The following is a 72,089-nucleotide window of genomic DNA, read 5'->3' on the forward strand; positions in this document are numbered from 1 at the left end:
TTTCCCTCAATAATGTCTTGTAGTTCTCATTGTATAGGTCCTTCACCTCCTTGGTAAGATTTATTCCTAGGTATTTTATTCTTTTTGATGCAATTGTAAATGGTATTATCTTTTTGAGCTCTCTTTCTGTTAGTTCATTATTAGCATATAGAAATGCAACTGATTTTTGTAGATTGATTTTGTACCCTGCAACTTTGCTGTAGTTGTTGATTGTTTCTAACAGTTTTCCAACAGATTCTTTAGGGTTTTCTATATATACAATCATGTCATCTGCAAATAGTGAGAGTTTCACTTCTTCGTTACCTATTTGGATTCCTTTTATTCCTTTTTCTTGCCTAATTGCTCTGGCCAAAACCTCCAGTACTATGTTGAACAGGAGTGGTGAGAGTGGGCAGCCCTGCCTCGTTCCTGTTCTCAGAGGAATGGCTTTCAGTCTTTCCCCGTTGAGTATGATGTTAGCTGTGGGTTTCTCATATATGGCCTTTATTATGTTGAGGTACTTTCCTTCTATTCCCATTTTATTGAGAGTTTTTATCATAAATGGATGTTGTATCTTGTCAAATACCTTCTCTGCGTCTATTGAGACGATCATGTGGTTTTTATTCTTTGTTTTGTTGATGTGATGTATCACGTTGATTGATTTGCGGATGTTGAACCATCCCTGCGTCTCTGGTATAAATCCCACTTGATCATGATGTATGATCTTTTTAATATATTGTTGTATTCGGTTTGCCAATATTTTGTTGAGGATTTTTGCATCAATGTTCATCAGCGATATTGGCCTGTAATTTTCTTTCTTTGTATTGTCTTTGTCTGGTTTTGGTATCAGGGTGATGTTGGCCTCATAGAATGATTCAGGAAGTGTTCCATCTTCCTCTATTTTTTGGACTAGTTTGAGGAGGATGGGTATTAAATCTTCTTTGAATGTTTGGTAAAATTCACTGGAGAAGCCATCTGGTCCTGGACTTTTATTTTTTGGGAGGTTTTTGATTACTATTTCAATCTCTTTACTTGTGATTGGTCTATTCAGATTCTCCATTTCTTCTTGGTTCAATTTTGGGAGGTTGTATAAGTCTAAGAATTTATCCATTTCTTCTAGATTGTCCAATTTGTTGGCATATAATTTCTCATAGTATTCTCTTATAATCCTCTGTATTTCCATGGTATCTGTTGTAATTTCTCCTCTTTCATTTCTAATTTTATTTACTTGAGCCTTTTCTCTTTTTTTCTTAGTTAGCCTGGCTAAGGGTTTGTCTATTTTGTTTATCTTCTCGAAGAACCAACTCTTTGTTTCATTAATCCTTTCTACTGTTTTTTTGGTCTCAATATCATTTATTTCTGCTCTGATTTTTATTATTTCTCTCCTTCTGCTGGCTTTGGGCTTTGTTTGTTCTTCTTTTTCTAGTTCTGTTAGGTGAAATTTAAGATTGCCTATTAGGTCTTTTTCTTGTTTGTTAAGGTGGGCTTGTATCGCTATGAGTTTCCCTCTCAGGACCGCTTTTGCTGCGTCCCATATGGTTTGATATGGCATGTTATCATTTTCGTTTGTTTCCAGATAGTTTTTGATTTCTCCTTTAATTTCATCAATGATCCATTGGTTGTTCAGTAGCATGTTGTTTAATCTCCACATTTTTGTCACTTTCCCAGTTTTTTTTCCTGGTTCATTTCCAGTTTCATAGCCTTATGGTCTGAAAAGATGCTTGTTATGATTTCAATCTTCTTAAATTTATTGAGGCTTGCTTTGTTTCCCAACATATGGTCTATCCTAGAGAATGTTCCATGCGCGCTTGAGAAGAATGTGTAGTCAGCTGTTTTTGGGTGGAGTGCTCTGTATATGTCTACTAGGTCCATCTCGTCCAGTTTTTCATTTAAGTCTAATATTTCTTTATTAACTTTTTGTCTGGATGATCTATCCATTGCTGTAAGTGGGGTGTTAAGATCCCCTACTATTATTGTGTTGTTGTTGATTTCTCCTTTTAGGTGTGTTAATAGTTGTTTTATGTACATTGGTGCTCCTATGTTGGGTGCATATATATTTATAAGTGATATGTCTTCTTGATGGAGTGTCCCTTTTATCATTATATATTTCCCTTCTTTGTCTTTCTTAACCTGTTTTATCTTGAAGTCTACTTTGTCTGATATGAGTATGGCAACACCTGCTTTCTTTTGTTTGCCATTAGCTTGGAGTATTGTCTTCCATCCTTTCGCTCTGAGCCTGTGCTTGTCTTTAGTGCTAAGATGTGTTTCCTGAAGGCAGCATATTGTTGGGTCTTGCTTTTTAATCCATCCTGCCACTCTGTATCTTTTGATTGGAGAGTTCAATCCATTTACATTTAGGGTAATTATTGAAATATGAGGGTTGAATGTTGCTGTTTTGTCACTTATTTTCTGGTTCTTTTGCATTTCCTTTGTTTCTTGTCCCATTTGTTTTGGACTGCCAATTCAGTTTGGTTGTTCTGTCTTATGATTCTTCTAGTTTTCTCTTTATCATATGTGGTTTTAATTTGATTGTTTGTTTAGTGGTTACCTTGAGGTTTGGGCGAAAAATCTTCTGTATGAGATAGTCCATTATCTGATAGCCTCCTATTTCCTTATGCTAAGTCAATTCAGTCACTTTCCTCTTCCCCTTCTAAGTTGCTCTTGTTATACCTTATTCTATCTTGTGTTGTGGCTGTGTGTTTACAGTGATGAGGTTAAATTTATTTTTGGTGAATTTCTTCCTTTGATCTTTGAGTTTAGTATTTAAGTGGTTGCTAACCTATTCCGGTAAAGATCTACTATTTCTCTGATTTTGTCTACCTACTTTTCTCCTTACTCCAAGCTTTGTGTTCCCTTTCTCTTCTTGTTTTCAGGCCTGAGGGCCTTCTTGAGTATTTCTTGTAGTGGCGGTCTCCTGGCCATGAACTCCCTTAGCTTTTGTTTATCTGGGAGAGTTACTATTTCTCCATCATATTTGAAGGATATTTTTGCTGGATAGAGTATTCTTGGCTGAAAGTTTTTGTCTTTTAGTATTTTGAATATATCATTCCAGTCTCTTCTAGCCTGAAAATTTTCTGTTGAGAAATCTGCTGAGAGCCTGATGGGAGTTCCTTTGTACGTTATTTTTTGTTTTTGTCTAGCTGCCCTTAATATTGTTTCTTTGTCGTTGACCCTGGCTAGCCTTACCACTAGGTGTCGTGGTGAAGGCCTTTGTCTGTTAATATATATAGGCGTCCTGTTGGCTTCGCTTACTGGTATTTCCTGCTCCTTCCCCAGATTTGGGAAATTTTCAGCTATTATTTCCTTGAATAGGCTCTCTGTTCCTCTTTCCCTCTCCTCTCCCTCAGGAATACCTATAATTCTTATGTTACATTTTCTAATAGAGTCCGATATTTCTCGGAGTCTTTCTTCATTTCTTTTTAGTCTTAGTTCTCTCTCTTCTTCCATCTGGAGTATATCTGTATTCCTATCCTCTAAAGTACTAATTCTTTCCTCCATATTGTCAGCTCTGTTCTTTAAAGATTCCAGATTCTCCTTTATCTCCTCCATTGTGTTCTTCATCTCCATCAGCACTGATAGGTTTTTCTTTATGATTTCAATCTCTTTTGTGAAGAAACTCCTAATCTCATTTAATTGTTTGTCTGTGTTGTCTCGTATTTCGTTGAGTGTTTTTATGATAGCTATTTTGAAATCTCTGTCATTTAGTTTATGGATTTCTGTGTCTTTGGGGTTGATTTCTGGGTGCTTGTCATTTTGTTTCTGGTCTGGTGATTTCATATATTTTTGCATTGTGGTTCCTGTGTTGGTTTTGATTTTCCTCATCCTGGAAGTCTCTGGTTGCAATTTCCACCTGCCGCCACTGTCTGGTGGTAAAGGGCTGTGTAGTCTAAGCCCCCTGCGCTCTGCCCCAGTTTTTCTGCTGTGATCCGCAGTTTTATTTTGTTTTGGTTTGGTTTTTTCCCCACTGCGATCCACGGGTCCAGTCCAGTTTATTCAGGTCTGCCTCGGACCGCTAGATCTGGTCGAGCTGCAGACTCCGGGTTGCGGGGAGGGGGGAGCTCTCTCTTTTGCCCTCTGGGTCCCTGACGTGGGAGGCTTCTCGTTTGCCCCTCTTTATCCGCTCTCTGGGTTGCTCAGATGTTGATGGTAGCCCTGTGGCTCCTCTGAGCCCTCTGTGCGGGAGTTTCCCACTGGCTGAGAGAGCCCGAAGAGCTACAGTTTCCCGCCGAGGGCCGCCCCTCCCCCCTCTCTGGGAGCCGCGCGGACCGGATCGCTGATCTGATGGGGAGGGAGCGGAGTTCTCCTTACCTCTCCCCACTTCCTCCGGGGGCCCAGCACGTTCCGCTCTCAGATGTGCGGCAGTGTGGATCCCTCCGCTCCAGCTTTTCACTGTCTGGGATTCCGTTGTTGGTCTGTGGCTGTTACTTTTGTTGTATCTTGTGGGGGAAGAATTCACGGGAAAGCTCACTCCGCCATGATGCTGACGTCACTATCCTTCCATCACTGAGTTTTGTGTTTTCTGTGTGTTTTTCCTCCTATTCCTTGTTTCTCGAGTGTTTTATCATGAAAGGGTGTTGAATTTTGTCAACAGGTTTTTGTCCATCAATCGTGATGGTCCTGTTTTTTCCCCTTCATTTTCTTGATGTTGCATATTACATTGATCGATTTTTGTGTGTTAATCTACCCTTGTATATCAGGTATAAATTTCACTTGGTGGTAGTGTATAATTCTTTTAATACGTTGTTGAATTCAATTTGTTAGTATTTTGTTGAGGATTTTTGTATCTATGTTCATCAGGGGTAATGGTCTGTAATTTTATTTTCTTTTAGTGTCCTTGTCTAGTGTTGGTATCAGGGTAATTCTGGCGTCGTAAAATGAGTTTGGAAGTATTCTCTCTTTTTCAATATTTGACAGAGTGTAAGAAGGCTTCTTTTTAAAACTTCTTTATATGTATGGTAGAATTCACCACTGCAGTCATATGGTCCTGGGTTTTAATTTGTTGAGAGATATTTTTTTTATATTTCTTGAAATATTAGTGACATATAACACATGTAAGTTTTAGGTGTTCAAGATGATGATTTCTGAAAGAATTACCACAATACAGTGAGTTAGCACCTCCATTCCCTCACATAATTAACTTGTTTTTTCTAGCGATCACTTTTAAGATCTACTCTCTTAACAACTTTCAAGTCTATAATATATTATTGTTAATTATGGTCACCATGTTGTACATTAGATCCCCAAAGCTTATTCATTTTACAGATAGAAATTTGTGCACTTTGACTTACCTCTCCCCGTTTCCCCCACACCCAAGGTCCTGGCAAACACCATTCTAGCCTCTATTCCTTTGAGTTGGGCTTTTTTAGATTTCACATATGGGTGAGAATATATAGTATTTGTCTTTGTCTGTCTGACTTATATCACTTAGCATAATGCCTCAAGTTCCATCTGTGTTGTTACAAAATGCAGGATTTCATTCTCTTGCATGGCTAAATAATATTCCATTATATATTTCATGTATATATACATATGTGTGACATTTTCTTTATCTATTTATCCATTGATGGACACATGGATTGTGTCCACGTCCTCAGTTTGTGATTAATGCTGAAATGAAATAGGGGTGCAGATATCTCTTCAGAATAGTGACTTCATTTCCTTTGCATATACAAGCAGAAGGGGAATTGCTCGTTTATATAGTATTTCTATTTTTATTTTTTTGAGAAAATTCCAAATTTTTTCCATAGTGACTGTAGCAATTTACATTCATACCAACAGTGCACAGTATTCTCTTTTCTACACAGCCTCGTCAACACTTGTTGTCTGTTGTCTCTTTGAAAATAACCATTCCAGCAGATGTGAGGTGATATCTCATTGTAGTTTTGATTTTATTTCCCTGATGACGTGTGATTACGAGCATCTTCTCATGTACCTGTTAACCATTTTTATGTCTTCTTTGGAAAAGTATCTATTCAGGTTCTTTGACAATTTTCATATTGTTTTGTTGGTTTCTTTGCTGTTGAGTTGTAAGAGTTTCTTATATACTGTGGATATTAACCCCTTAATTTGCCAATTATTTTATTTGCTGTGCAGAAAATTTTTAGATTGATGTCATCCCACTTGTTAAGTTTTACATTTGTTGTTTGCACTTTTGATGTTATATCCAAGAAAATCATTGTCAAGATGAGTTTCTTGGGGCTGTTTTCTCTATATTTTCTTCTAGTTGTTTTATATTTAGTGTCTTGCATTTAAGTCTTTAATTCAATTTGGGTTTACTTTTATTTATTTATTTATTTATTTATTTATTTATTTTTCCCCCAAAGCCCCAGTAGATAGTTGTGTCATAGCTGCACAGAGAAATCCTTCTAGTTTCTGTATGTGGGACACAGCCTCAGCATGGCCAGAGAAGCGGTGCGTCAGTGCGGGCCAGGGATCCGAACCCGGGACGCCAGCAGCGGAGCTCATGCACTTAACCACTAAGCCACGGGGCCTGCCTGGGATTACTTTTAGAGTGTTGTAAAATAGGGGTGCAATTTCAGTTTTCTGCATGTGGTTATCCAGTTTTCCCAACACCAGTTATTGTAGAAACTATCTGTTCCCCATGGAGTCTTCTTAGCTGACTCATCAACTTTTAGCAAAGTGTATGTGTGTGGTTTTATTTCTGGGCCTTTGATTCTGTTCTAATGGTCTATGTGTCTCTTTTTACACCTGTATCATTACCGTTTTTATTACTATAGATTTGTAATAAAATTTGAAATCAGGAATGTGATGCCTTCAGCTTTTTCTTTCTCAGGGTTGTTTTGGTTATTGGAGGTCTTTTGTGGATCCATATGAATATTAGGATTGTTTGTCCCATTTCTGTGAAAAATGTCATGGGAATTTTACTAGGAATTGCCTTGAATCTTGAGATGGCATTGGGTAGCATGGACATTTTAACAATATTAATTCTTCTGATCCATGAACATAAGATATCTTTTCATTTCTCTGTGTCTTTGATTTCTTTCATCAATGTCTTATAGTTGTCAGTGTCTAGATCTTTCACCTTCTTGGTTAAATTTATTTATGAGTATTTTACTGTTTTTGATGCTATTGTAAATAGGATTTTTTTCTTTATATCTTTTTTAGATAGTTCATTGTGAGTGTACAGAAAGGCAACAGATTTCTACATGTTGATTTTGTCTCCTGCAGCTTGAGTGAATTCGTTTATTAGTCCTAAAAGTTTGGGGGGGAGTCCTTACGTATTTCTCTATATAAAGTCATATCATCTGCAAACAGAGACCACTTTGATTCTTCATTTCCAATTTAGATGTATTTTATTTCTTTTCGTTGCCAAATGTCTCTGGGTGAGACTTGCAGCAGTATGTTGAAGAGTGGTGTTGAGACTGGGCACCCTTGTCTTGTTCTTTGTCTTCGCAAGAAAGCTTTCAACCTTTCACTGTTCAATATGATGTTAGCTGTGGGTTTTGTCATGTAAAACTTTTATTATGTTCAGGTATGTTTCTGTAACACTTTATTAAGAATTTTTATCATGAATGGCTGTTGAATTTTGTCAAACTGCTTTTTCTGCATCGATTGAGATTATTTTGTGATTTTTATCTTTCATTCTATTAATGTGGTGTATCACATTCATTGATTTGCATCATGTTGAACTTGATCATGTTGTTTGATTCTTTTTTTGAGTTCAGATAGTTTTGTTATAATGTGTCTTGGAGAAGAAAGTTTTAGTTTGAAATTTTAGGTTGACAGATTGGCTTCAGGACCTTGGATGTGTAAATCTCTCTCCAGATTTGGGAAGGTGTCAGCTGCTATTTTCTTTAAGTAAACACTCTTTTCCTTTATCCCTGTCTTCTCCTCTGGTACTTTAATAATGCTTATCTATTTCTTTTCATGGTATCCCATAATTCACACTGCCTTTCCCCATTCCTATCCATTCCCATTTTTCTTTTTGCTTCTTTGACTGGATGATTACAAATGACACATCTCCTTGTTCACTAATTATTTCTTGTTATAGTTGAATCTGATCTAGAAGCTCTCTATTGAATTCTTCAGTTCACACATTGTGTTCTTCAACTCTAGGATTTCTGTTTGTTTTTCCTTAATGATTTCTGTTTCTATAGTGAATTTCTCACTTGTTCATGCACTGTTTCCTTATTTCATTTAGTAGTCTATCTATGTTTCCTTAGAGTTTTATGAATTTCTCAAAGAGGGTTGTTCTGAAGTCTTTGTCACATAGTTCCTATATCTCCATAGCTTGGTCAGTCATTGAAGTTTTATTCTTTTTCTTTGGGGGTGTGATGGGTTTTTGATTATTCATGATCCTTGTGGCCTTCCATTGGTGTCTGCAAATTTGAGGAAGTAGGCACCTCTTCCACTCTTTACAGACTGGCTTTAGCAAACCAAAGCCTTCACAGTCATCCCATCTAGGGGTCCTGGATAGGCCATCTGGTAGTGTCCAGGTGCAGGCTTGCTGCTGGAGTCCTTGGGCAGCCTGGTACTGGGGTGAGTGGAAAGCTTGGGTCTATGGTATTGTGTCTGGCCCTGGGCACAGCTGGGACCCTGAGTTCATGAGTAGCCCCACTGTAGCCTGGTTTGGCAGGTCCTCATTGAGAGCCTGTAGCCACAGGAGTCATCCAGGGCCATGAGATTTTGCCAGTGCAGGGATGAGCTGAGAGCCTTGGTTCATGGGAGACTGCAAGGAGCCTGGCACCACGAGAGACAGCTTGTGCTGTGGTAGGCCAGATGTCTGGATTCCTGGGAGCCTGCTTGGATCCTGGGGCCACAGGAGCTGCCTGAGGCTGCAGAAGCCAGCAGGCACTGGGTCAAGATGGAAGCCTGGGTTCATGGGAACCTGCCGGTGCCTGGTGCCATGGGAGCTGCCTGGGGCCGCCTGAGTCAGCAAGCACCTGGGTAAACTGGGGGCCTGATTTTGTGGGAGCCTGCCAGGGGCCTGGTTCCATGAGAGCTGTCTATGGCTCCTGGAACTGGCAGGTGATGTGGTGAGCCATGGGCCTGAGTTCCCCAGCAGCTCTTGGGGAGCCTGGTGCCATGGAGTCTACCTGGGGTTGCTGGAGCCAGCAAGTGCTGGAGTGACTTGGGGTCTTGGGGGTGTGGGAGCCTACTGGGTGCCCTGGTACAAAAGCTGCCTGTAGCTGAGTGTTGCCTGTGGCTGCCTGGCATACGCAGGAACTTGGGTGAGCCAGCGTCTGGATTCACCAGAACCCACCAGGAGCCTGGTGCCAAGGACACCACTTGTCAAGGACACCACTTGCCAAGGACACACCAAGGACACCACTTGCCAAGGACACAAGAGCCACCTTGGGCTGTTTAAGATGGCAGCCCCTAGGCTGAGATGGAGCCCTGGGTTCCCAGGAGCCTGGTGGGAGCCTGGTGTCAAGGATGCTGCTTGAGGCCACCAGAGCTGGCATGCTCCAGGGTGAGCCAGGGGCCTGGATTTGCAGAAACTTACAGGGAGCCAGCTAGGTCCACGGGAGTCAGCCTGGCATTGGGGCAGGCTGGCTAAGGTCAGGGAGAGTGGAGAAGTCCCTTCTCGTTGGGAGATATTTGATTACTGATTCAGTCTGCTTATTTGTTACTGATCTGTTCAAGATTTCTATTTCTTCATGATTCAGCTTTCATAGGTTGTTTCTAGGAATTTATCTATTTTGTCTAGGTTACCCAATTTATGAGTGTACACTAGTTCAGAATAGTCTCTTCTGATCTTTTTCTTTCTGAAGCATCAGTTGTAATGCCTCCTTTTTCATTTCTGATTTAGTTTGAGTCATCTATCTTTGTTTTCCTAGATATTTTATCTAAGGGTTTCTCAATTTTATTTTTTCCAAAACTCTACTTTTACTTTTATTGATCTTCCATACTGTCTTTCAATTTTTTTCCACTCTCCTCTTGGTGACTTCCGTCCTTCTGCTAACTTTGGGTTTCATTTTTTTCTTTTGTTAATGCTGCGTGTTGTAAGTCAGGTTGTTTCTTTGACATCTTTCTTCTCTTATAACGTACAAGTTTATCACTATAAACTGTCCTCTTACTACTACTTTTTCTGCATCCTAGAAGTTTTGGTGTGTTTATTGTTTCTTTCTTTCTTTCTTTTATTTTTTTGCTGAGGAAGATTGGCCCTGTGCTCACATCTGCCAATCCTCTTTTATTTTATTTTATTTTTTTTTTTTGCTGAGGAAGACTGGCCCTGGGCTAACATCCGTGCCCATCTTCCTCCACTTTATATGGGACGCTGCCACAGCATAGCTTGCCAAACGGTGCGTCGGTGCACACCCGGGATCTGAGCCGGCGAACCACGGGCCGCCACAGTGGAGCACACACACTTAACCACTTGCCCCACCAGACCGGCCCCTATTGTTTCTTTTTGTATGTTTTGAGCTATTTTCTAATTTCCCTTTTGATTTTTTCTTTGATCTACCTTTTTTTTGTGTGTAAAGAAGATCAACCCTGAGCTAACATCCATGCCAATCCTCCTCTTTTTGCTGAGGAAGACCGGCCCAGAGCTATCATCCTTGCCCATCTTCCTCCACTTTATGTGAGATGCCACTACAACATGGCCTGACAAGCATGCATCGGTGCGTGCCCAGGATCTGAACCCGGGCCACCAGCAGCGAAGCACATGCACTTAACCGCTACAGCACCTGTCAGCCCCCGATCTACTTTTAAGTTTAAGAGTTTTTGTTGAACTTCCACGTATTATGAATGTTCCAGTTTTCCTTCTGTTATTGACTTCTGGTTTCATGCCACTGTGTTTAGAAAAGTTACCTGGTATTATTTCAGTCTTCTTAATCTTGTTAAGACTTGTTTTGTGACCTAACACGTGATCTGTTCTGGAAAATAGTCTGTGTGCCCATGAGAAGAGTGTGCATTTTGTTGCTGTCCAGTAAAATGTTCTGTGTGTGTCTGATAGCTCCATTTAGTATTTAATGTTTTCATGTCTGCTATTTCCTGTTTTCTGTCTGGATATTCTATCCATTGTTAAATGTGGGTCTTTGATGTCTCCTACTATTTGCAACTTATATAAGTGAGAATGCTCTTATTTTGAGAATATATAAAGATCTCTTAGAACTCAATTATAAAAGACAAGTCAATGAAACGGGGTAACCAACTGGAATAGGAAATACATAGATGGCCAGTAAGCACAAGATAGTTGCTCAGTATCATTAATTATTAGGAAAATGCAAATTCAAAGCACAATGTGATACTATTTCATGCTCAAAATGAAGGCTATATTCAACATAATGGAAAATAACAAGTGTTGGTAAAGATGTGGAGAAAGGGAAACCCACATACATTACTGATGGGAAAGTAAAATGATGCAGCCACTGCAGAAAACAACTTGGCATTTTCTAAAATCTTAAACCTAGAATTACCATTGACCTGGAGAGGCCCATGGTAGATATGTCCAAAAGAGCAAACTTGCCCATAGACATTCAAAGCAACAGTGTTCACAATGGTCCAAAAGTGGAACAAACCCAAATTTCTATCCAGTTATCACTGCATAAACCAAATGTGGCCTATTCATAATATAGACTATTATAAGCCATAAAAAGGAATTAAGTACTGCTACATACTAGGCCATGGGTGAACCTTGAAACATGTGTGCTCACTGAAGCCATCCACAAAGGCAATAGATAACATGATGCCATTTGAATGAACTGTCCAGAATAGGGAAATCCATAGGGGGAGAAAACAGATGAGTTGTTTCCATGGGTTTGGGTTAGCAGAAAATAGAGTGTAAATGAGTATGGGTTTATTTGGGGGTGTTGAAAATGTTCTGGAATTAAATAGTGGTGATAGCCACACGACATAATCATTGTGCTAAAAGCCACACAAATGTATACTTTGAAATGCTTAAAACGGTGTATTCTACGTTAAGCAGATTTTCCACATAAAAATTTTGAATTTTTTAAGTTAATCAGGGTATTGGTTAATTTTAAGTTGGTTAGTATATTTAATAAGTGTAATTAATGGAGTTATTAGGAGTATGGCAGGTTGTAGCCAAGAGAGTGAACATCCGACGAGTGCTATAATAAGAAATCCTATGATTATACAAGCAACAATCTAAAATCCAGTCCATTTCCATTGTCCACAACATGGAGAGACCAGCCATGAAAATAGGTCAGTGATCTTGGGGGCCTTTGGTATCTATTCAAAGATTTGGGTAATATTATGCAATATTTTAACCTCTTGGGCCATTTGGTGGAGGTAGGTTTGAACTTCTCTCTTGATGTACACTCAGCAAGTGGTTCTAGGAAAGGCACCAACCCCTCCTTCCTTGGCCAGTATAGACAGTCTAGGGCCAGGCCATTTTCTAAAACCATTTAGGCGAGAGACTCATGAGACTGTTGTTCAAGGGCTAGGATATGTTCTTATGGAGTTGTTGTCCATGTTGTGTTAAGGTTGTTGATACCTCTTAGTTGCCTCAGTTTCCTGATTTTGTGTGGGTAGGGCTACCACACCTGTGCCCAGTCCAGTCAGTCAATCCTAGTAGAACTGAACACCCAGTGCTATAGGACTGACATTGTTTCTGTGGGTTGATGGTAGCTAGTCAGAGCAGGAAACTCAAAGGACCTGCGACCTGAGAGAAGCAGGCTGAGAGAGAGACAATAATGCATTGCACAATATAGCCTGGAGAAAGCTGCTCACGGGGTTGGGGAAGAGAGAAGCTCACTGGATGAGAGCCTTGTGATATCAGCCCACAGTAAAACCCAAAAGTGGATGCTCCTGGTGTGAAATATTCCTTAGGTGTCTTGAGGTAAAACCAGTAATTTGCACCCATTCACTGGTTACCTGTGCTATATGATTTCAGAGGTTATGGTTAACGTGTTTGTGGGCCAAGAGCTGTCTGGGCCTGGGCACAAAATCACCAAGGTGGCCTCAAAGGCTGCCCCAAAATGACCCCTCAAGGAGCAGTTGGGGCAGAAATTGCGGGGATAATTTTGAAGGAAGCCTGGGGCAAAGATGTTGTTGTTCGATGGAGTTGGCTACTAGTGAGTGTCTCCGCAGGGTAAGCCCTTCATCTGGGGTACAGTAGGTGATTGGAGGCCAAGTGACCGCCCCTGTGACTCCTGATTCCCAGTGCACGGGCAGCCCTCTCAGCCCACTGGACATAAATGGTGATGGTGTTTGTGAAGCATCTTGATGGCTGTATGGAAGGTATAGGGGACGTGTGGTGGGAGATGCCATGATAGTGTCGGGAGGAGCTGTGTGTGAGATTACGGTGTTGAAGGGGAAAGATTGGAGGCAGGTGCAGTGGGTGTGTGACCAACAATGGTCAGTGAAAGGACAGCTGGGGTGTAACTGGGGAAATCAAGGACCAACAGAAGTCATGTGTTTAAAACAAGACACCAGGGTCTGCCCAGTGGCTTAGCGGTTAAGTGCGCATGCTCCGCTACTGGGGGCCCAGGGTCGGATCCTGGGTGCGCACTGACTGGCACACCCAGTCCTTGCAAATTTCCCACATGCATTTTACATGCATTTTCTCTTCTGTTGATGGTCGATGAGTTCTAAGGAAATGGTGAAGGCACAGTGAGGAGGAATTGTGGGTTTCTGCACGACTACCTCGAGGAGTGCCGCCCCCTCAACCTGAACAACCACCCGGCACTGCTAGAAATGAAAGACATCCCATCACCATGGATTGGAAGACTCCTTATTGTGACGATGTCAACATTATCCAAAGAGATCAACAAATCCAGTGCAGTCCTTACCAAAATCCCAAGGACGTTTTGTGCTGAAATAGAAAAAAACCCATCCTAAAATTCTTATGGAATCTAAGTAAGCCCAGATACCAAAAATAATCTTGAAAGAAGGTACTAAGTTGGAGGACTGATTCTTCCTGATTGAAAACTTACTACAAATCTACAGTATCAAAACTGCATTGTCATAGCATAAAGACAGACATATTGACCAATGGAAACAGAATTGAGAGCCCAGAAATTAACCCTCACTCATGTGATCAAACGATGTTTGACAAGGGTGCCAAGATTATTCAAAGGGGAAAAGCCCTTTCAACAAGTTGTGCTGGAAAATGTGGATATCTACATGCAAAAGAATCAACTTGGACCCTTACCTAACACCATATACAAAGCTTAATTCCCAATAGATCAAAGACCTAAATGTAAGAGCTAAAACTATAATACTCTTAGAAGAAAACATAAGACAAAACTTTACAAGATAGGATTTGGTAATGATTTCAAGGATATGACCCCCACGGAGCAGCCAATAAAATAAGAAAATACACATGCTGGACTTCATGGATATTAAAAAGTTTTGTATCTCAAAAGACATTATCAACAGTAAAAGCACAACTCACAGGATGGGCGACCATATTTGCAAACCATGTGTCTGACAAGGGCTTAATATCCAGAATAGATAGAGAACTCCTAAACTCAACAACAAAAATCAAACAACCCAAATCAAATTTGAACAAAGTACATGAGTAGACGTTTCCTCAAAGAAGATCTGCATATAACCAATAAGCATATGAAAAGACGCTCATCATCACTAATCATTAGGGAAATGCAAATCAGAAATACAGTGAGAGACCACCTCACATTCATCGATCAAAAAAAAAAAAAAAAAAGATGGCATCCAAAAAAAAAAAGAAGAAAAAGAAGAAGAAAAAGAATAGAACCAGTGTTGGTCAAGATGTGGAGAAGTTGGAACCCTTGTGCACTGTCTTGGGAAGATAAAATATATAGTTGCTGTAGAAATCAGTATAGCAATTCCTAAAAAAAAATTAAAAATATAATTATATAGGACCCAGCAATTTCAATTCTGGGTATATACGCCCCCAAAGAGTTGAAAGCATATTCTTCAAAACATATTTCAACACCCATATTCATAGCATCAGTATTCATAATAGATAAAACATAGAAGCCACCCAAGTATCATAACCGAGGAAGGGCTCGCTGCCCAATGCACCCCTTAAGCCAACCATGAGATACCGCTCTTGTAGAAGGGAAAAAGCTTTATTACGAGGTTGGCCAGCAGGGAGACAGGAGCCAAAGGTTAAATCCTTCTCGCCAATGGGCAGTTGAAAGGGCTTTTTAAGGGCAAAGGAGTGGGTGTGGGAGGTTGGGGGCAGTCCTACGCATTTTGCGCAAGTAGATTTTCATGTTCTGTCATACATCCCACGTTCAAAAGGCAGTGTCCTTAACATGATTGGCAGCTGAGTTCTTGGTCCCCTACGTCATCCTCCAGTCACTTGACTCAAACAGCAGTGATGGTTTGAGTCTTGCCAGCCGTCTTGTGGTCTCACTGGTTCAAACCAGTTGAAACTTGCTCAAGGAGGAAAAACGGAGTTTCTGAAAAACAACTCATGGCCCAAGACTAGATCCTTAGTAAATATATGGAACGTGGCTTAAGAAAGTAGTCTCCAGGGGACCGTTGATAAAAGTCTGGTTGGGGCCCCATTTTATTTTGGGCTTGGTTTTGGGCCCGGCTAGGCTATCTGTCCAGGGATGTATGGATATGCAAAATGTGGTATATACATAAAATGGCATATTATTCATCCTTAACAAAGGAAGGAAAGTCTAAGATATGGCACACCATGGATGAACCTTCAGGATATTACTCTAAATGAAATAAGCCAGTCACAAAAATACAACCTTGTGTGATTTCCCTTCTATGAGGTTGCTGAAATCGCTAGATTCAGAGAGACAGAAAGTAGAATGGTGTTTGCCAGGGGCTGGGAGGAGGAGGAATGGGGAGTTATTCATGAATGGGTATAGAGTTTCAGTTTTGTAGGATGAAAAGACTTCTAAAGATGGATCGTGGTGATGATTGCACAGCAATATTAATGTCTTCAATACACTTAAAACATACTTAATGTATCTATGGGGCCTGATGACTTGTCCTGGCTGAGCACACGCTTGTGCTGTTGCACATCTTACCCCTCACTGTGCAGTTGGGAAACTAGCCCAGAAAGAGGCAAGTACTGGCCCAGACCACAGGAGGTAGTCCGGGTCCCAAAGACTAGACAGAGCTCCAGCTTCCTTGGCCAAGGCTCCGCCCCTTCCCTCAGGTCTCCTTTGGCAATGAGAGGCATTAAGATCTTAGAGGATTGCTGCCCACCCCTCTCCATATGAGATCATTTTCCTCTACTCATCATAGCATGTGCATAGGCACCCCCACTCACACTGAATTCTCATGTGGCGGCCATGGAGGTGCAGTCAAGAAAGAGCTGACCAGGAGGAAGTGACAAGAGGCAGGAGGGAGAGAGATGGGAGGCAGCTCTCCCAGGGGACCATGGCATTCGTTCTCCTAGATACATGCCCAGAGATGGGCAGAGGAATCCCTAAGGTTCCTAGGTTTCTGCCTATCTGTCTGTTCCAGACCCATCCTTGGCCCAGCCTGGGGAGCACAGGACTGGGATCCTGCAGTCCACCTCTGTGGGCACCCAGAACTGTGATGAGTCCATCCTCCCCTTGTGTAGGCATTGGGAACAGGAGAGAATACCTCAGTGAGGGTCCTCCTGTATAAAACGGAGTGCATCCAGCAGGTGACTCCAAGTGTTCCATGCACTCGCAATGTGTCTGTTGGACTAGGTTCTCTGTTCATGACCTACTGTGCTCTGAAATGTTGAGAAGATGCTTTCCACCCACTTGAGATCATTTAGAACTGAGGAGACATGGGGGCATAGGTGGATGAGAACTGGGGATAAGGAAGAAGATGCCAGAGCACTAGACACCAAGTCTAGAGATGAGGGAGAAGACCAGTTCTTGTTGGATCCTCGGGGTCCTCATCTGGAGGCAGGGGGGAGTCATTGTCCTGGTTGAGGTTGGATGCCTCAGGAATGAAGAAGACACCTGGTGGGGGACAGCAAGATGGGGGGAAAGGTAGGATCCCAAGATTCACCCCACTCTCTCGAAGCCGACAGGTCCTGCTCCTTTACCTCTGGGACCCTGGAGAGCCTCTGCCTTGAGGACGTCTGAAGAATGGTTCCTTTCTGTTTGGTGGAGTTTTGGTGAGGGCTGCAGTGCTAGTGCTGGCCACCAGGGGGCGGGGAGCCTCTTGTGTCAGTGGTGGCAAGTTAGATTTTGTTTTTATTTTTTTCAGTTGTATTGAGATATACTTGATATACAGCACTATGCAAGTTAACATTGCTGTGTGGTACCTTTGAAAGTTGCTAAGAAAGTAGATCCTAAAACTTCTCATCACCAGGAAAAAATCTTTTATGTTTGCTTGGTGATTGACGTTAACTAAACTTATTTTGATAACCATTACATAATATACATATACATCAAGTCCTTTCCTTCTCCTGTAAACCCGGAATTTACACGGTGTCCACTGAACTTTTCTTGACCTCCTGGAGCAGAGAAGAGTCAAGCAGAGGTCTTTCTGGCTGTCCCTCTGCCTCAGAAACAACTTGTACCTCCTATTTCTAGTGTTCATCTCCACAATCACAGTTGGTCAGAAGCAGGGAGAGGGGTGCAAGATCTTCCCATGTACTCATTCAGCAGCTGTGCACTGAGCACTCACCCTGTGCCAGGTGCCCTGGTGGGCCGAAGTGCAGGATGAAAATGACCAAGTGGTCCCTGCCTGCCAGGAGCTCGCAGCCTAGAGGGGAAATGGACAAAAGCAAAAACAGGAGCAAGAAAAGAGCAAGTGCTGTAGAGAAACACATCAGGGGGCTGTGAGGGAGGGCTGGGCATCACTGGGTAGGAGGGTCTGAAAGGCCTCACTGGGGTGACGTTTTCTGGGACCAGAATGACAAGAGGGAGCCAGCCCTTCAGGGGTCTGGGAGCAGTGTGTCAGGGAGATGGCACTACTGGTCCTGAGTCTCACAGGCAGAAGTGAGTTTGGCCAGAGGAGGTTAGAAATGTGGCCAGTGCAGCTGGAGGGAGGCTGGGAGGAGAGAACAGGAGCTGGGGTGGAAGGTAGGGCCAGGGCCTGGTAGGCTGTGTCAGTTACCTTTCCCTCTCTGACTTCATTGCCCCTAACCTTGCATTTCAAAACTACAAATGTTGACTATCTCACAATTTGTGTGGATCAGCAATCAGGCACGTTTCAGCTTGGTGCCTCTCCCTCAGTGAGTTGAACAGGTTGGTGCTGTGGCCTCAACTGAGGCTCAACTGGGGGACGACTAGCCCCAAAGTTCACTCTCAGACTTCAGGGTTCAGTTTGGACTGAGAGTTTAAGTTTCTTTCTGTCTGTTGGCCTGGGCACACCCGTGCTTTTCTCCTCTATAGGCCTCCACATTGGGCAGTCCCAAAACACTGGTATTTGATTCCTCAGTTACAAGGATTGGACAGAGAGAGAGAGAGAGATGAAACATGAAAGACGGAGTAAGAGGAAGTGAGAGACTTGTGTAGTTAAAATTTAGACAAGACATCCCATCACTTTGGCTGTTATTATGTTCAGAAGCCAGGTACTAACTACTTAGTGGTTCCACGGGGATGGCTATACCATGGGTGGGGCTTACTGGGTACCACTGTGGAGGCTGCCCACCTCATAGGCCAAGATGAGGCACTTGGGTCTCATTCTCCATAAAACAGTAAACAATTGAATGGTTTAATGCCACAGGGTGGCAGTATCTAAATTTCCATTAGTTTCAACCCCTTCATGATGCTGACCTGAAAGTGAGGCCAAGTTGGGAGTGACTGTTCCAATATCACATTGCTAGAACCCAGGCCTGTTTTGAGTGGTGTTCTGTGCTACCTGTCACCCCTTCTTGTTATTCTTCCATCTCTAATTTTGTGCCTTATGTACATGTGACACCAGCCCACAGGGGTAATAGATATTATCTCATATACACCAGGTGAGGTCCCTAGGAAGTAGATTCTAGCCTGATCCCCCTGGTGTAGGTTTAGAGACTGGGGAGGACCTGAGAGGCACAGCGACTATCCCAGGATGAAGAACTGGTAAGTTAAAGGATGTCTGCATTCATCTCTGTCTCCTCAAAGCAAGGACCTGAGTTAGGTTTCTAGGGAGCTGGGGCTAGGGCTGTGTAGGCTCCTTGTGTACAGTTCAGGAAGTGACATGAGAGAGGAGGGTGAGCAGCCCGGGCTCAGGGGGCAGCTCTGGAGAAATCTGATTGAGGTAAGGGGTCCAGGTATAGGAATCTTGAAAAATGACCCCATCTCCTTGGCCCTAGGCCTCAACAGATCTTTGAACTCTGGTAACCAGGCACCCACAGTCCCCCATCCAGCTCACTTGACAGGAGACAGTCAAGAGGCAAAAATGTTTTGTTGTTGTATCCCAACTTTTGCAGGATCTGGGCTCAAAAAATCCCAGAAAAAGAATCTTTTTGATTGTCGCCTACATTGGCTCAGCCCTCATCCCTGACGCCTCTGGGTGTCTGACAGGAGGCAGTGAAGGGTAACATGGGGCAGCCCAGGAAAGGTTAGTGCAGACCAGGACACAACGGTGATCCCACCTGATCAACCCCAAAATCCAGACCCCTCATCGTGTGTTTGTGTGTGTTTGTGTGTCTGTGTGGTGTGGGGAAGGCAGGGTATGTGGGGCAGGCCATTCCTGGGCAGGAGCTGGTTGTTAGGTGTCGGAAGTCTGGTGGGTCTGTCATGTTCATACCCAGTCATGGCTGGCAGCATGAGAAGGTGAGCTGCTCAACTCGTATGTTATTGAGCCCTAGAGGTTTCATCTCCTTCCCTTCCTGACCAGAGTTCTTTGCCAGGATGCCCTCTGTGCCTGAACTGAGGAGCAGACTTTCTCTTGGGGGTTGACCACAGTGGCAGTGTGCAGGCAGCCCCTGATTCCCTCTGGCCCAGCTCCCAGGCAGTCTTTGCAGAACTCCACTCAGGAGGTCATCGAGTAGCTGCCCAATGGTTTCAAGTCCACCAACTCACTAGACAAGGGGCAGGTGCATGAGGCCACCCACAACATCCAGTGCTGCTCTAAGATGAGAACAGGAGCAGAGGGCCTCCACACTCAGGACCTTGAGATGATGGGGTTGGACCAGAACTAGGGTGGGACCAGTCAGGGGCTGTCTCTTTTTCAAGCTAAAGGGGATGTACATGCAGGAAACCTTGCCTGATTCAGAGCTGAGCTGCTGTGACCCTCTTTCCTTTGACTGGTGTGAGCTTCTGGAGGTCACTGAGGCAGAGCCAGAGGGTAAGGGGGACTGCAGGCTGGCTATTCCTGGAAAGGAAGTGGGATCTTTCCTGTATTTAGAAGGACACATGGAAAGTCAGCTATGTGAGTGAACCTTTCTCTTTATCCCGCTCCAGCGCCAGGTGCAGAGCTTCAGCCAGCAGCAGAAGCAGAGCAGTGGGCAGTGGTGGAGGTAGAGCTGGCTCCAGCTCCGTTGACACCACCCTCTCTAGCACTGGAGCCAGTGTCCCCTCCATCAGCAGTGTTGGAGCTGGAGCAAGGGCCGACATCGGCTGCAGCAGGAGTGGGAGCTGCTGAGCTGGAGTCACCTGGACCATCATTTCTAGTGGGAAGTCCATCTCCACCTGTTTCTAAGAAGCATGAGAAGAAGCCCAACCTACGGCCTTCCCTCCTAAGCTGGTGGTGGAGCAGTTGACCGTGATGGATGTGGTGAGCAGCTGGGCTCTCAGGGTGGGTGGGGTAGGCCTTCACTCTGCCATCATTGCCCCAGACCTCATCCCGTCTCCTATGATCTGGGCCCGAATCCTGGCTCCACCCCTTACCAACCATACGAACTGGGCAACTTTCTGAACCCCCAAACATTTGCTGTCCACCTGCAGACCGTAGAGGTGGACACTAACAGGACCTGCTGCACAGAGTGGTTGTGCCGGCTCCATGAGGTAGAAAAGACGGAAGGGTGAGCAGGGCCTGGCACATCAGTGGGGGAGGGGAACTCATTGTGTGCAGCCAGGTCCCTGATGGCCCAACCTTCTGCTCAGGAGGCTCAACAGCCTCAGGACTTATTAGACACCTGATGTGTACTTCACTATGAGGGAGACAGACAAGGCCCGTGGTTGTAGCTGCCACAGGGGAATGTGCATCAGAATGGGGAGTGGGACCAGAGGGGGGATCATGTTGTTGGAAGATGCCCCCTTGGGATGAGCCAAGCTGAGCCACCATCTGGAGCTTGGAGTTAGCCAGGACGGGATGGATGCAAATGCCCCTCTCCCTTCCCTGCCAGTATTGGGTCCTGGGTCATCTTCTGCTGGGTGCCTGCAGTGACAGAGAAGAAAAGCCAGGGACTCGAACAAGGCTCAGGCCACATCATGAGCTTCCTGAGCTCCAGCTCTAAATTGTGACCCCTGTGTGGGACTTTGTGGGCTGTGGACACAGAGCTAGGGTGTGGCAATGCTGGGTGACACTCCCCCTGTTCCCCAGGAGCCCTTCCAGAAGGTGGTGCCCTCTCAGTGTCTGGGCTCCACCTGGGGCAAGAGGAACAAGCCCGGCAATGAGCACCTGGCACACACCGTCCGGGCCAATATCGACCACTTCAGAAGGGTGGCCAACCTCGTCATCACCACCTGCCTCGGGGTCCCGAGCATGATGTCCCAGGACAGGGCGAGGGTGGTGTAGCGCTGGATCCAGGTCGCCCAGGTGTGCTGTGGCAGGCCCAGTGGAGCCCCTCTCTGGAGCCTTAGGAACTGCCTCCACCTTTATCAGCTCCCAGGATTGCAGTGTGTGGTCTAAGCCCCTGCAAGTCCCTAGGTCCTTCCTGCCAGGAGCACGCTGATCTTGACTCCAGGTCCCAGTGCGGGAATGGTCACTTCCTACGTGGCTCCCTCCTTGGGTTGAGCTAAAATCCTCCTCCTTGTGAGTGTTACACTTTGGGTCCTAAATGTGCCCTTCTGGGGCTCCCTGAACATCTGCCTAATCCAGGAGGGGAGATTTAAATAGAAGGGGACTGAAGCTAGAGCAGGCAGGGCTCCTGCGCCCCACCTCACAGCTCATTCTCTTCCCTTCCCCAGGAGTTCGAGATCCTGAAGAACTTCTCCTCGCCCCGCACTGTCATCTCTGCTCTGCAGAAAACATCCATATGCCACTTGAAGAACACATGGGGGAAGCTTCCTGGTGGGTAGTGCCCCTCTCCATAGGAGGACCAGGGTGGATGGGGGATATCCTGAATATCTGCCATTGGCCCCTCAGTCAGGTGGGAACTCCTGGGAGGCAGCAAGTGATGGGGACAGGGCCTGGGCCTCAGCGGTGGGTCTCTAAGTCTCCCGGGGTCCTTAGTGCACCAGTTCTGCTTCAGGACTCGGTTTCCCTAAATGCCAGGTACTGGAGTGAGCCACATTGGAGATTTTCAAGTGTTTATAGCAACAGAACTCTATGCCCAGTTGAAACTCAAAGTGGTCAAAAGAGAGCTGCTCTGTATAGCTGGGGAATGGATACCCCAGTGACCAACAGGAGAGCCCCCTCCCAGTCCCACGAGACCTTAGCGCTCAGAGGAGCTCAGTGAGAGCACTCCTCCAGGCAGTTTGAATCTCTCAGGTTGTCAAAGAAAAGGATATGCACTTAGACCCCTCACATTATCCCTAAATTTATCCTTCCCTCTTTCCCTTCCCCTCAGGGAGAGCTCTGAAAAATTTAAGGAGAGCTATAGCCAAGACGTGTCCTTGAACAGAGAACTGATGACCAAGGTAGAGTGGAGGCTGGGGGTCTGGAAAGAGAGGAGGGGCTGGGGGGGAGGGGGACTGAGCAAGCTGTGGTTTTGATAATTTCTCACTTGAACTTTCTCTGAAACGTTCCCGTCTATCTTGTCCAGATTAACAAGCAGAGGGATCTTTTCTGCCCATGGGCAGGTGGGGTGCCATTTTTGGGCAGGAGGCCTTGGTCATGGGACACAGTGGTGTTGGCTGGGCTGTTCCAGGGCGAGTTGCCGAGCTGGCGCCATCAGCAGGTCCCTGGCTTCCACTCACGTCCATCCTGCTGGATATAGCTTCTTCCAGGCTGTTGGGTGGTTGGGTGTGTTTATCCCTCAGCCTAAACCTGTCCTCAGGAAGCCAGGCCCCTGCTGCTCCTTCTATCTTCACCATGTCTCCAAGGGGAGGGCACACTGCCTGCCCCAGGGACGGGCACAGCAGGGGATTCCCCTGGCCCAGGTGGACAAACAGGCTGCTCATCCTTGGATCTGAACAGCTGGACCAGAGACAGATGTGTGTGCATTGTGGGACTCCCCCCTGGACCCCTAGAGCAGTCACTCGAGTCAACCACAGGAGTCTCACCTGAGTGCCTGGTTGGCAATGATATAGGCCCCAGGTGGCTTATGAGTAGCGTCTAGGCAACCGGTGGATTCTTAGTGGATCCTGCTGAAAGGACATTAGGAGCTTCATGTAAATGGGGAAGCAAAGCATCCTGTCACCCCCTTCCCTGTTGATCAGAGGTGGCACCTTGTGGGTCCAGTTCCTGAGTGGATAAAGAAAGAGTTCAGTGCAGGCGAATATCCTGAGTGGTTCTTTGGGGAGGAGAAGGGTTTGGCATTGCCTCTGTCCGGCATGGGGGCCAGGAAAAGAATGTGGGAGCTTTCTGCCTGCTCCACCTGGAGGGGTGAGGGCCAGAACAATGATGACAGTCATGCGACAGTGAGTCCTCAGGAAAACCTGTGAGGTAGCTGGAGTTCTCACACTTTCTAGATGAGGAAACAGGCTCGGGGAGGCCAGGCCAAAAGCCCGAGCTCACACCCAGAGTGAGAGTTGGAGCTGAGCTTGTTCTGGAATCATAAGACCTTGCAGGGTGGAGTGGCATTGGTTCCAGTTCACTCGAGTCAGATGTTCAGGGTCAGAGGCCAGTGGTGCTCGAGAGAAATGGGGTGAGGGGAGTATGGTCTCGCTGACACTGTCCTCGACTCTGGCAGGAGGGGCCCTCCACGTTTGCCCCCCGGAGAGCAACCCCCAGAGAGTGCAGGAGAAGCAGCAGCAGCAGCAAGTGAGTATGCCTGTGGGGGATGGGCTCTGCCCTCCCAGCCGGAGGCCTCAAATCAAGAGAGGAGGTCCCTTCCTCCTGGTGCCACAGTGTCTGAATCCCCCAGTAGAAGTGACCAGGAGGGGGGCCTGGAAGAGCTGGTGTAGGATGGATTTGTTGTGGGGAGGGCCAGGGACCGCATACCCTGTGATTTGCCAGAAGCCGGCCCTGGGAGGTGAGGAGGAGGAGTGTGGTGTTCTTGGGGTGTGAAGGGAGGAAGAATTGAGGGGAGGCTGCTAAGGGTCCTAGGCTGCTCCCCGTGGGAACCCTGGGGTGGGCCAGGAGGCTGAGGGTGAGGACTTTTCAGGGGAGGGTCTGCAGGGGGCCGACTTGAGAGCAAGGGCTCATCCCACCCGCACCCCGATGTCACAGGGTGTTGTCCCCTATCTTGGCACTTTCCTCGGTGACCTGCAGATGCTGCACCTGGAGATGGGTGATTATCTCGAAGTGGATGAATCTGAGGACCAGGCAGGAAGGACCAGGATCCTGAGCCTGGGGATGCGTGAGCCCCCGAACTGAGCTCTGAGCTCTCAGCACTTGGTACATCTCTCATGAGAGCCTCACAGCCGCCCCTGGGAGCTGGGGCATCAGGCCCATCTTAGGGATGAGTGAACAGAGGCTCCGCCTGAGACATCCATTCTCGTTCCTCAGGCTGGGGAAGCTCAGAGCTGCCTGATGGCACAGCTGCGTGAGGTTTTATCTGAGCTGGACTCTGCCTGTCCCTCCCATGCTGCCCGTGGAGGGAGAGAGAAGTTGGGACCCCCAAGTCAGGCAGCACATAAGTGGCTGAGCAATCCCCTCTGCCTGAGGCCTCAACCTCCAAGTCTGTCATCAGAGAGTGTTGTGCTGCCAGGTCCCTCAGCCTCCCCCCATGTCCTACTACTCTGGAGCCCAGAGCCCATCCTAGGTCCAAGTCCTGTTTTCTCTGCATGCCCCGCCCCCTCTGGGGACCTGGCAGTAGTGCCACATGAGAAGGGCAGGGCATAGGGAGCTAGTCAGTCTAGGGGGCTCTGTCTGATGGACTCTGGCTGTCTGCCTTCCAGGGGAATGAGATCAACCTTGAGAAGAGGACTGAGGAGCAGCTGTGGCACTCCCTGCAGGGGAGGGGAAGGAGGTGGAAATCAGAGACCCTCTGGGCAGAACAGTCCCTGGCTTCACCCCCTGTATCTTACATTGAGTGGAAGATTTTGGTAGAAGTCGAGACCCATCCAGTTGGCGCGTGGGTTGAGGGGAGGATGGCATCAAGGATATCTTCCTGGAGGAGGGGCTGATTATTCACATTCTGAGAACTGGTAGAGCCTGGATGGAACTGGAGGGAAGGAGCGTTCCCAGGACTGGTCCTCTGCCCCAGTCCTCACCCCCCACAAGGCCCCTGCAGCATCCCCCACCCAGGCCCTGTCTGCATCCTCTCCTTCCCTCTGGTCCCAGGAATACCGAGTCATGAGGGAGATCCTGCTGCTCCAGGTCGCTGCAAAGAATTATAACAAGACCCCAAGGAGTGATTTGGGGCCTGGTTCCAGGACATGGAGCTGCTCAATGAGAATGAGTGAGGCCGGGCAGGAGTTGGGTGAGGGCAGGGGTGGATTCTCCCTGTTGGCCAGTCCAGAGAGCCTGTCTCAGTGGCCCCCTGGTCAGCCCCAGGCCTTATGGCATGGCGACCTCTGGGACACCCAGACCCCAGCTGCTGAGGTTTCTTTTGACCAAATTTTAGGAACTTTTAGTTTTCTAGTTGAATCTCTGGAATTGCATCAGCTCTAAGTGGGGAAACCAATGTAAAAAGATCAAAACATGCATGTGGAGAGGACAAGGCCCGAGGAAGATCATTTGAAAATGGACTAAAGGCAGGCAGGACTTTCCCTCCTGAGACCCCTCTAGGGGCTCCGTGTTCACCCCTGACCTAGATTTGAATCCTGCTGGGATCCTTGTCCAGGACTCTGAATTCCTTTTCCTGCTTGATTTGTATCCAGGAGGAACGATTTCTGATGCAGCTTTTAAGGCTACTGTTGGGCCTTGTTACATAAACATGACTGCTCCCTGTGAACTAGGATTTTCAGCACCCCTGCCTTCCTTATGCCATTCCCTTTAGGGCAGAAATTCCCTAGAAGGCCCCCAGCCTCCTCCCTGGCTTGGCCTGATGGATCCCGAGTGAGCTCTGCTTTGCCAGGATAAGGGACCATAATCCTGGCCAGTCAGTGACCCTACATTGTCCCTTGCTGTCCAAGGTGAATTCTGAGCTCGTGTCCTTCTGAGGTCCAAGGTCTTGGGCACTCCTCCAGTTTACACACTCAGTGTTGGTGTTCTGAACTCGTCCAAATGGGGAAATTGGGCCCAAGTCATTAAAGTGTGTCACCCCTGAGTGGTTGTGTTTTTTTCCCTAGTCTTGTGCTGTGGTTACATTACAACCAGCTGCTGGGGTGTGAACCCTGTTTGGAGCTTTGAAATATGAGGCATGACAGGGGTGTTGGGAGCTCCAGCAGGGAATGCCACGGAACTGATGATCCATGGTCGTGCATGAACACAGCCTTACCAATTAAAATACTGAAATGTTCCCCATCTGGTGGTGAATAGACACTGCTCTGATCTCACACCAAGAACCCGACCCATGACTAGCAGCTTTCAAAGGGTTACCAAGTGGCATTTTGAACCTCTTCCCTTGGGAACACCCTGTAAGACAAGGGATAGATGAATCGCTTGGCACTTGTGTGTTATCGCCTCCTTTCTGATGGCTGCAAGTGTCACCCAGACACACAGGCTGGACTCTGCCAGGGAAGCCTTCTCAGGACAGCCAGAAGCTGAGGATGAATTCTGGTTCCCGGCATCCCAGGCCCTTCCTGACATGGCACAGCCACCCAGGAATGTGATTTGGTAATGGAAAGACTGGGAAGGCCGTACTTTCCCTCCAAAGAGAAAGAGAAGTGCCAACAGTGAAAGCTTGATCCCTCAAATAGACAATGAAATCCCAACAAGCAGTGGGTTCTTGTCAGATTACTGATGCTGAAAAGGCCTCTTTTGATAATAACACGATCCCCCAGCTGCCATGTCCATCTTCATGAATCAAATTTCCAACACATATGGATCTAAAAAACTGAGGGAAATCTGGTATTTCCTTAGATGCAACACTGAATTAGCATGCAACAAAGAACATAAAAATGGAGACCTAGAAGTAAATACCTAATTTGAGTACATAGGCATCAAAGTGCTTTTGAAACAATATTTTGGAATCTATTGGAATATTACACAAAAAGAATAATCCACTTTTAGTACGTTTTACTGTGACTGTGAGGGGAAAAACTGAATCATCCCGTGACGTTGGTAACTCGCTGCTGACTTGAAATTAAAAATAAATGATGTACATAGTAAAAGAAAATGAGAGAACAGCATGAAAAAAGAAGATCTTTCTCTCCTCACCTGAAACTCAACCTCTCACCTCAGAAAGAAACCGCTGTCTATATTTTCTATGTCACACAGCAGAGTTTAATAAAAGAAACGTATTGGTATGTTTTAAAGTTTCAAGAGCTCAAAGCAAGGAAACATTAGGGACGCTGCCAAGAGACCTCACTGAGGTGCCTGCTCCATTTCATCTGCTGTCAGGAAGTCCTTCTTGGCCCGTCACTTTCTCTGCCTCGCTAGCAAGTCTGTCCGCCATCAGTGTTACCACCAGTCTCTCTCCTGTGCTCCTCACTGCCCTTTCCTCCTTCCTGATACCTTCCTCAGTCACCAGAAATTGTTGGCAGTGAAGCTGTGGAATGCCCAGATCAGCTCCTGGAATCATCTCTGTCAAATCTGAAGACCGGCAGGAGTGGGCATGGGACCTGGAGTGCAGACCACCTGCGAGCACACCTGGCAAGGATTCGCCTGTGTGACTAGGTGCAAGTTTTTGCAACGCTTTGGCAAGATTGAAAGGACTTACCAGTTGTCCTGCACTGCTGCAGGCCTGGAGTCCTTGCGGTCTCTCGGGCCAGCAGACCTTGTGGGGCTGGTCCAAGGTGTCCTCCCAGAGACCCGTCACTGCTAGGATGGGATGGGATTCTAGTAACCCATCCCTTGACTATGTCACTGGACATCCTAAAAGGGATGGAGGTGCTTAAACCAGGCTTTGGTTTGGACTGGTTCCCACAGTCACGCTGCTTCCTCTGTGAAGACATAACTATCATCCTTCTTTTCCTCTTACCCTACAAAAATAAATCATGAAATTGGGTCAAATGACAAAGGAAGCCTGCCATTTTAGGACAATTATCATGGCTGTTTTGTACTTCCACCCTCCCTCTATCCTCTTGGGATCTGACCTGTGTCCTGGGATGTCATCAGGCAGATTTGCATCAAGAACAGAAAGCTCCAGGTCAAAACTCAAGGCTACTCCAGATCATTTCTCTCCCTCCATCCTGTTAACACCCCCTCCTTGTTTGAGTGTGTTTCTATTCCTTTCTTGTCCTTGTCACTCTCAACTGTACAAGTCCTGGCACTCCCTCTCAGGACAGTCGGTCCCCAATCTTTTACTAAATCCCAAATCCCACCATTTCTGTGTTTTCTGACTACTCATTTGCTTCATCCATTGACCACTCGGTGTTCATAGAAGTCAAATCAATAGTGACATTGTCAACCAGCCCTTGTTAGCGACTTACTCCCACATCCCAGATGTTCACATAATCCAAATGGTTATGTTCAAAGTAAATAATTCAGAAAACATTCACTCACCACAAATTCCTGATATCTAATACTTTTATTCAAACACTCATACAGTGGATACCTGTCCCTCAAGATCAGAAGTAATGCCAGATCACCGATCCTCACCTTAATTTCCTCCTACCCCTATCAATCCTGGATTCCATGGACTATGAACTCAATAATTTCCTTGGAATAATAAAAAATTCCTTACCACTTAGTTATGTTGTAAACCTCCAAACCCAGAAGATCCCGATTATCTGCCATGCCGCAGCTACTGCTGGTCTTATAACAAGCTGAAGAAAAAGCAGGAAACATGATCTTTTGGTACCACTGTAATTACAAAACCATCTGCATCAACTGGGAAGCACTCATAATGCCTGAAAATTTTGTTCTCTTTTTTTTGTGTTGGGTCAATAACAAAAAGAAAACTCAATTAAAAAATGGACAAGGGACCAGAATAGACTTTTTCCAAAGAAGACATACAAGTGGCCAATAGGTGTATGAAAAGGTGTTTGGCATCACTAATCAGGGAATGCAAATCAAAACCACAATGAGCTATCACTTCACACCTGTTAAGATGGCGATTATCAAAAAAACTAAAGGTGGCAAATGTTGGTGAGGATGTGGAGAAAAGAAACCCTTGTGGGAATGTAAACTAGTACAGCCATTATGGAAAACAGTATGGAGCTTCCTCCAAAAATGAAAACTAACATATGATCCAGCAATCCCACTTCTAGTATATACCCACAGGAATTGAAATCAGGGTCTCAGCGAGATACCTGCTCTCTAATGTTCATTGCAGCTAATTTACAATAGCCAAGACACTGAAGTAACCTAAATGTCACTGACGGATGAAAGGATAAAGAAATGGAATATTAGTCAACCTTGAAAAAAAGCAATTCCTGCCATTTTTGACAACATGGATGGACCTGGTAGACATTATGCTAAGTGAAATAAGGCAGACAGAGAAAGGCAAATACTTATATGTGGAATCTAAAATAGTTAAACGCATACAAGCAGAGATTAGAATGGTGGTTGCCAGGGGCTGGGAGGATGGAGAATTTGGGATCTGACGGTCAAAGGATACAAAGTTTCAGTTATCAAGATAAATAAGTTCTGGAGGTGTAGGCTACGGCATAGTGCCTACAGGTAACAAGACTGTACTGCATACATCACATTTGCTAATACAGTAGATATTAAGAGTTCTTACCACAGAATAATAGTAATAAAGGAGGTGAGAGAAAACTTTGGGAATTGATGGATATGTTTGTGGCCTTGATGGTGGTGACAGTCTCAAGGGTGTATACTTATGTCCAAATTCATCAAGCTGTATATGAAAAAGTATGACATCATCGTTGATTCTTCTGCATCTTGAAATATGCCAAGTTCTCATCACATGAGAAAATTTTGTAACTATATATGGGGACAGATGTTAAATGGACTTATTGTGCTGATCATTTCAACATATATTCAAACATTGAATCATTAAGTTGTACCTCTGAAACTAATATAATGTTGTATGTCAACTTTACCTCAATTAAAAAAAAACAACAGACAAAATGATTTGAATATTGTAAATGAGTTCAGTGAATCCCTGAAACTGCCCCATTCCCATATGGGAGTTACAAGAAGCAGAGAGGATGAAGTAAGATGGAAGAAAGTTGTACAAAACACTATTCAAATTAAAATCATTTGAGTTGCTATCAGCTCCCTGTGGCAGAGTTCTGTGAGTCCTGATCTTCTTTCACATTTATCTTGGAAAAGTATACTTTCAGACACAACCCATGAAAGTTCATCATTTGCTCTAATACGAAAATCTCAACTTAATAAATAAAACCAAAAGCATCCCTTATGTATGAATAAAGTTAGTGAACTTTACAGAGAAAAGAGCATATTTGCACAATCTCAATAAAGGAAACAGAAGAACTGAATGATGATCGAGTCTCAGTCAAGCTTATCTTTGAAAGCCAGTGAAACCAGGATATCTTTTCAAGGATGTGTGTAGAGCTGTCAGCCTTGGAAGATAGAAATAGTGGCCTCCTCTGGAACAAAGGGCAGGCTTGCTTACTGCCCAGTATAATAGAAATAACACCCCTCCCTGGCGCAAAGGTCAGCAGACTTCCTGTCCATTATCAAAGATTTGAGTTCCTTAAGCTCTGAGCTCTTGCAACCCTCTGCATGTCAGCTGGCTCACTGTGTATCACCCTGTAGGAAGTGGGATTTAGTGAACCAGTGCAAATGCTGATACTCGGGCCACTGTTATTGCTGTGTCGTTAAGTCCTTTGTCTCTGACCCATGGGTCTAGTTTCTTTTGCCAGCATCTATAAGACCATGGTAGGCTGACTTATTAGCTTGCAGGTAAGGTAAAATATCATACCTTTCACGGTTCCTGACAAGCCCTTAATGTAACCAGTACTCTTAGGAACAGAGAGCTATCCAGAACAATATGTATGGATATTCTTCATCGAAGACTTCATGCAACCAAAACATTGAAAAGTCTCTCTGATCTCTTTTATTTCTACCCCAAGTAGAAGGAGAGGCACCAAACTATTACAGACCTAGGGCTTGTGCAAGCCACCTGGAGACCTAGTGACCAGAAACTTCCCATGGGGAGCAAAGACAGATGGGCATATTTCCAAAATGGACCCATATGCCTCCTTATCATCCAAAAGACAGTACATTATCTTAATTTATGATGATTTCATTCATTAAAATCTTGTGATGGGCCAAAGATACATATCTAAGAGGAGTGAGACACATGGCAGTTGTAAGCAGATTAACACATTTGGTGAATATCAAACTCTGAACTAAACTTAGTGTTCTAATCAATTATAAGGTACAACAAATTTAATTAGGTCAATTAAATGATATTTAATGGTATGCCTGATTATTACTCTGCAATAATGAACAAGAAACTCATGTAAATAACTATAATTGGTCTTACTTTAAAATATGATAGTCAAGACTGTTTGAGATAAGCTGGAGAGAAGGAAGGGGGGAAATAGATAAAAGTTAACTGCCCTGAAACCACTCTCAAGACCCCTGGATCTACATGTAACCCAGGAGATCGAGGCAGATGGCTGTGTGCCTAGATCCTCCTGCACTGTGGTTCTCAGGGATGTCACGGGGGTGAAGCAGCTTCCTGAATCGTGTTTACACATCCATGTGTACGATACCCCTGACCATGGGGATGAAACACCATTCAATCATCCCTTACACCCCTCTAATTAACAATTAGATTTCAGAATCGTTGTATCATTACATGATAATTTATTCTTCAAACCTGTAGGATGTCGAGCTAAAAGAAAATCAAATTTCAATGGCTTCTTTTCTTTGAAGGACCAAGATGTTCTTTCACACTTGGAATCCGGATTAGAGGATAAATCCATCAAATCAATGGAAACAAGTTAAGAAATGGACAGAGGGATATTTCATTCATATATACACAGTTTGCACTGTGGCAAAAATAGAGTTATATTTTAAAAAATTAGAATTTTTTGAAATTTTAGAGATTTTAAAGACTTTGTTCTGCTTATACTCCCTTTGGTTTACCAAATCAAACTCACTCTTTAATGGGTATCTAGCATTGAGTGCTAATAACAGCAGCTTTTTTAAATTCTTATTTTTCCCAGGTCAAACACCAAGGGTAGAGGTCTTCAAGAGATCAAGTCTAATCTACATACGGGTGTGGCAGGCTTACGTATGGATGTTCAAGCCAGACATTGCCAGAAGAACTACATCTCTTCACCCATAGGTGAGTTTTTACTAGTAATCACAGAAACTTAAGGATATCAAAGGAAATTTTTTATTAAGAACCCAAGTTATAGATTCCTCTCTTAGGTTCATTACTTTGAATTTTTGACTCAAATCATATCTATCAATTGGACCATGTTCAATTCTATGATCTTTAGAAGATGCAGCCTACAGCTGAAGAGAAACAGATACAACACCAATATCTTATCCTCTCTAGCCAAACTGAGAGCCCCTGGAGTCAGCAGTTTTCAAGAAAAGAAGAAGTCATCCTTCTTTGGAAGAGAGACAGTAGAGGCTACTCAAACATTCAACTTTAAATTGTTAACATGACTTGTTAGAATGTGATGGAGCACACCTTCTAAGTTTCATGATTTTTCTCCACAATATTGAGATGGATGACCTTGAAGTCCAGTTTCCCCATAAATGTATTTATTCAATGATAAAATTAATTTCCCTATAATTACCATGAAAATCTTATGTCATAGTGTCTGACTAAAAGGAAACAATGCAAATTGAGCAGTTGAATAGCAGTGTAATTAATTCCACACAAGGATCTTACGGCAGCATTATGTATAATAGTGAAACTGGATGTAATCCCATTTCTATCAAAGAAGAAGTAAACAGATTATGGTATTCCTGTTCTTTGGAATACCTCTAAAACATCTAACATGGTAAGTTAGAATGATGTGCACTGATAAGGGGAGACGTCTTTGATATATGATTTGGGAAACAGCAAATAGCAAAACGATGTAGTTATGTAATTTATGTTAAAAAACTTTATGTGTATTTATAAATTCATAGGAAATTTCCAGAAGAATAAACCCCACCCTGTTAACAGTAGTGGCTTCTGAGTAGGGGAGTGAGCTTTCAGGGAAGGGGATGAAAGGGGTGGGTTTCACTTTATACAGATCTGTGTACTGTGACTTTTTTTACAATATGTATTTCTTTCATAATTAGAAAAATGAATGATGTGACCATTTGGTGCAGGACAACAGCATTATGTTCACCAGTCTCTGTACTGTATGTTACTGCACAGCACGGACTGTAGGAAAAAGCCCAGAGGAGCAATGAAGACAAAGAAGACACGACACCTGCAAAAAGTCAGTGAAGTATTTCTACACAACAAACCTTCCAGGTGAGTGACGGTCAGTATCTTCCACTGCTCCAGCTCTCGCAAGAAACCTAGTACCTTCCCAGGGTAAGCTGGAGGACCACGGCCCACTAGTCCACTCCCCGCCCAGGGCCTGTTTGCGCAGGGTGACTGCCATCAAGCAGACAGTGGACTCAGGATGGGGCCTGTGTCTTTGGGGAGGCTGGTAGAGAGGCACAAAGTCGAACACCAGCTAAGGGCACACACCTGAGAGGTGGAGTTCCAGGTGGAGACTCAAAATGTACCAAGACACTGCATGAAGGAAGCTACTCCACCTCCCTGAGCCTCAGTGTCCCCCCCTGTAAAATGGGAATCACAGGCCTACTTCACAGAGCTGTTGGGGAAGATACATAAAAGTGCCTGTGACAGTCAGTGTCCACATTATTAACAAAGTCGTCTCCAACTTCAGAATAATTGATGAAAAGAGTAATGTTGATGAGACCAAAGACGAGATACCCAGCTTCATAACAGCCCCAGCAGCATGAGAATGAGAGGAGCTCCGAGTAAGCAGGGTTCTTCACAGCTCCACTGGAGAGGATGAACATGGGCTACACCAGGATAAGTCGCTGTTGTATAGTGACTCGTGTAGTGAGGGTGGGTCCCTAAAGACACTGTGAAATACAGTTACACACAGTGGCTCCTAGGAAACAACTAAAAGCAATCAACGCAGCAGATAGGAATAGGAAGGCGGCGAGCAGAGGAGGGTCAGAGCCACAAAATCTGAAGGAAGACACTGAACCACAAGAGCCCAGCTCTGTCAACAGCTGCTGTGGTTGCACCAGGAGATCAAACGTCTGAGACAGCCATTGTGGGGACTGCTGGGAGCACAGTGGTCACTGCGGCCACACCCCAACAGCAGTGCATCGGAGCACACACACCCTGAGATTTTCCTCTCCATTAATCCTTGTTTTAAGATGATGAGGGCCGGCCCCGTGGCTTAGCAGTTAAGTGCTCGCGCTCCTCTGCTGGTGGCCCAGGTTCGGATCCTGGGCGCGCACCAACACACTGCTTCTCCAGCCATGCTGAGGCCGCGTCCCACATACAGCAACTAGAAGGATGTGCAGCTATGACATACAACTATCCACTGGGGCTTTGGGGGGAAAATAAATAAATAAATAAAATCTTTAAAAAAAAAAAAGGGCCAGCCCCGTGGCTTAGCGGTTGGGTGCGCGCACTCTGCTGCTGGCAGCCCGGGTTCGGATCCCGGGCACGCACCGCTTCTCCAGCCATGCTGAGGCCGCGTCCCACATACAGCAGCTAGAAGGATGTGCAGCTATGACAGACAACTATCTACTGGGGCTTTGGGGGGAAAAAAATAAATAAAATCTAAAAAAATAAAATAAAATAAGATGATGAATATCCTCATGTTACAATGTCTCTTTCCAACCCTTGTGGACGAGTGTAATCAGAACCCCCTGAAGAAGGCACAGGCCAGAATAGGATGGAACACTGGGGGCTGAGGGAGTGGCGCTGCACCTGACCACACAGACTATCACCCGGGCCTATTGAACACGAGAGAAGAACCCAAGGATGTAGTCTAATGAGAATTCCCCGTCTTGCCACATTCAGAGACACTACAGAGTTTCTCTTCCGTTCTTTACAAAAATGTCAAGGAATTCATGCGTCATTAATTCATAAAGAGGCAAATTCTTGACAAAGTGACAGAGTCCAGATTCCATGACCAGGTTTTTCAGTTGTTTTGATAATATCCCACATTCAGGAATCAGAAATGTAACCTATTGGGATGTGTAATATAAACAAGGACTTTTTTTCATGTAGATCAACGCCCAGATTTTTAGAGATGACATAAATCATGAAAGCTGCTAACCATTCCTCCACAGGTTTCAATAAGACTTTTAAGTTAATTTACCAATCTCAGGAAAAAAGAATTTGGCAATTCAAGCTTTTTGTTTCTGCATTCAAGCGTACAGTACAGGCAAGAGAATGAGCAGAAAAAAATTAACAAGAAGGTCTTGTGCCTGCCCGGTGGCTTAGCGGTTAAGTGTGCACGCTCTGCTATTGGTGGCCCGGGTTCGGATCCGGGCACACACCGATGCACCGCTTGTCTGGCCATGCTGAGGCCACGTCCCACATACAGCAACTAGAAGGATGTACAACTATGACATACAACTATCTACTGGGGCTTTGGGGAAAAAAAAGGAGGAGGATTGGCAATAGATGTTAGCTCAGAGCCGGTCTTCCTCAGCAAAAAGAGGAAGATTAGCATGGATGTTAACTCAGGGCTGATCTTCCTCAAAAAACAAAAGAAAAAAACAAGGTCTTGGTTGCATTTCATCTTTTGCAAATAAGCAGGATATTTTATGCTCTGTTCCTTTCACTACTCTAAACAATTTTTAAAGAATATGGTACATCTGACTATCCCTGGGTGTGTTTATCCTGGAACCTTGCCAGAATCCAAAGCAGAGATGTTAAAGCTGATGGGTTTCAAATGCTGCCCAAGTGCTGTCTACCTTGAACATCCCTCTCCCAAAGCTGGACCACCAGTCTCTTCCTGAGGAATCAGAGTCGTCACCCGTGTCCCTGAGAGACTGGCCACTCAGGCCTGAGCTGAGATTAGGCTATCAATCTAAATGGCAAAATGCTTAAGCTATTTTCATCTTAAGGATGCTGTTTCAGAGGCCCCTGCACTGGAAAGTGTTGGTGAAAATGTTCTATTAGATACTTGCCTGGGAATTGGGTTGTTCTCCGATGCTCTTGGCGGATCCTGGGGAAACCAATGATTAACCTCATGGATGCCTCAACTTCCAAATCTGCGAAAAAGTCAAGCAACAGCCACTGTTACCACCCTGCAAAGCTCTTAAGTTGTGCTTGCAAGAGGGGCCACAAGGGCGAATTTCTCCCAAAAGCTGATGAAATGATGGCACTTTGGCTGCAGAAGGCAGAGGGCAGCAGGCAGAGGAAAGTTTCTGGGATGTCAAACTAGTTCCCATAGGCACTTTAGAGAAGCACCTGGCCCTGGACTAGGTAGGAGGCTGTGGAAAGACCCACAGACATGCAGGTGGGAGGAGGAATCAAGCAACGGAGGGAGGCGGTGTGGAATAGACGTGAGTCCGGCTTCAATTTTGGACAAAAGCAGTTGCACGATGCAGGCCCGCGGCTGCCCATGCAGCCACCACACCCTCCTAACTCCTTGGTCCTTCTCGTCCCATCACATCCCTCTGAGACTCAGTCCACGTGGAGCAGGTGCAGGACCACAGTGCAGAGCACACCTCCTTGCTCCTCCCCTCAGGACTAGGCACTGCCCCGTGCCCAGAGCATCCCGGGAGTTGTAGTCCTGTAGTCCTGCAAGCTCCCAGCCGGGAGCGGTTGAGAAACAAAAGCTCCCAGCATGCACAGCTAGGGGCCCCAACTCCCTCCTTGTCCCTCCACCCCTGGGCCCCACTCCTCTCCTTGTCCACCCCACCCTCTATCCTGCCTCTTCTCTCTACCACGCCCACCCTCCATGCCCTGCCCACCGCCTGGAGTATGCGCAGCGTGGTTGGGCTGCATCCCTTGAGGCCGGTACTCAGGTAGGGGTGGGGCTCAGCAGCCTGGCTGTTGCTGAGGTTGCTTGCAGCCCTCCTTGAAGCTCCCTGGCCAGTATTTGAAATGTAAATTCAATATCTAAAATGGAAATACCGGGTGACTGGGATCCTGGAATTTGCCTTTTCAAGGCCACTTGTCCTACTATCCCCTCCATCCCTCCAGGCTGCCATGATCCTCCCTCTGGACCCTGTGGTCAGGGTCGCTGCAGAGATCCTCCCTTTGGACCCCGCCTGCCTGAAGGGCCCATACCTTGGTCAGGAGTCTTAGAAGGACTGCCGTGAGCCATGTCATAAAAAGGAGAAAACATCACATTGGACAGCCCCAATTCCTGCATATACAGACGGGAAACTTAGGTGCACTGGTAAGTGACTCCTAAGCCACTTCAGGGGACCACACGCACGCCCCTTCTCCAACGCTGCACACAGACTTGTTCACTGGACTTCCTTATCCCAGTGTGGACCTCGTGGCCTCATTAACACAGGCAACAGCACTGAAACTTCCCGTTGGTCCTTCCCACAATGTCAGGGAAGTTTTTGTAGGAAGGTAATATTCAATTTCTGCTCTACTATAGGGCTGGCTCCTTGGCAACCAGTTTTAATATCCCTTTTTAATTATAACCTCAGAATCACAAAATAGTTAAGCAAAATAATTTGTTGCTGTTGGGGGTTATGGTGATAACTCTCTGAAGTTATTTTTCCATTTAGCTACTCTGACTCCAAATACTACAGCACCACATGCTTCTCAGACTGGTGGATGCACAGCTCCACTTCTTTGCAGAGAGGATGCACAACAGCAGAATATCCGTGGCCCGACTTTCTGGAGCATCAGTATTACTACAAGATTTAGAAAAAGCAAAGTTAGGTCATTTGCAAGGTAAGGAATTAAAAACTGAAAACTAAGATGAGGTGGGAAAGTCATATACCATTAATAGTTGTCAGTAATCTGTGCCTGAAATGTCAGACTGTCTCTGAGACCCTATTTCCCATTGTTTTAAATAGAAAAAATTAGAAGGCATAGCAAATCTATCGAAAAATCCTACCAATTTCCTAAGTCACGATATGACACTTAGACATAAGTTATGAACATCATTGCTCCTTGTTTTCTTCCTCATTCAACCCAGTCCCACAGGTCTTGAGTGATTGCTGTGAACACTGCACTGTGCTAGATGTCAAGGCCTTGGTGAGCATCATTATGGGGGTGGACGTTGATGGAAAAAGATTGCATCATAAAAACTCAAAGCCATGCCACTTGCCAAATTGAGGCAATAATGGAAAGACCTAGGGCGCCAAGGAAGGGTGAGGGCATTAATAGATACTTGGGAGTATTAAAATCCATCTAATGGTGTCATGAGTGAATGTGTTCCACTTTAAAACAAAACTCAGCTGTTGTTCTCAGATATTGAGTTTATCTTTGTGCAAATATGCAGGATTTAAAGTGTTTATTGATGTATAACATGCATACAGAAATATATGCAGAGGTCATCCGTGTAAACCTCAAAAAATTATTACAAAGTCAACACACTTGTGTGACCAAGAACTAGCACCAGCTTCATTCAGGCCCTGACAATCCCTTTCTCCCTACTTCCTCCCCAAAGGTAACCAATATCTTACCAGCAAACACTGTATATCGAGTTTGTCTTCTTATACAAGTGTTTTATTACAGGAAAATTTAAACAATATACAAAATAAACAAAATAGCATAGTAGGCCCATCACCCAACTTCAACAACTATTAATCATCTGCCATTTTTGTTTTATCCAGACTCCATCCCATTCTCACCTCAGTTTATTATTCTTTTAGTCCTTTTTGTGTGTGTGGGGAGGTAAGATGTACACACACTGAAAGGCACAAATCTCAATCGTACAGTTTTAGCAAATAAACATGCCCATATAACCTTCACCCCTTTAAGAATAATGTATTTCCTTCACCCCCAGAAAACTCCTTCCTGTTCCTTCCCAGGCAATTTTTTCCTTCCCCTGAGGCAACCACTGTTCTGTTTTTTTCACCATAGGTTCATCTTGGCAGAAATCAGCCCACATGTATTGTTTTCTGTCTAGCTTGCATCCCTCGGCATGAGGTAGATGAGATTCACCCAGCACGTGTGTGTCAGCGTTTGCTCCTCAGCATGGCTGAGGGCGTTCTGCTCTGTGGATGCCCCGAAGTGGGCTCGTCTTCCTCCTGGGGACGTGCAGATCATCTCCTGTGAACATTCTTGTACAAACCCTTTTTGTATGCTGTTTAATTCCTTTATTAGCATTTAAGTGACACACCTTTGCAGTTTTTAGTGGTTGATCCAGATAACAATATGCATCTTTAACATATCACAGCCTACCTAGACTCAATAGTGCACCAGTTTAACCAATGTAAAATATGGGAGCCTTGCTACAGAACAGTTCCATTTACCTCTGTCTGTCCTTTGTGCTATGTTGTCATAAATTTTACATCTACCCATGTTATAAATCCCACAATACAGTGTTATGATTTTTCTTTAAATAGTCATAGGTCTTTTAAAGAAATTAAGAGAAAAATGTTAAGTATTGGGAGGGAAATGCTTCGAGGATCTGCAAATGTACTGTTTCTTCTCTAAGTTTCACTCACAGTTTTTGCATTCATCAGTCAGTCTTGCCCACAGTAATTATTACTGTGGTGTTCTAGTGGCGATTTTCTATTTCATGCTATCCAGCCGCGTTTATTATTTGGAATTCTGTGAGGAAGATTCCCCTCTCCCTCTCCCTGCCTTCTTCCTGTCTTTCTCTCTTTCTTCTCCCCCCCTTTTTTTCTTTCTTCCTTTCTTATTTAATCTTCTTTATATCAGTATAGACTCATGGATATTTATTTTATTCTCTGGGTAATAATCCAATGCTACCATTATTTATTTTGTTGCTCCCAGTTTTCCAGCTTGAGCCGTTGAGAAGTCTTTAAGATTGATTCCTTTTGGTTTTTTTTTTAAAGATTTTATTTATTTATTTTTTCCCCACAAATCCCCAGTAGATAGTTGTATGTCATAGCTGCACATCTTTCTAGTTGCTGTATATGGGACATGGCCTCAGCATGGCCAGAGAAGTGGTGCGCGCCCGGGACCAAACCCAGGCTGCCAGCAGCGGAGCACGCTCACTTAACCGCTAAGCCACAGGGCCAGCCCAGATTGAGTCCTTTTGACACATCTCATCATTTTCTGTGGTTTTTTTTGAAAGCACTTTCCTACTTTCTGGCACTACAAGAAGCTCCAGGCTCATATTGTATTTCCCATCCCCAGATTTGAATTAGCCATTTCTCCAAGAAAACCTGGTTCTTTTTATTGAAGAATGATATTTAGAAACCAAAATGTGGGAGCTAGGTGTGACCATTGATACGAGGGTGTCACTGCTTCTAGACCCTCTCAGCAGAGCTTGGAAATGTATGTATGAATGTAAACTCAGGTATACACATCTACCTATCGATATATCAATCTATCAATCTATCTATCTATCTGGATAGATATATTAAAAGAGACATGTATTCATACTGATACTTCCAACTCCAATCCAGCACCACAGAGTTTATTCCAGCATTCTCCTTTTGTTTATTTGTAACTTCTTTCACCAACAGTGAGAAACTTAACTCCAGTTATCTACAATATATTTACTAATGTGTCAACTAGTTTCAGAATCGCTAATCCATACCCTTATGAAAAACAAATTTACCACCTAGAGTACAGTGTTTTTGTACAATACTTTAGTTTTACAGTATCCCATCAAAACACTGTCTTCCAAAGTTACTTTGGTCAGGACCTTTCATCCCCACCCCTTCTGTGTGGTTATGTCACATGCTTGTAACACAGTGAGGTACATTTGTCACTGCATTCCATCTGAGTTCCCCAGCATCCTGATTGATTTTTAAAATTTGCAGAGTAAAATTCACTCTATGCGGTGTACAGTTGTATGGGTTTTGACAACTTTACGGTCATGTATCCACGTCCACGGTACCACACAGCGCTGTTTCTTTCACTCCCAAAATTCTCTCATACTGTCTCTTTGTAGTCAACCCCTTCCCCCACTCCATTCCTTGGCAACCACTGATCATTTTCCATCCCTTAATGCTGTCTTTTATAGAAAGTCATGTAAATGGAATCATATACTATATAGCCTTTTGAATCTGGCTTCCTTCACTTAGAGATATGCATCCAAGATTAATCCTTGTTGTTGTGTGAATCAAGAGTTTATCCTTTTTATTGCCAAGTAGTATTCTAATGTACTGATGCACCACAGTTTCTTTCTCCATTCACCTGATGAAGGACATTTAGTTTGTGGCCGGCTTTTCACAATTATGAATAAAATGGCTATGAAGATTCATGCAAAGAGTTTTGTTTAAACATTAGTTTTCAATTTGCTTCAGTAAATCTCTAGGAGTGGGATGTCTGAGTCATATAATAAGTGTATGTTTAACTTTATAAGAACCTGTTAAGTGTTTTCCGAATGCAACTATCATGTAGCATTCCCAGTTCTAGTTGCTCCTAGTCCTCACCAGCACTCTGTAGTTGCAAATTTATTTTTTATTTTAGCCACCTAATAGGTGTGTGGTATCTTATTGTGGCTTCTGCTTCCTTTTTGAAAGTGAGTTCTGCTAAATATAAAATCCTGTGTTGACTTTTGGGTTTTCTTTCTGCACTTGAGAGATGTCATTTTGTTGTTGATTTGTCTCTTTTGTTTTTGATAATATATCATCCATCATTCACATTATTTCTCCCTGTATGTAATGTCTTCCCCTGTACATATGTATTTCCCTGACTGCTTTCAAAATTTTCTATTTATCTTTGGATTTTAGCAGCTTGACTATCATGTGCCCAGGTATGGTTTTATTTTGTATTTTATTTTGTGTGTTTCCTGACTTTCTTGGATCTAAAATTTTAGATTTTTCACCAAATTTTGGAAGTTTTATGCTATTACTCATTGATTTGCCTTTCTGCTTCATTTAATTTTTTGTCTCTCCCCTCTCTGATGGGGACTCACTCATCTCACAGGTCTTAAGGCTGTCTTCATTTTTCTCAAAACTTTTATGTTCTTTTCTTCAGACTGGATAATTTCTATTGCTCTATATTCATGTTTCTTCTACTGTTTCTAATCTACCAGTAAACTCAAAAATATTTTCTGTATTTCATCTTCCTATTTGGTTCTTTTTTGTAATTTCCATTTCTCTGCTGAATTTCTACATCTGTTCATTCATTATGAGAATATTTTTCTTTACCACCATGATCATCTTTATAAAAGCTGTTTTCTCATCCTTGTCTGCTAATTGCAACACCTTGGGAATAGTTTCTACTGCCCACTTTGGTCGTATATGGATTATATTTTCCTATTTCTTCAAATCTCATGATTTTTAAAATTATGTACTAGAAACCATGGATGATAGTTATAGAGACTCTGGATTCTATTGTATCCCTGTGAAGAGTGTTGTTATTTTTCTAGCAGAGAGTTAACTTGGCTGGACTGAAACTCCAATCCTATCTCCTTTACGATGGGCATAGCTGAAATCCTCATTCAGTTCTTTCATCTTCCAACTGCTGTTTTTACACTACGCCCTCTGGGGCCTACCCTGCAGGTGTGTTGTTCAAAGATCTGCCAATTTGCTGTGTGTGGGGGGGGCAGACTTTCATACATATTTTAAGATTTTCCTCTTTGTGGTTCCCTCCCTTCCAGAATTTCTCCCCTAACTTTCCGGCTACTCTGTCAGCCCCAAAATACATCCTCTAACATTACAAGTAATACTATAGTTTTTCCCGTCTGGGCCATGTACAGATTTTGGAATGCTTTGAGGCAAAAAACTCAAGCTTGCAAATATCTCCTGGTAAAATTCCCATGATTCAAGGGAAGACTCCCCTTCAGTTCTGCTTGCCTTTGGAAGAGATTTATGCATACATACATATACACATTTATTATATGTGTATTACATATAGATACATGATTCTATATAAATATATATAATATTTCATGCAGATTTTATCATTGTTATCTGTGAGAGTGTTAGTTCAACAAGCTACTCCACTAGTACTGGAAGCTAGACCTCGGTTTTGTTTCTTTTTTGCATTTTATATAAATGGAATTATAAAATATATAGCCTTTTGAATATAATTTCTTTTATTCAGCATTATGGTTGTGATATTCATCCATGCTATTGCATGTAGCTAGTGTTAGTTCATTTGTTGAAAATAATTAATGTTGTTAGATGGTCATAAAATATGCATAACATGAAATTGACCACTTTATCCATTTTTAAGTGTACAGTTCAGTGACATTCAGTACATTCACATAACTGTGTAGTGATAACCTCTAACCATCCACAGATCTATTTCCACCTTGCACTGAAACTCTGTGCCCATTAAGCAACAACTCCCTGTTGTCCCTCCCTCTTGACCCTGGGAACCACCATTCTCCTTTCTATTCCTATGAATTTGACTACTCTAAGTACCTTATATGAGTGGAACCATGCAGTATTTTTCCTTTTGTGTCTGGCTTTACTTCACTTAGCATAAAGTCCTCAAGGTTCATCCATGTCATAACATGTGTCAGAATTCCATCCTTTTTAAGGGTGAATGGTATTCCACTGTGTTTTACACAACAATTTTGTCAACTCATCCATTTATGGACACCTGGCCTGCTTCCAGCTTCTGCTTATTTTGAATAATGCTGTTAAGACCACGGGTGTACGTATATGTCTTTATGTATGCGTTCAGTTCTTTTGGGTTTATACCCATATATGGTGTTCTGAGATTCATTTTTTCACATGTGGGAGGGTTCCCCACACCTCCAACAAGCAATTCTGGGAATGCCAGATGGTTGTAAGATAATTCAACTCAATTTGATGCTGTCAACCCAGAGATACATCAGATTCCACAGTTTAAGGGCTCAGTCCTATAAGACTGCACACTCACCCAACCTCACCTCAACTTCAGATGCCAGTTACAAGCCCAGGCTGTTACCTGTACTTCTGACTGAGTGACTGTAAACCAGAGATTCCCACAACATCCTCCTTGGGTTTGATTAATTTGCTAGAGTGGCTCACAAAACTCAGAGAAACATTTACTAGATCACCAGTTTATTATAAAAGGATATAACTCAAGAACAGCCTGATGGAAGTGGTGCATAGGAAAAGGTATGGAGAAGGGGCACAGAGCTTTCATGCCATCTCCAGGTGCACCACTCTCCAAGCACTCCTTGTCATTGCCAATCTGGAAGCTCTCTGAAACTCATTCTATTGGGATTTTTATGGAGGCTCCCTCACGTAGGCATGATCAATTATTAACTCAGTTTCTAGCCTCTCTCCCCTCTCTGGAGGATAAGGGATAGGACTAAAAATTCCAAGCTTCTAATCGGGGCTTGGTCTTTCCGGTGACCAGCCCCCATCCAGGAGCCATCCAGGAGCCCACCCAGAGTTGCCTCAATAGAAGAAATGATTCTCTTAGTGTTCTTATCACTTAGGAAATTACAAGGGTTTTAGGAGCTCTGTGTCAGGATGGGGTCAAAGACAAATATTAGAACAAGAGATGCTCCTAGTGTTCTTATCATTTAGGAAATTACAAGGATTTTAGGAGCTCTGTGCCAGGAACTGGAGACAGAGATCCATAAATATATTTTCTGTTATTTCAGAACCCATAGGTAGAATTTCTAGATCATATGGTAATTCTATTTTTCATTTTTGAAGGAACTGCCATACTGTTTTCCACAGTTTTATATTCTCACCATCCAAGCACAAGGGTTCCAATATTTCAAAATCCTTGCCAACACTTGTTATTTTCTGATTTTGTGATAATAAAACTATTCTAATGTGTGTGAAGAGGTATCTCAATGTGGTTTTATTTTGCATTTTCCTGATACTTAGTGATGTTGAGCATCTTTTCACGTGTTTACTGGCCATTTTATGTCTTTGGAGAAATGTCTATTCAAGTCCTTTGTGCATTTTTAAATTGGATTGTTTTTTTATTGTTGAGTTGTGGGAGTTCTTTATATATTCTAGATATTAATCCCTTATCAGATATGTGATTTGCAAATATTTTCAACCATTCTGTGGGTTGCCTTTTTACTTTGTTAATAGTATCTTGTGATACAGAAAACTTTTGCATTTTGATGAAGTCCAATTTGTTGTGTTTTTTTTGTTGCTTATGTCTTTGGTGTCAGATGAAAGAAATCATTGTTGGCAATGGCATTTGGACCCAATGACATGCAGCTTTTACTCTGTGTTTTCTTCTAAGGATTTTATAGCTTCAGCTCTAATATTAGATCTTTGATCCATTTTGAGTTAATTTTTGTATACGGTGTAAGGTAAGGGTCCAATCTCATTCTTTTGCATGTGGTCATCTAGTTTTCCCATCACCATTTGTTGAAAAACTTATCCTTTCTCCAATGAATGGTCTTTGCACCCTTGTCAAAAATCATTTGACCATATATGCAAAGGTTTATTTCTGGGCTCTCTATACTATTTCATTAGTATATTGTGTGTATTTATGCCAGTACCACACTGTTTTGATTACTTTGTAGTAAGTTTTGAAATCAGGAAGTGTGACTTCTCTAAATTGTTCTTCTTTTTCTACATTCTTTTTGCTATTTAGGGTCCCTTGAGAGTCCATATGAATTTTAGGATAGATTTTTCTATTTGTGCAAAAAACATCATTAGAATTTTTACCTCCTTGAGTAAGTTGATTCTTAAGTATTTTTCTCTTTTTGATGATATTGTAAATAAAAATGTAAAGTTTTTAAATTTCTTTTTCAGATTACTTATTATTAATGTATAGAAGAACAACTAATTTTTTCATGTTGATTTTGTGTTCCACTACTCTGCAGAATTTATCAGTTCTAAAAATTTTTTTGTGGAATTTTTAGGGGTTTCAACATATAAGATATTATTTGTAAACAAATATAATATTACTTCTTCCTTTCCAATTTGGATGCTATTGCTTTCTTTTTCTTGCCTAATTGCTTTGGCTAGAACATCGAATACCATGTTGAATAGAAATGGTGACAGTGGGCGTTCTTGCCTTTTTCCTGATCTTAGAAGAAAAGCTTTCAGTCTTTCTCCCTTGAATACGATGTTCTCTGTGTATTTCTATATCTGGCTTTTATTATGTTGAAGTAGCTTCCTTTTACTCTGAGAGTTTTCTAGTGTTTTTAACATGAAAACATGTTTAGTTTTGTAAGGCTTTTTCTGCATCCATTGAGATGATCCTGTGTTTTTTTCCCTCATTCTGTTAATGTGCTTTATTACATTTATTCATTTTCATATATTGAAACATCCTTGTATTCCAGAAATAAATCCCACTTAAAAATGATGTATAATCCTTTTAATATGCTGCTGAATCTGGTTAGTTATTATTTTATTGAGGATTTTTGTATCAATATTCCTCAAAGATACTGACTTGTAGTTTTCTTTTCTCTTAGTGTCTTTGGCTTTCATATCAGGGTAGTGCTAACTCCATAGGATGACTTTAGAAGTATTCTCTCCTCTTCAACTTTTTGAAAGAGTTTGAAAAGAATTGGTGGTAGTTAATTAAAAAAAGGCTTTGGGCACACAAATAAATTCAGCATAAAATAAATACAAATAAATATTTTTTTAAAATGTGAAAAAGACTTTTTCTTAAAAAAAATAAAAATTAAGCAAGTACATCCCTTATCACTTTATTTCTAAAAGGGTTTTTTAACCTAATAGTAAGCAGAAACAAATAGTTAAAATTAAAATGACTCAAGTCTTAATTTCTTTCATTGCAAATTTTCTGACAGAAGTATATGGTGCCATCATGTATGACATCTTTTATGAAAAAGTGGTCATTTTTTGTGGTATTTGAGAATATTATGAATTTCCCCAGTGGCCTTTGACAATACTCTGATATGCAAAGTTATCGTTTCAACATTTATGTCTTATTATTGTCCTTACCAAATTAACAAATTCTATCAGGTGCTAATTAATCAACTACTTTTCATATGATTCAGGTTCTCCGCCACCAACTTCCATAACCATCAGGATATTCTACAACTTCTGCAAGAGTAACAATTTTACCTTACACTGTATTTGTCTCATGTGGTTTAAAACATCCAGAAATCATTGATAAACTGACCCTGCCCAAACTAAAGCATGGTGAGTTATAAAAGATGGTCGCTGTTAAGTGGGGAGGGATTGCAGGTTGAACTTAATTTTATAAGTGGTCAATTTATTACAATATATTGTTCTATTATCTATTTCACTTCTTTTTTAAAAAAAGTGATATTTGAGGGCACTTAGATAATAAAAAGTTGAGAAGATAACGAACTGATATACTCTGTAAGCTTGAAATGTTTTCAAGCATAAGATACAATAAGAACTAAAACTAAGAAATGACAGAGGAAATAGAGATAAGAGGATGAAATTGCAAAACTGAATCTATAATAATATCTCAATGGCTAGCGCTGTGGTGCCAAGAAGGTGGTGAAGTCAAAGAATTCGTAAAGATGATAATAGACTGCAAAGAAAAAAGACTGAAATTTTTGCAGAGAGAATTTTTACAGCGATATTACAGATAGAGAACAGGGAAGAGAAGTTGGAGTGAGAGACTATCTTCTTAAATTACTTCCACTGTAGAGAACAAAAAACCAATTTGCTGAAATCTTTATTCCCTTCTATGACCCTGTGGAAGATCAAGATTTGGCCACCCTGAAATCTATCTCTTTACCTTGGTTGTTTTCTCTGAGGGCATTTGACCTCCCCCACTAACTGCCTAAAGTATTTAAAACAAAACATCTGTTTCAGGAAGGAGTTATTATCATGATGGCTGTAAATATAATGTACAATAGATGTTACAATAGAAAAGACACCAACAAGCCCATCTTATCAGAAGTTCTGTCTCTGACCATATTCTTTGGATGGCCCTGCAAGGAGTTGCCAGACAGACATTTACATTTATAAGGGAAATCTCCATTTGTAAAGGTATCTGCCTCTCTGAATTGGGAAGAGGGGGAATGACCTCATTTCTAGAAACTTATCAATGTAAAAGGTGAGGCCTTAAATCTGCATAATAACCTCACTCTTGTTTACTGTGCTTTAGTGGTAATCTCCTGTAACTGACTCCCCCCACCCCCAACATCTTCCTTTGTCATTGGCTGAACATGATATTTAAGATGAGAATTCTGCTATTGTGTTGAGAAACGTAGTGTCTTTGCTTTCTCCCATGCATACATGTTATTAAACTTGGTATTATTTTCTCCTTCTAACCTGTCTTGTTAATTATTTGGCCAGCCATAAGAACCTTAAGGAAAAGGGCAGAGGGAGATTCTCCCTCTATCCCGACAACACTATCTTTACGTGCAAAATCTCAGCCCTGAATGAATGTCACATTCCTCCTTTTGCATCCCTGGGGAACAGGGCAAATAAGCTCATCTGAAACCTCAGCTGCCCAGCCTGTGAAATAAGGCCGGCCATCCATTCTCACAGAGGAGCCAACTGGAGGTAGGATTTTTGCTTCTGAATTCAGCTAAACATCTTCAAAGAATTTTATCTGTCCTTCCTTATCCAGGGCTATCAGTGAAGGGCTGGCTGGCTTTTAGAGAAGACCAATTCACAGTCAGCTGAGACATTTTCTGTTGGGCTCTCTAGAGAAGGCTGTGGGGTTTGTCAGTAAGAGTCTATATCTATATGGGTTATATATTTTTATTTTATTCAGAGATTTATGAAGAAATTTACATGGTAAGTATTACTTATTATCAAGAAAAATGGTTGTGTATTCTCTGGTCATTTAAGCAAAATCCTCCTTTCAGGGTCCACCCATAGACAAAGCCCAGATTTAATCTCTGTGGGAGATCAAGATTTGGCCACCCTGAAATCTGTCTCTTTACCTTGGTTGTTTTCTCTAGGGACATTTGACCTCCCCCACTAACTGCCTAAAGAATTTGACATGGTGGCTCCTTCCTAGAACAGATCTATCATGACTGCTATAAAGATAATGTAGGATAGAGGTTACAATAGAAAAGGCACCAACAAGCCCATCTTATCAGGAGTTCTGTCTCTCTGGCCACATTCTTTGGATGGCCCTGCAAGGAGTTGCCAGACAATCATTTACAAGGGAAGTCTCCATTTGTAAAGGTATCTCCATCTCTGTATTGGGAAGAGAGGGGGATGAGCTCATTTCTAGTGACTTATCAATGTGGAAGGTGAGGCCTTGAGCTACATAATAAACCTTACTCTTGTTTACTGTGCTTTAGTGGTAATCTCCTGTAACTGACTCCCCCCACCCCCAAAATCCTCCTTTGTCATTGGCTGAAAATGGTATTTAAGACGAGAATTTCTGCTATTGTGTTGAGAAACGCAGTGTCCCTGCTTTCTCCCATGTATACATGTTATTAAACTTGGTATTATTTTCTCCTGCTAACCTGTCTTGTTGATTATTTGGCCAGCCAGAAGAACCTTAAGGGAAAGGGCAGAGGGAGATTCTCCCTCTTCCCCCGACAGTTTTGGCGTAGTCGCCAGGAGCCACACTGGCTGGCAAGTTGCCTTCTCTGGCTGGAAGACCTGCCTTCTCCCTGGACTACTGCAGATGGTGAGATACGGGAACGCCTGACAAAAGCCGGCAAAAGGTAAGACTTCTTACCATGTCAGCCTCTCGGAATCTCTATCTGCGGAGTCTGGCGGAAGGAAATGGTGAGAATTTTTTCTCTCTAAATTTACATTGGCAGGAGAAAATATTTGGGAAACTAGTTTCTTGGGCTTTTAGTGACTCTTGGTTTAAATTTGGTAGAGTACTCTTGGTTTTGATCTTGATCCCTTTTCCTCCCAGAGTAATCTCTGTCTTGTTCTGTGTCCTGAGAAAACTTGGCTTTGTGACCAGTGAGAATCTTCTCCTTGGTCTCCACCATACGGAAGGTGCATTTACCGGGGTGCACCTCGGTGGCCAGTCGAGTAGACTGGGGTTCCGAACTGTCTCTTTGTCTGGCTGAGCCAAGCTCTCAGGGGAATTTGTTATAAAGGGCCCAGTCCATAAGGGCTTTTGTCGTCTTTACCTTCGTTGCTTGTTAGTGCTGGAAAAATCCCATTCCAGTATCGCCTGCCCGGTGTCACAGATTAGCGGGTCTGTGACTGGAGGCGTCCCACACTATTGTGGGAGATCGGAGACATCATCCTTACCGCCTGTGCAACGAAGGTCTTTACTTTCTCTGAATATTTTTGGGAGTGAATTCTGTGGATCACGGGGGCTACATCATCTGCGCCCTCACCAGGGACTCCTCTTTGCGTCCATGGTAGATTTATTCTAAGCGTGGAAAGTTACCTCCGGGTCTTTCCTTAAAAAGTCTTATTGGTTCGAGTCACTATTGGAATAAATATACAAATGAAGATCCTACTCGTCAATGGCCAGACGATGGATCCTTTGAATTGGAAAAACTTCTAAATTGGGGGAAAAAAAAATGTTTTGAGAGCTCTCACATAATTAGTTATTTGGTACCTAAGAAAAGGCCAAAAAAAAAAGGAAGGGAAAAATTTGACTAGCCTTAAGACCTTGACTCAGGTTACAATTGAATTGAGAACATGTAAAAGTGTAAGTGTTGATAAGATTATAAAGGTTGGAATGTTTGAGCTAATTTTACATAGAGGTTACATCAACTTTGCCTGAGTATGTTTTAAAATGTCTGACTGGGAATGCTTCCATTGTCCAAAATTATAAGACCAAGACCTATTGATAAAAATCTTAATGATAACTATGTTTAAAGGTATAAGAGGTGATAAAATTTACATGAAATTTTGTAGGAAAAAACTGATGTTATTTCTATTACAGAACTGGTTAACAAAAATAGTAATTTAAATGATGGCTAATTTTATCTGAAGTCTTATGAAGTCTTATAGGCAATCTAAATAATTATTGGGAACAAGTAAATAGTTGTGAAAAAGATAAATGTTGGATGAACTATAACAATAATTATGTGTTATGGTGGTTAGAGCTTCCAAACTCTTTTTGGTGACTTTTAGAGTTTTGCTAAAATTTATGATAAAAAATTCTCTGAGTATCATCATTTCCAAATAAGATAAGATATTAGACATTGATTGCTAAATGTACGTTTGTCTACTTTTGGCTTTTCATTACAGGAAAACTAAAAGGTGTTTTGGGTCTATTGGTAAACATGTGTTTTATTAAAAGATTGTACTATAAAGTAACATGTTTCTAGAAGTTATGAAGTGTTGATAAATTTTCCAAGCCACAAGATACTAATGTAAAAAAAAGTTTATAATTGTTTAGTTTTTACTTACAAATTAAGGTTTCTAAAGGTTAAAATTTCTAATTAATATATGTGATTGAAGCTACTAAATATTAAGAAAAATATGTCTGTGTACAAGGAAAGTAAGATGTATAAAGAAGGTGCAAAGAATGAAAATATTTTGTTTGGTTAAGAAAGATAAATTTGTCCTCAAGTACTAGAAGGGAAAAGAAAGACATGGGACAAATTCTAGATGTAAAAAGAAAGTTATAGAAGGTTTGTGGAAGAGGAATTCTGGAAAAGGAGTTTTTGTATGGTCAAGTTGGCTAAGATTGAAATGAATTTAATTAAGTAAATGAGTTTTAATAGCAGAAGTAAGCTGGTGCAAAATTGAAATTTCTCGTAAAAAGGTAATTTGCTTAAACTTGATAAAGAGGTTATAAAAGATTTTTCTTTACCTTTGAGTAACTCTACCTAAAAAAAAAAAAAACAAAAAACCTGTTAAAATAATTTCCTACGTTCAAAAGACTGAGGTCTCGCTATTAAGGCTTTTTGGACTGTTAATGTTCTGTTTGCTTTGATTATATTTTTGACAAGCTCCACCAAAATTCATATCTTAAAATAAGTCTTTTTTTCTTTGAGAATTTTCAAAGGGCCCTGAAACTTCTCAAAGAAATTTGCTTTCTTCCTATAAGGAGGAAGATACTAAACTTATTAGGCTTATTCAGTATGTTAAATTACATAGAAAACATTGTCAGACAAGTGAAGATAAAACCTTCTTAGGTGGTATTATGTGGGCAAATGTTATTGATATAGGTGTTTTAAAATTGTATAACATTGCTGAAATTCTGATCTGTCCTGATTATCAGTCATAATTCTGGTTATTATTATTTTAAAGTGTTGTATGTCACAAAATTAACCAAATTTCTTTGTCACTTGCCATTTTGAGGTCTTGTTGTTTACAGACTCATTTCTTTGCTCTAATGTTTTTGCAAAATATGTTTCAACTTCAGAAAAATTCTTGGAAAGGACTCTGACATTTACACTGAAGTACAGGCTTCTGGTAAACTTTCTGATCATAAAGCTAAACTTGGTAAGAAATTACAGACATCTGATGGAGAGACTGATAACTTCATGAAACTGCTAACAAAAAGATTGAGATCAAGAATGGATTACACGGGACTGAATAAACTGATAAGGATGCTTATAATTTTTATGATTTTTCATTTGAAGTATTGCTGAATTTTTAATGTTTTTTCAGATTTAAGGAAAACTTTTTCTTGTTTCTCCTGAGCTAGCTATGATGTATAACAATTTGATAAATGATATTTTTGTAAGTAAAATGGAAATATTTATCTTTTTCTCTCTACCTGATCCCTCCAGGATTTGGAAACTCTTAGTAAGTGAGTATTGTTGTTTTCATGGCAATATGGTTATTTGCATAAGTTCAATAAGAATCTGTTCCCCTTATAACAAGACACAATTGGAAACACTTGTTATATTACCAAGGTTGTGACTGGAACATCATATTTGCGATATAACCATATAGCTTTTGAGGAATGAAGATTGGACTTTATGGAATAAAGACACGTGGAAATATTGGCCTGGTACCTTATGTTCCAAGCAGCACTTACCAGGATAAATAAAGAATGTTACTTGTCTGGCAGGTACAAGGAACCTTGAAATATTTGGGGGGAACCTTGGAAGAGAGGAATTCACCCAAATCTGTAGGTATTGCAGGCAAAGTCTGATGACAAAATCCTTGGCTTGGCTTTCCTGGCCTCGAGAGTCTTTTGAAGTTCAATGTGAGATTCCTTACAAAAAGTTCCAGCAAAGCAGATTTAAAAGAGCCTATGTGATCAATTGCTATTCTTGCTGTACTTATGTAAATAATTGGTCCAACTCTATTGAAACTAGACTTATTTTGCAAATTACTTAGTTTTAATTTGGCTATCTTTGATAAAAATGAGGGTGATTTTAGAGAAAAAAAATTATGTTTCAGTAAAAACTATAGTATACATTTGCGGATATTAGATCCTAGTTTTGTTAATTGTCTTTTGAGGTTTTTGTTTTATATCTGTTGACGGGACTGGATCCTGATTTCTTCTAGTCTCCTGAAATATCTGGCTACAGATGTCCAAACTAACGTTTTAGATTTTTTCCATCATTTTCATTTGAAATCACTAAAAACTGAACCTGCCCTTTTTCCTGAAGCCTTACAAACTGAAGCTGATGGACTTGATACAAACTTAAGAGATTACTTGATGACATCATCAGAGACATTTTAAACTGCAAAAGATGCTTTGACGCTGACATCTGAAATTCTTCTTCACTGGCTGTCCTCTGAACTCAGAAACTGTTTTACAACTTGCTCCAACCATTAACCTTGTTTTTCTTTTGTTTACATAGAAATACTTCTATTAAATACTTGATTGTTTGCTTCCACAATATAGGCGTAACCTTGAGAGCCCACCTGCATCACCACCTTCCAAAATGAACTTAATTGAACTGATCTATTATCAGGACTAAGAAATGTGTTCAGTGAGATGAAACAATCTACCAACTCAGCTTCTGGACTATGAAACTTCTTTAAGTTTCAAAAGGACTGTGAAACTTTTAGTTTCAAAGGCGGGACTGTGGGAGATCAAGATTTGGCCACCCTGAAATCTATCTCTTTACCTTGGTTGTTTTCTCTAGGGACATTTGACCTCCCCCACTAACTGCCTAAAGAATTTGACATGGTGGCTCCTTCCTAGAACAGATCTATCATGACTGCTATAAAGATAATGTAGGATAGAGGTTACAATAGAAAAGGCACCAACAAGCCCATCTTATCGGGAGTTCTGTCTCTCTGGCCACATTCTTTGGATGGCCCTGCGAGGAGTTGCCAGACAATCATTTACAAGGTAAGTCTCCATTCGTAAAAGTATCTCCCTCTCTGTATTGGGAAGAGAGGGGGATGAGCTCATTTCTAGTGACTTATCAATGTGGAAGGTGAGGCCTTGAGCTACATAATAAACCTTACTCTTGTTTACTGTGCTTTAGTGGTAATCTCCTGTAACTGACTCCCCCCACCCCCAAAATCCTCCTTTGTCATTGGCTGAAAATGGTATTTAAGACGAGAATTTCTGCTATTGTGTTGAGAAACGCAGTGTCCCTGCTTTCTCCCATGTATACATGTTATTAAACTTGGTATTATTTTCTCCTGCTAACCTGTCTTGTTGATTATTTGGCCAGCCAGAAGAACCTTAAGGGAAAGGGCAGAGAGAGATTCTCCCTCTTCCCCCGACATCTCCAAGTATCTGCCAGGCATTCTGTGGTCAGTGGGAAGCTCTCAATTTGGCAGCCTGTTCTCTTGTGTCCTTTGCTGGACACAGCAATCTTCCATCTCTTCAAGGTACAACTAGACAGAGGCTCAAAGGACTTGACATTGGAGAAATGTACTTTACATTCTCTTTCGACTTCTACACTTTTCCAAATGACTCTCAGCATTTCCAGTAATTGTGCAGCAGTTTACCCAACACTAAGATTCTCACTATAAAAATTAAAATAAATAAATTTTGAAAAGGAAAAAAGTGATCTTTGCAATTTGTACAGAATCTGTATAATGGGTGCATCCTTATAAATGGAGGAAAAATAACAAATTTAACTATTTTGATTAGTTAACACAGTAAGTAATATACTTTATATATTACTGATTTTGAGATTATTTGTATTTAAAAATACTGCTTCAAATCCCTAAATTATTGTAAGTGGTAGAGTCTGCCATTATATACAACAAGTCAGCCAAAACTCCTCCATTCCTGTATAATCCTATATGTGGGTAGTAATGGTTAGTTCTTATAGATTGTTTGAACACGTGCATATCACGAAATACAAGTGGCCATTAAAAATTAAAATGTTCACCAAATACAAGATTATCTGATTCCCAGAAAAAGAAAACAATATTGTAACATTAAGGCTAAAACTATCAAAAAGGAAGCCAAGATACACTCAAGTAACGCTTTTGCTGAAAAGTTAATTGGCTCATCTTTGAAACTTTATCATGTTTATTATGTAAGCAAGATACTTTCAGAGCCTAAAATATAGAGAGTGCTTATTGGTAAGTTAACATTGTGATCATTTATTTTGTAAATGTTAATATGAGAGACGTAATTCATTTTCTACTATATTCAGATTTTCAAGTTCTGCTAAATCTAAGGCCACATTACTGGCAAGTTGGGATACCTCTAGACATCTGAAAAATATGAGTCCTACACAGAAGCTTATACATTCTCTATTCATCAGGTTCTAAATTCTAAAACATTCTAAGGTTTTGGATCAAACCAATGGCATTCAGAATTTACAGTAAGGTTGCACGTGCAATACATGATCCTATAGGAAGAGACATCCAGATTTTAAATAAAGGAGATTGTGCACAAAAATAAAATATATTTTCACGTCTGAAACGGGATTATAAGAAAGAAGGGACTCTCAGAATATGTGCTAAGTGGTAAATAAGTTACCAAAGGGTCTCTAAAAGAGAACATATTGTGGAAAAAAGAGCTTAAACGCAGAGAGCTAAAATGGCATCTCTGGAATCCTTACGGTGAAACAGACACTGAACTACTTATGCCTAAAATTTAAAATGCATCTTATCCTCTAAACAAATACCACATCCCTGGCATGCAGCTTACCGGGGCACGGTGACGTGTTTGAATCATTTTCTAATTCATTGGCTCTTAAACTTGATGGGCACCAGAAGCACCTGGAGGCCTTGTTGAAACCCAGATTGCCAGGCCCCACCCCAGAGTTTCCAGTTCTGCGGATCTGCAGCAGCACCTGAGAATTTGCATTTATACCCAGTTCCCAGGTGATGCTGATGCTGCTGGTCCACGGACCCCACTTTGAGAACCACAGCCTAACTTACACCCTATATATTGTTACCAAATCCATTATTTCATCCTTTGGCTGCTACTTTTCCTTTATCACATCAGCACCTTAGCTCCGAATCTCCTCACCTAACAATGGGAATACTTGGAGACTTTAACAGCTGGTCCTCCTTTCCGGCTCAGTTCTCCCTCTTCCTCTCAAAACTACATTCTCTTGCCAGGTAACTGTTCCTTAAACATCAGTTCATCATAGATCTTCCTTGCTCAAAATCTCATGGCTCTTATGCTGAGCACAAGACATTTTAAATTCTCTACTTTGCTCATAAGGTCTGTAATAGCCTATAGAATGTGGACACCCTGATACTTACCCTGCCTACTATAAAGGAATATGTGAGGATTACATAAGATACAGTCAGTTCTCGTTATGCACAGTGTGACATTCTATAAAGTCACCGTGAACACTGAATTGGTGAATATGAACCACTGCTACTACAGGAAATGCAGGGTTAGGTTGCTGCAAGCCTTAGTTACATTTTCTTCGACTGATCAATACATAACCTTATTTTCTGTGTGTTTCTCTTTAAAGTCACCTTATTTAAGATATATTGGTGATATATTAACATTGAACTCACACCGACAGCACTGTACCTCCTGTCTGAAAGAAGCTTGTTGAACGCACATACTTTCTCTGTAAAGGCTAAGCCTCTTGCCCTGAGGAACACCAGGCAACATTGCAGCACTACACATGGGGGATACATTAAATAGCAAAGTCACCAACACAAAGCACAAAAGATAAGAAAGGAGGCACTAAATAGACCGCAAGAAGGACACTTGTTTACAGTATGAGCTGAAACGAGGGCAGAGCGTCACCTGGTTCCCCTCCGCTGGGAACGTGCTCATCCAGTGAATAAATTTTTCACCACTTTGTGCATATCTGCAAATGGACATGAAAGCCCTGTGAGTGTTTATTCGGAGGCTGCCAGTACATTGTAGTTAGTGGACAAGTGTGCAAACACGGAATCCACAAATAATGAGGATCACCTATATTATGAATGCATCTTTTCAAAACCATAGTATTGCTCAGATATAAGAGCAATAATGATAACATAACAGCTAACATTTTAGTGCCTACTATGCGCCAGCAGCTCTTCTAAGCACTTTACATAAGTTAATGCATTTAAATCTCACTAAAACCCTATGAGACAGGAGTAATCATTAGCCGCATTTTATAGATGAGGAAACTAAGGCTCAGAGAGTAAATACTTTGCACCTGTTCCCCAGTTAAAAGTGGAATAACTGGGATTGGTACCCAGACAAACTGGTCCAAAGCCCACAGCCTCAACCACTATGGTAGGAATGTGAGCGTATTTTCTACCACTCCCTGAAAAGCCCCTTCTGCTCCAGCCAGTGTTGTCTCCCACATATTCACTCATCAAACATTTTCTGAGTGATCCAAAGGTGTCAGGTACTGTGTTTAGATACTGGAGGGACAAATAGAATGTCAATGCATATAATCCATAACCAATCTATAAATCAAAATTGGGTTGAGTTTATGATGAGCCAAACTTTGAGGGTCATATAGCCCAGGAGAGTCCTTTCACAAAGAAATGGAGCACTCCAAAGAAGTGGGGTGTGCAGAGTGGTTATATACCATCAAAGAGCACGTATCACATGTGATTGCAATGTCCCTTTTACAGTAGTCATGACGTTGACCTCTCGGCATGTCGATTGATGGACACAGTGGGTATCAGGTCTGCTGTCTCTATGGGCGTGGCTGTTGTCTCGAGTTGGGTCATCACAGGATGAGCACAGCAATCAAATCCTAGCCTAGGGAGAAATGCTTATCCTTAAGGAAATACCAATGTGGGGAAACTTGCATTTACATCTTAAGGGCTTTGCTTTTGTCTTTGGGACATGTTAATTGTTTAAAGCAGATATACAATGGATGAACAGAGGCTACAGGCCCCATTTGGGGAAAAAAAAAAAAAAACAAGGTCAGGCCCAATTAGTTTTACACTAAGTGGCTTCCTCATGTGCTCCAATATATCCTATTGCTCGCCATTTATTCATCAAGAAGTAGGATAGTCTCCGCTTGAAGAAGCTCACTGTCTATGAGACATGAATAAAACAACCGTTATGGAAAAGTAGATAAGTACAGGGGTCCAGAGTGGGGACATCAAAAGGGGTCTCCAGATGGAGACCTCTCAGGAAAAGTGTCCAAGAGGAAGGAACATTTGACATGAGTTTAGGTTAAGAAATAGGAATTAAGTTGATCAAAAAAGTGGGTAGGAGGACAGAAGAAACACATATAAAAATACAGATATAAAGGATGCTAAAGCTTTCACAAAATTGGTGTATTTTTAAGGCTGGAACAAAGCAAACATGTAGGAAACAGTGTGTGATAAGGCTAAAGATGAGGACAGCAAGAGAAAGCCTGCGTGTCCAGCTCAGGAATCTGAATGATCTCTCAGATGCTCTGAGCAGTCATTGAAAGAGTATAAGCAGATGTCACATTTAAACAAATTTGGATTCTTGAAGGTAACTCTGGAGGCATTGTGGAGGAAAGATTAGAAGAAATTAAGACTGGAAGTAAAGGGTCCTGTTGGGAGATTAGGCAGCGATCCAGATAAGATAGGCCTTGGCTTAGGCGGGCGGTCTGCAGGTGGAGGAGGCCAGGAGGTGGGAAGCAGTGCTGGGCTCCTGGAGGAGGAAACTGAGCTGCCTCTCAGTCACAGGAAGACTGTGCCTGTCATGGTCTCCCCACCCCCATGCCCAAATGCCATGTTCCTTTCTATGCCTGTACCTTTCCCCTCTTCCCCCATTTGAAATCCTCACTCTTTCTTCCCTCCACCTGCCCAACAGTGGTCCCTTTGAGGACTTGATCTAGTTCACCTCTCCTAAGAAGCTGTCCTTAATTACAATTTCTGGATAACATTCCCATTTTTTTAAGTTCTATAATACAACATACACTAATACCTTGGTAGAATCTAATTACATCTTGCAAACCATTTCATGTACGTGGGAGAGCTTGGAACCTTATAATTCTTTGTATTTCCCTCAATACCTACCACAAATACTTTGCATATATAGGTCAATAGATGTCCAGTAAAGTTCAATAAAGAAGCACCCTTTATTAGCTAAAAACTTTTATGAGCTCAGTTATTCCTTTAGATCAGCTGCTTGAACCATCTGTCTTTCTCCACAGGTCAACAGTGTTGCCCAGAACAAATGAATTTTACACCTTCTCAAACTCAATAGAGCAAAGATGGAACTTCATTCCCCCTGCAAGCCTTACTGCCCTAGAGAAAAGCAAAAACAACGTGTGACATCTAATTTTTTCTCCACATTCTCATCTCAAATTGCAACTGTTTTCCAGATGCTAACTGGTTTTCATTCTTAAAACTGACAGAAAAGTTTCTCATTATTTCCGTTTCTTTTTTTTTTTGTGTGAGGAAGATCAGCCCTGAGCTAACTTCCGATGCCAATCTTCCTCTTTTTGCTGAGGAAGATTGGCCCTGAGTTAACATCTGTGCCCATCTTCCTCTACTTTATATTGGATGTTACCACAGCATGGCTTGACAAGCGGTGCATCAATGCGCGCCAGGATCTGATCATGTGAACCTGGGATCGCTGCAGCGGAGCGCATGCACTTACCCGCTGTGCCACAGGGCTGGCCCCTCTCTTTATTTCTAAAGCTGAAATGTTTAAATCATTCTCTGGGCTAGTTGGAGTTTCCATAAAATGAAAATATACATTCCAGAAAAATCCTTAACTTTCCAGAATAATCCTTAATATATTATGGTAAACACCTTGGCAAAATGTCACTGATTTTCAATGTCAGTGCCTCCACAAGGGTATCCTTGCATTGCCTCCCTTCCCAACCACCTCTCACTTTGCCCCTCCCCAGGCTCATGGGCTCAAAGTGTTTACTGAGCACTAAGAATGATCAGAGTCTGAGGGAGACTTCAAGGATGACTCAGCCATGTTTTCTGACCCCAAGAATCTCTCTCCATCTCTCCTTTAACCTCTATTTTTCTTATTCTGGTTTCTACTTTAGTTGTTTACTTGTCTTGTGAATTGATGTTTTGTGGTTTATAATTACCATGTAAATCCATATTACTTTTTGCCTTCGAGTTTTGAAAGAGCTCACATTAAACAAGGTTTTTTCCCAGCCCTTTGATGTGTCTAATACCTTCCAATGCAATTCAAGTGGCTTCTTGTTTTTATGTCTCCATCATTATTCCTTCAGAATTATGTTCACCCCACACTTTTGATCTGACCAATGCTGCTTTACTCTTTAAACTTTTCTATGCCGAGACTCACGTGAGGAATCCCTCAAGCACCATCAACTAGGCGAACCCACATTCCCACATCTGTTTCCTTGATTTGTTCCTAAATAAAGAGTTTCTTTTTTGTGTGTGTGAGCAAGATCAGCTCTCAGCTAACATCCATGCTAATCCTCCTCTTTTTCTTTTGCTGAGGAATACCATCTCTGAGCTAACATCTATTGCCAATCCTCCTCCTTTTTTTCTCCCCAAAGCTCCAGTAGATAGTTGTATGTCATAGTTGCACATCCTTCTAGGTGCTGTATGTGGGACTTGGCCACATGGCTGTATGTGGGCATGGCCAGAGAAGCGGTACGTCAGTGCGCGCCCGGGATCCGAACCCGGGCTGCCAGTAGCTCAGCTTGCGCACTTTAGCGCTAAGCCACGAGGCTGGCCCAAGATGTTTCTGAAAATAATAATAAATTGTATAAAAAGCACTATCACAGATACCTTAAAGAGAACAAATGGAAAAGAATATTCAATTCCTCAGATAGGTTTGCAATCAAATGAGACATTGAGGGGACCAGGGGGCACTGATCAGAGCAGGATCCTAAGAGAAGAGTTTTTTAAATCAATTTCAAATGAGGTTAAAACTGGAATGAGATAGTATTTTACCAGTTAGCTGAAATCATACACATTTTTCTGACCTTTGAGAGTTTATTTGCATATAAACTGTACATGTGGGGTAAGAGAAGGCTGATATTGTTTAATTTCTTTTTATTATTCAGCACTTTGTAATAGATGTGGCTATTCACAATTAATAAATATCATAAAGTGGAGAGACCCAACTTTCAACTGCCTGATATTACCAATTCTTACACAAAGCTAGAGTTTTAAAGATCAAATTTCATTCTAGTTACCTGTCAACTAGTCCATTTATATCAGAAAGATGCTCAGTTTTAGGAAAATACTTCAAAACACAAATTTTATATGTAATTTCAAAAGCAAAAACTTAGTTAAAAACTGGGTGGTAACCCGTTTTGCTACCATATATTAATCTTTAGCATGGGAGCAAACATTTTTTGAGAATATAATTCATATTTGCCTTTTGTATATTGTAGAATGTTAAAGGATTTACAGTTTTAATCGTATTTCAAATACCAGAGAATAAAAAACAGAATTGTTTCAGTTTTATGAAATAGTTTTTTAGACATAGCAGATTTTCACAGCATATTACTTGAAAATAAAATAATCAGTTAGTGAGGTTTAAGCAATGTGGTTTTATTTTAAACTTGTTCCTTCCATAGGAGCATCAAGAAAAGCCCTCCAGGAGTAGTTGTCGCTCTTTCCCTCCACATGAGCACCAGGTGCGTTTGCTTTAAGCATCAGACTCTCGGGCAACACCATAGCCCTCAACTCCGTTTAGTTGAGAAAAGGCTTTATGAGTCGTGTGTTTTTTCTAGGGGTATGGAGCTCCCAGACTTATTAACTACAGAGAGAGTGTAAGAGTCAGAACACATTCAATAAACTCCAGTGTGCTCAGGTGAGAGGATAGGTGCCTGAACTCACATCTGAAGAAGAACTTAGAGGATGCTTTCTCACTCTGCTTCGTGCCTCTGACTAAGCAGTCCTGGACATCCCCGTTACGGCCACGGAATAACACAGGCAGCCTTGATGGACCAGAAATCCTCCTATGTCCATCATTTGTACAGAGCAAACTGGCTTAAGACCTCTCGTTTCCTGCTGTAGTGGTAATTTACAGACATACAGAACTGCCATCTAGTGACTAAGAAGAAAACAGCAAGGTGCTTTACATGGAAAATGAAATTGTGAGTTTTTTAAAAAAGAACAGTGAAGCACTAAAGTTGGTAAAGTTGACACAAAGTTGACACAATGTGACACACGAAAGTTATAGTAAAACTGAAAAATGTGTAGGTGAAGTAATCAGTTGTTCTCTCTGCCTCTAAAACATGTCTTGACATCTGACTCATAAATAGCATAGTTTAAATATAATAGAATAACTTTGGAAATAAACTTCTCATCTCATCTCATCCAGTGATGCTGGCAAGAACTGGTATTAAATAGCCAGATGGGGAGTACCCATGTTGAAGTACCATTTTTATCACAGTGGAGAGAATAGGAGGCATAAAACCCAACAGACTGATGTTCTGATCTTCCCTCTCACCCTTGATCAATTTTGTGAACATGGTCTTATTTTGTTTGTGAGGAAGATCAGCCCTGTGCTAACATCTGCAAATCCTCATCTTTTTTTGCCGAGGAAGACTGGCCCTGGGCTAACATCCATACCCATCTGGTTCCACTTTATACGGGATGCCACCACAGCATGCCTTGCCAAGCGGTGCGTTGGCGTGCGCCCAGGATCCGAACCGGCGAACTCCAGGCCAGTGCATCGGAGCGAGCACACTTAACCGCTTGCGCCACCGGGCAGGCCGCTAAACATGGTTTTCTTTATCAGTTAAATATGAATTATAATAGTTACTTTAAAGGATTACTGTAAGAATTGCATGAGGTAATACAGTAAAGGGACGGGTGTAGAGTAATAGTTAATTCTCCTGCCCTGTCTCTCTTCTATGAAACATGCACAAATCATCTAAGAAGAGAACTTGTCTATACAATAAACTTATGACAAAGATTCAATGGTTCTAGAAGTAAGGGCCACCATTGTTGAGGGCTTAACCTCAACTGCTTCCAAATACCGTTAACTCTCAATTAATTTTATGTATTTTGTGTCTTCCAGACACTTCACTGGCTAGAAGGAAATGAGAAGGTGTGAAATTTAAATTGATGTATTTCACCCTTGAATGTCCAAGCTGTAAAATCAGGTGTTTTAAATCACCTAGTTCATCAGGTTTTCTGCTTATTATTATATATTTTACCATGGTTCACAGCCCGAGAAAAATAGAAAATCATTATAATTTTACACACCTGAATATATATCTTGACTATTACAGCTGGAATCTTAATATATAGAACAATGTTGTACATGTTTTCTCCTTGTTGATAGTACAGAGTACTTTTGTCCAGGTTTTCTTTGGCATTATCATATACAATGAAGAACTCAGTAATATATGCCCTGGAGATAAGGATTTAGAAAAATCTAACATACTATCCTAGTCATGCCACAAAATATGCTATAAAAATAATGAGAGGATATTTTGAAGGCATTATTTTTCTTAATTATTTCCAACTTTATGTCCCTTTACCTGTTTTTAATCATTCTGCATCTTATTCACTATTGGCTAATCATCTCACAGTAATTAAGTAACCCTCAGTTGAGTCCACCATGCCTCTTCAAGTGCCCCAGCCTGATGTCGGTCTCAGCTCTGACAAAAGAAGCTGGGAAAACCTGTTTTGTGGCACTATTCTTAAGGATATCTTTACTCTTACAATAATAGCTATATTTTTGAAAGACACCAGTGGATTATAAAATCAAGTACTCGACCCATGTTGTATCCTCATTTTGCCTCCAGGGGGAGCACAACTTTCATGTGTAATGCAGGGCTGCTGCTTTATTGTTTCCTTTCAAGATATTTTATTACTTGTAAAACATGTCGATGTAAATAATCCATAATCAATCTGTAAATCAAAATTGGGGTGAGTTTATTATGAACTAACTTTTGAGGACCATGGCCCTGGGCCTTCCTTCCCTAAAGAAGGAAGGGCACCAAAGAAGTGGAGAGTACAGAGTGGTTACATACCATCAAAGAGCATGTATCACATAGGATTGTAATGTAACTTTTACAATAACCACAAGATCGCCCTGCCAGGTTGCCCTGCTAGAATAGCTATTGATGGACACAGCAGGGAGCAGGTCTGCTGTCTCGATGGATGTGGCTGGTGTCAGGTCTGTTGTCTGGAGCTGGGCGGTCACAGGATGAATGCAGCAGTAAAATCCCAGCCTAGGGAGAAATGCTTATCCTTAAGGCAATGCCAATGAGGGGGAAGCTGCATTCTTATCTTAAGGGCATTTATTCTTCTCTTGGAGACATGGCAAAGCAGATACAGAATGCAGGCAACTAGACCTTTTGGAAAAACAAACTCAGGCCGAGTTAGATTTACTCCAAATCGCTTCCTCATATGCTCCAATATATCTTATTGCTTGCCATTTATTTATCAAGCTCAGGGCGTGTCTTTCAAACAGAAATCATCGAGAATAGCATGAAGTAGTCACTTACCTACAGATGTCACTGTGGTAACAGAATATTAACAAGTAGCTTTCAAATATAACCATTTTCCCAAATATTGTATTTCACTGAGTTAATCAAAAAGGCATTCTTCTGTCTTATACTCAGAAATCTCAACTCTGAACTTAACACTAGATGTAGCCAATTTTGAATAAAGACCTTTAACATCAAAGCCAGCCAATAGATCTTGTTAAAGCAAATCCAAACTTGGGAACACTTTTGTTTTCAGTCACATGTAAATCCTCTCAAACTCAAAATAGGGTCCCGGCTTTGTGCAGATGGAGAAAAGCTTCTGTTCCTCTTTTTCTATTCAGATAGTGCAGGGAAGAGCCCAAAAGATCTCCTGGTGGAACACGAACAGTTCTTTACATTAGAAATGCAGGCAGTGTTTCCTAGCTTCTTTTCTATAGGCCGAGACATGCTGACCTGCCCAGAGGAGCAAACTTCTGGGCTCCAACAGTAAACAAGACCATGTGCAGTTTACCACAACAATGAACTACAAAGATGTATCAGGAAATATTTTGAACATCAACACCTAAGCTTTCAGTTTCCCTCTGTCTAATTCCATGGCTACCTGAACTGAATTCATTCTCCATCCCCATCCCTTTCATGATAGTTTTTATCTCCTTAAATCAGCATGTTATAACATCTAAGAGAAATTTATCAAAACACTTTCTTCAAAATAGCTAACTGAAATATAAGAGTTGTAGAGGGTCAAGATTTTAAGATGAACGTGATGTACAGAGTAACTGTGCTACAAAATAAAAAGAAAATAAATGAGAACAATAAGAAAAGGAGGAAAAAAATGATAAGGAGAAGGAATATAACAGAGAGTAAAAGTAAGAAAGAGAGAAAAAAGAAGAAAGAAGGTGTAGGAAAGAGAAAGAGTCAGGAGAAGCATGAGAAATGGCAAAAAGGGGCACGAGCAGAGGGAAGACACCATGTTCAGAGGGAATGACAAGTCAACTGGCTTCTGACCAGGGCTCATGTCTAGAGTCACTGGCCTGCATTTGAGAACTCCACTCAGTTCTAACATCCACAGAATGATCACTCCTCATGCAAACTCTGGTGACACTGATTACCAGAGCTGTCTTCTCCCGGGACCTGCTGGAGCTTTGGGAACTGCCTCTGTCAGCAGCTCTGGGACTGACAGAATCCCCATTAAATACTCATAAACTAGGATGGTGGTGTTTTTTTTAATTACTATTTTTTTAAAATTTTTATTTATTTATTTTTTCCCCCAAAGCCCAAGTAGATAGTTGTATGTGATAGCTGCACATCCTTCTAGTTGCTGTATGTTGGACGTGGCCTCAGCATGGCTGGAGAAGCGGTGCGTCGGTTCGCGCCTGGGATCCGAACCAGGGCCGCCAGCAGCGGAGCACGTGCACCTAACTGTTAAGCCACGGGGTCGGCCCACAATGGTTGTTTTGAAAGAGTAACCCAGTAAGAGCTCTCTCAAGGGTACATTTAATCCTGCCAACTCCTGCACTCACCCATCTGAAGAATTAAGAAACTAAACTTTTTTTTTTTTAGTTACTGTGAAGAAAAGTAAGAGAAAACTTTTCTGGCAAAATTTTAAATGTTCCATCTGCTTTGAAGTTACCTCACAAAATTCTGAGCATAACCTAAAATTCTGGGCTCCCTACAGTTCCAAACATGTTTCAGAAATGATCTCTTTATCATCACAACGTAAGACTATGCCTTATAAAACAAAATAAACTTGGATGAGTTTTATCTTGTAGAGAGAAGGCAGCAAGAAAAAGAGTAGGATGTGCCTTTCTACTATGAAGGAAAATAAATAAAATCATCAAAATATACAAAATATGCCTCTAAAACTGAATGAAACGGTCTCTAAAGAGTTTTACATTTTAAGTAAAAATGCACCTATATGAAATTATACATCAGTTTGTCTAAAATCTATTCCACTTAATAGAAGAATTCATTCAGTTTCATTTAAATAGCATGACTAATGATTAGCTGCATAATAAGTGGTAGATATTTTAATTCTGATATACCATGTACTTCCACCAATGAAGGTGGACTTAAACTTGTAATTTTCCTAAAAGGGGCCAACCAGATGTTTTGCTTATTTGATTATTTAATAGTATGGATCTGCTCCTCATTGCCAATGAAGGATGTCTACACACAGGCTTTAGCTTGCGTATGTAATGGGAAATGCAGACTGAGTTTACAAAAAGAAAAATTGAAAATGCAGCATTGTCTTTAGGAGATGTGGTCGATCTGTTCAAGAACATTTTCTCCCTTGGTCAAGTGAGAAGATGAGAGAGAATGCTGTCGGCCTCTTCCTTGGCCCCTTATAGAATTCTGCGTTACCTCAATTGAACGTGTCCTAAAGTGTTTGAACTAAACTCGGAAATGAGTCGATGATACTGTATTTGCATTACGTCACACAGAATCTCTTTCATTAGGCACCATTCAAAACACTTTTTGGGACATTAGAGGCCAGAAAAGTATTGCTTCTCTGAGAGACTGTTGCTTTTAATCTCATGGACATGAGATGATACAGAATTGTTCCCATTTCCCTTTCTACTTGAAACCTGAGGGATACATTTCCAACTACCTTTAAAAACTGCAGGTCCTTCTGAAACACATTTCAGTGTACTGGCTTACTTCAGCTTCATTTCATTGTTCCATCCTAAATTCCTTTCAGTTTGATCTATTTTCCTTTCTAATCCTTTTGTATACCTAGATATTTAAAAGCTGCTCAAATCTATATTGGAGAAAAGTTGGGTTACAGTTCTTTCAGACAGCATGTAAACGCAATTTTTAGGGTTTCTACACAAAAAGTTTCTGCCGTGTTTCTACCAGCTCTCCTTCTATATTTTTTCCTCCAGGATTTCCTCTGACAAAATTGACGTTCTAAAAGCCAGTCCTCTGTTCATTCTCTTGGCCAGTCACATTTTCATAGAAAGATAAAGGACTGGATTTTCCAAAGATGCAACAAGAATGATCAAGTCCTGATCCACACCTAGATATGCTGTTCCTGTTCTCCAAGAATTTTAAAACTAAAGTTAATTATCTCTTTCATTTTATCTAAATCTATTAAATAACCTTGGCACTGAGCCTCTAAACTGGTCCACAGGCTGCTTCAGGAGACACAAAACTCTCTCTCAAATGCTTGCATTCATGTGCTTAGTAGGTATTTTATTTATTTAGATCTTATGCCACAAAAGAGCTTCATTTATTCACTCAAATACTTAAGTATACACTATGTGCCCAAAGGTCTTGAAATGTTGGCAGTCTGCAAGGAAAACAGATATATATGACCAGATAAATTACACTACAGAAATAATTTGAATGAAAGAGATATGAATAAACTGCCGTGGGACTCCAGGAAAAGAACCACAATGGGGAGTGGACAGGGTTTGTACCATCTAAGTAAAGGAAAATGAAGATAGAGAACATAAAAAGAAAACAAGATAAACGAAAAGATTTTCTTCTTCTTAATGTTTCTGCCACCAACTTTTGGAGCACACTGCTTGCTGATGTCCTTTCTAGCCAATCTTATCCTTCAGCAGGCTTCTATAGACTTCAAAAATTCGATTGTACCAAGCTGGGCTTCTCCGTGGAGTCAATGCCAACTATGTAGGGAGTCAGGAGGGGAGCAAAAGATTCACAGGACTCTGCAGGCCTTCTGCAGCTCACTGGTGTGGAGGGGCACCAAGGCTTCACCTTGGCCTCTGTCTCCAAGTTCACATAAAGGAGGGTCCGTTCCTTCCTCGATATATGAAGGTAGAGATAAACATCTTTCTCAGACGGGATTATAGAAAAATTAAAGTGAGAACCATGAAAAAGGCAGAAGAGGTAGCACCATGAATCTGAAGAAACTGGACATGTGAATTAGTAACCAGTAGGAAGAAGAGCTGAAGACAAAAAAAAAAGGCAAAAAGCAAGTTCTCAATTTTCTAAGATGGAAATGCAAATCTTTCTTCTTCAAAAAGAAAAAAGTCATTGAACCTTTTCCTTTAAAATAAAATTGGAAGGGGTCACATGTTGCAAATAGTGGTTTTAACCATGATGTCACTACACAATAATGTGTAGCAATCAGTTGTTAGGTGCACTGCAAATAGTTCACACCTTAACAATTATGTTACCAAAGTTTGCAATTGATATATATATTTTAGTAAATAGTAGTCTGTGTGCAAAGTTGTCACTATATTACTGATAGTGTCACTCTTACAACTGAAAACATGACTAGGAGGGAAAAGATGGTGTGACCTCAGATTGCTAGAGTCACAGCAAGAAAAGTCAAGAAAGTGCCATCAGGTCATTTGGACAAAAGGATGCTATATGGCTGTTGGGTTTATAACAGATCTACTTGAGAAAAACAAGTCACTACATTAAATTATTTTCTAGTTACCTCCATCACCCTCTCCAAGAACACATATTTTAAAATGAGACAATATATTACATGAAAAATTACTTGCTCTGTCATTTTGAAAACTACATCAAATAATGAAGAAAAAACTAGGTTACAAACAGCCTGGTATCAATTCCAACTACCATCTTTTACCAAACTAAAACTCTAATTATCACTAATTAACTTTCAATCTAGATCTCCTCCAGTATACAAAATCAATAACTTAAAATGTTTGATAACTTTTTTTAAATTGCCCTAAAATTTTAGAGGATAATATAAATATATCTCTTGGAAAAGTTGAGAAAGATAAAGACACTAGGAAAGGAAATGATGAAAATATTACCCTAATCAATGATGTAAAACACAAGATATGAACAACTGTTAAAAAGAATTCTCTATGAAATTGATCAATTCTACTATCTCTACATCTGGCTATTTCCTATCAGTAATTTGATGCATAAACAAATAGAATAGTGTATTTCATGGGATCAATTCTTCTAGTTGTGTGCTTTTCCTTTTAAAACTTCATATGCTTTTATGTGCTTGCTTTATTTTCAGGTGGTGTCACATTAGAACACCCTCATCTCTGAAGATCTTTGCATTAAGGGACTCTACCTTGGCCCTTGATCAACTGTACTCAGAGTTATGATAAACTCAGAGACCTACATGGAACAATGTTTCCTATGTCTTATCTCCCATGAGTTGTTCATGTCAGGGAGTATAGTCCACCAAGTAAACACTAAGCAGTGTCTGAAAAGCATCGGATACTAAAAGGAGGACATGCAGGGCTGGGTGTGGGCCCCCATTCAGTGCCTCAGTGCAAAGAAGAAAGAGATAAATGCATCCCTCCAGAGACTGGGATAAAAACAGGAGATTATGAGCACGAGGCTCCCTCTGAAGGCCTTTAAGCAGGGACCTGGAATAAAACTGTTTACACTGTGGAATATTGTTGGTTTTACAGGGAACTCATGAGGAAGATAGGACATGAAATAATGATAATTAAAATAACAGCAGCAAACACTTCTACTGAAGCAGGCACTGCACTCTGAATGTTAATTCTGTGCTTGAACATACATGAACTCCCATAACCCTCAAAATATCCCGACGTAGTAGATGTTGTTCTTCTCATCATTTCATAGATGAAGAGACTGGGTACAGTGGCTGGAAAACTCAGCCAGGTTACAAAGCGGATAAATGGCCGAGCCCAAGCTCAGTGCTCTTCTGTGATGCTCTTGGACTACAACTCCAAGTGAAGTCTCTAACGACTATCTTTCTCTCTATAATCCAATGGGGGAAACATCAAAATTCTTAACTCTAACACCCATGCTATCATTTAGGAAATGTTAGTGAGGAAGAGATTTATGAATAGTAATAATGCCCTTCTATTTACTCTTCACTTATAGATCAGACATCAATATTCCTGATCAGTCCACCAAGAAGAAACTGGGACATTATTATGCCAAAAAGAAGAAAAAACAAGGAATAAAACAACCAAATTCCTTTAAACATCATTACACAAATGTGATTCTTAATTCCATATGACAAATATAAAGTGCTTTCCTGGTTTGGGGCTCCATAAAAAGCTGATGTTAATATCATGTTATCTTCCCAGCCAATAACACAAAATACTTTAAGACAACAAAAGGGAGAAAGACAAAAAACAACCCAACAGAAAAATAAATATTACATCTGAACGCTGTACAATTTTTTAAAGATTACTTAAGTGTTAGATTTAGTAAAATTTGTATCTCTATCTTGCCTCTCCCAGTTATCTCTGAAGGTAAAGAAAAGGACTAAGAAAAGCACAACGAAGCCAGTTAGGGAAGCGAGTCAGCGGGAAGAGGTGAGGTGGCCGCCCCTCTGCAGACAACAGACAGAAATCTCCCCTGGGAGCCGTCTCAGGCCTCACAAGGTGTGGAGCTTTGACCTCGGGCAGTGGCTACAGCTGGACGCCAGCAGCAGTGCTTCTCACACTTCAGTCTACACGATAATAACTGGACAAGTCCAGTGTCCCTTCCCCGGAATTCTAACTCAGCAGCTTTGAAGTTGGGACACGAGAATTTTCCATTTAAGAAGCCTAAGAGTGATTTTCCTTGAGTTATTGGCAGATTATGACCAAAGTCATACCTTGAAGAGAAGCACAAACTCACTACCCAGTATGCACTGCACAGATACTTTGTGTCACACACTCTCAGAACATTCCCTGCCCCAGGGGTCCCACCTGCTTCAGCATCCTAGGGCCTGTGTTCTTCGTCAGGATGTTCCGAGGGTGGCAAAGCAGACAGGACTCACCTGGGAAACTGCCCTTCTGTGTAATTCAGTGAGTGCGTGGGCTGCCTGCAGCCCAGGTATAAAGTGGGTCTTGCTATATTTAAAAATAAATTTCTTTTAAATTTTATTGAGGTCATATGGCTTATAACTGTGTAAATTTCAGGCGTACATTACTATATTTCAGTTCTGTATAGACTGGATCATGTTCCCCACCAATAGTCTTGTTTTCATCTGTCACCATACATATGTGCCCCTTTACACCTTTCCCTCTTTCCCTCTGGTAACTACAATCTGTACTCCTTATCTATGTGTTTGTTTATTTTCCAAATATGAGTGAACTCAATCAGTATTTTTCTTTGTCTATCTGACTCGTTTCACTTAGTATAATACCGTCAATGTCCATCCATACTTTCACAAATGGCATGAGGTTGTCTTCTTTATGGCTGAGTAGTATTCCATGGTATATATGTATATATATCACATCTTTATTCATTCTTCCATTGATAAGTACTTGAGTTGCTTCCCAGTGTTGGCTATTGTGAATAATGCTGTGAAGAACATAGGGGCGCATACATTTTTTGAATTACTGACTTCATATTCTTCAGATAAATATCCAGAGGTAGAATAGCTGGATCTTATGGTATTTTTATTTTTAATTTTTTGAGTAATCTCCATCCTTTTTTCCATTGTGGCTGCAGCAGTTTGTATTCCCACCAGCAATGTATGAGGGTTCCCTTTTCTCCACATCCTTTTCAACACTTATTATTTCTTGCCTTTTTAATTATAGCCATTCTGATGGGTGTGACGTGATATCTCATTGTAGTTTTGATTTGCATTGCCCTAATAATTAGTGATGTTGAACATCTTTCATGTGCCTGTTGGCCATCTGTATAACTTCTTTGGAAAAATGTCTTTTCATATCTTCTGCTCATGTTTTGATCAGGTCGTTCATTTTTTTGTTG

At 41.7% G+C, this 72,089-nt stretch overlaps 1 long non-coding RNA gene across 3 annotated transcripts; it reads left to right on the plus strand.

The window, feature by feature from the left end:
• The first annotated feature begins 32,208 nt into the window (after positions 1-32,208).
• LOC131399516 (uncharacterized) lies at positions 32,209-53,613 on the plus strand. 3 transcript variants are annotated; one of them, XR_009217147.1, is made up of 7 exons: positions 32,209-32,260; positions 33,217-33,394; positions 37,118-37,316; positions 45,536-45,617; positions 46,911-48,399; positions 49,344-49,587; positions 53,588-53,613. It is a non-coding gene; the product is annotated as an uncharacterized LOC131399516 (long non-coding RNA). The 3 variants fall into 3 exon arrangements; XR_009217148.1 differs by lacking the exons at positions 45,536-45,617; positions 46,911-48,399; positions 49,344-49,587; positions 53,588-53,613 and adding an exon at positions 37,733-37,809; XR_009217146.1 differs by lacking the exons at positions 45,536-45,617; positions 46,911-48,399; positions 49,344-49,587; positions 53,588-53,613 and adding an exon at positions 37,660-37,721.
• Positions 53,614-72,089: the final 18,476 nt, after the last annotated feature.

This window comes from Diceros bicornis, chromosome 38, assembly GCF_020826845.1.
Source record: "Diceros bicornis minor isolate mBicDic1 chromosome 38, mDicBic1.mat.cur, whole genome shotgun sequence".
Taxonomy (NCBI): domain Eukaryota; kingdom Metazoa; phylum Chordata; class Mammalia; order Perissodactyla; family Rhinocerotidae; genus Diceros; species Diceros bicornis.